Raw genomic sequence first — 72,089 nt, 5'->3', positions numbered from 1 at the left:
TTAAGTTTGGAAGAGATCTCTGAACGTTGTCCTGTCCAACTTCCCTGCTCAACCTAAAGCTGTTTGACCAGGGCCAGGTTATGGGGGCTTTTGAATATCACCAAGGACGGAGACTATTTAGCCTCGCTGGGCAATCTATGTTACTACTCAATCACCTTCCCAGTAAAAATGTTTATTGATGTCCAGATGACACATCCTGTGTTTAAGTTTGCATCCATTGTTCCCACTCACATTACTCCCAAACTCATGCACACACAGTTAGTCACACATTAACAGTCAACAGAATGACTAGTAACTTGATATTAAAAGCAGTTATTCTTTCAGGGAACTCATTCTTCCTTCCTTTATGTCTTGAATTCAGAAATGCAGTTGTTGATAACGATGACAAGAAATGCAAGTTATGATGAATAGGGCATTATTTAATATTCAAAACCACTTAATTTTACCTGTCTAAACAGATATTCACATTAGTCTAGTTTAAAAACTCTAGTTTTGGAGTATCAGACAGAAGTGCTTCCTGTAGAGTAAATAAAACTTTGTTAGAGTCTGTTCCTTTGCATTCTACTAATGTAACTGAAAACAAATCTAGTAAGATTAAGAGGAAAAGAGAGAGATGCAAATAGCGTTACCACCTGTTCATTTTCTGTTCCTTAGACAGTGTTTTACTTGGATGTTAGTAAGTCCAATATTTTCCATTTCTGTGTATAAATGATCAGATTTTTGTTTCTACAGCAGAATTTTTAGATTCATAAGGTTAAAGTTCATTTAGCATTGAAGAGACAAATGAGGTCAGCATTAGTACTGCAAACGTTTTTCATTATAGAAATTTAGTCACAGGCTGGTTCAGAAGTTGAAAATACCATAAGGAGAACACAGGACACTAATCTCTTTCATGACAGTGACAATTCCCAGAGCTGTTTAATATCAGTAAATGCTTTCACGTACTTGAAAAAGGGCAGTATTTCATATGGATAGAATCCAAAATTCTGTGGTTCTTGAAATTTTAAAAGTATTTTGATGGGATTGTTCTTATAACTCAGTTGTTATTCTTACATTTTGCGTCCAAAGTAGATTCCAGGTTACTTTTGGCAGGTATTTATTGTTGAAAATAGGCAGAACTAAGACAGTATGAAGAGGGGATGTGGCAGAGGAAACCACCCTAGAAAATCTCCAAAATGTCATCTCTTTTGAACAGATTTGAAATTTGTTTCCTTTCTTCAGCATGATTCTTCGAAGTCTGGATTTCTTTTCCTGTTCCTAAAATAGTATTATAAGCTGTTGTTTATTCTATATGTTTTTAATGCAACTAACCATGCTTCTTACATAATCTTTTGTGTATGTTTTATTCTGGAAAACTTTTAACAGCTAAGATCTTATTTTACTTCAGAGACTCTCTATCTTCAAAATAAATAAGATTTTTTTTCATTTTCTGTAGTCAGATTTTAGATCTACAGCATTTAATTGTTGATTCAATATTTAAAATTTTTTCAAGGATGAAATTATTATTTTTTCAGCACATTCTTAACTGTAAAAGTGGAATTTCCTTAATCCTAAGGATTCTTCGTGTCTCTGAAAATAAATTTCAGCTAAGGACTTCAGTATAAAAATAATTTTGGTACTGAAGTAAGAATTAATACTCCTGTTTTCATCTGCTCACCTGTTTTAGTATTTTATTGTTAATGAGGCTAACACGATTTCAACAGAAAGAACATTGGCAATAATAATGTGAAGATATTTGGGCTTTTCTACTCACACATATTTCAAAGAAGACATAAATGGAAGACATTTGTGGCTATTCCCACCGCAAAACACTTCCTAACTAGAACCTTTGTTGAATATTCAGCTTTGAGTCTGGAAATGATATTAAACAGCTATGCTGCCTCTAGACTACCTGGAAAGTTCTCCACTGCAGAAGAATCTTAGTTGTCATGATGGATTGTGCAACACAAAGACCTGTTACATTCATTATTGGTGCTTGAAATCTTTCTTTCCACATAAACATTATTGATACATTTTATTTTCAGTCTCAGTAGTTCTGGTGGATTTCAACTAGACTTCTGCTAAAAAAGGTTCTTTGATATCTGCAGTTAACATGTTCCTTCACAAGCCAAAATTTTTCCATAAAGCATATTATATTATTTAAGAAAAAAAGAACAAAATCTTAGGCTGTTATTATGAAATATTTCAGAAAGTTAAAATTACTGCTATCACAGTAGTGACCAATGGTGCATTTCGATGAGACCTTACTCATTTTTGTTTCTTAAAAATAAACAAATTTCAAATATAAACAAATTCAGGAAAAAAACTACACCCTAAAATATCAAGATAAGAAAGATCATGCCTCTTCAGTCTGTTTGAGAAGACTTGACAAGCCCAAAGACTATCCCATGCCACTAGAACTGTGAGACATTGGAAATTTCTCTAATGTCTTCTACATGCTAATATAAACAAGGTGTTTCTATACAAACAAGTAATTTAGCATTGAACTTCAAGGTTTATTCGGTAGAACAAAAGGAATACAAGTACAAGTGTATGTAAAAGGAAGACAAAATTTATAAAATATGACCTTTCATAAATCCTGTGGTGAATATGGTGCAGACAGTAAAGCTGAAGTGACACATCCAGTAGAATACTTTTTACTAATATGCCAAGAAAAAGTAGTCCTATAGTATGCCACATGGCAGCTGAAGATAGATGAACAACACAAGCTACTATTGCTGTGCCCACTCTTGTGTTTTATCATGACTGTTCAGCTAGCTTCTTTAGAAAAATTAGGTCTAGTCACATAAATCTCAAATATCTTGAATCTATTTAGATGGGTGTGCAATGGAACTGAGAATCTGGAAATCACCTCTGCCAAGATAAGAGCAAGAATACATGCCTTTTGCATAACCCCTCACTTCACAGCTGCTTTTCAAAACATGGCCTGGCTCTATCTCTTTTGTGCTAGCTGTGCTAAGAGCCAGGGGTACTGAATCTGTTTGAACAAGTGCCCTGGCCTCCTTTTTAAGGTGTTAAGCCAACCTTCTGTAGCAGCCAATATAGATTTGGCTTGGAGAACTTTTTTAGTGTGCAATACAAATTCTACTACAGGCTCCTTCTGTTTTATTTGCACAAAACAAATGGTCTTTGCAATTTAACAAGTGCAATATTTTATGCATACCTATAGCTAACTCTTCCACTGCCATGAACACAGTGTATTCATCTAGGTAGCCAGAATATTTATTTAATATTATATCATTATTACCTTGTGTATGGATCAGAACCATAGTGTGACAGGTGTCTAAAGGCATAAAATAGTCTCTGAGCAACAGAATACAGTTTAGGACAAGAAAAAAGGCACTAACATGTGACAAAACAGAGGGACACACTGTAACAAAGTTGTTAAGTATGGTAGTCAGCAGGAAAATTTTCTAAAGCAACTTTTAGCTAAAGGAAAAGACATAGAAATGTGTTGAAACTTTTCAGAGGTACAGTTGTAATAGACTTTCATCTATCCTAAAGAAGGCAAAAGCCCATTTCCTAATTTACAATAGGTGTCTGGAAGGTCCATACTAGCTCCTCATTCTTGTTTTGTTCTTTACCTTGTGTTCTGAGAGACATTAAGGTAAAGTAACTCCAGTGAAAGGCTACATTTCAGGAATGTATCCAAATCAGCACAACATCAACTTTTTCTGTCAGTCTCTTAACTGATTCTTACTTGATACACTGTCACCTTTATATCACATATGGCCTTTTGTAAGACAACAGAATTTAACTATGCTTGAGTGTTTATTTGTTTTTCTTCTTGGAGTTAGTGAAATTCAATGCCTTGTTTAAAATGAATTTCATGAAAATCAACTAATGTTTTGTTAGCTTTTGCCTGAGAACTACAGTCAGTGCTGACAAGTTTAATGTAATGCATATTTAAATGTAAATACAAGCAGACCTTTCAAAAAATTAGTAATTTGTCTTATTTTTGATTTTATAGCTTAGGTATGTCAGTATTGACTCCTGAAATGTATATAATTTCAGTAGCTGTCTATACAATTCTTGCAAGACATCCATATCCTGATGAAAGTCTTGAAATAGATTATAAGATATGGTGAAAAGTCCTGTATAATAAACACATCTCCATATTTTGTCCCAGTTTCTCACTGAGAATGTCTGGATGGAGACTCCCATGACATAATGGTTTGACATGACAGTCGTTTCTGGTAAGGTAAAGGTACTGTAAAGGCTTGTGTAAGAAATTGCTCGAAGCTCTCCCCAGCTCTGAGCCAGACCCACGTCTGGGGCTGAGCCAATTAGACGCCTCCATTATCACTTTTTAGGAAGAAGCCAGGAGTTTTCTTCCTGTTTCTTTTTCCTTCTCTCCCTTCTTCTCCGACTGGTGGTGGTGCATGTATCTGGAAAAACAGCACTATGGCCAGAGGAGGCCATGTCCCATATGAGAGACCCCATGTTCCCAGAAGCTGTAACTGTGGGAAAGAACTCACATCAAAGAAGCCCAGAAGAGTCCATGTCTGGAGCGAAAGACTGTTGTGGTGCTTCTGTGCTAGCTGGGCCAAACCACGACACATGGGAAAATTGCTGAACTTATATGATATGAGCCTCTTGCAGAAAAGATGTCTGGACCTCAAGACTTCAGTGCAGTGCACATTTTACAGTCAAAGCATGCCATTTTTCCACCATTTTCCCTGAGAATAGCCAAAGGTAAATGTAAGCCTATCTGAATCCTTGTTGGAAACAGCATCTGGAAAGATGATGTAGCAAATTAGGTCTGTGAATCTGAACTTAAAAGTCATTAATTGAAGCATCATTTGAGCAGATGGATATTGAGTAGAAATGCCATTTAAATGCAAGTATTAGGGCGTTCACTCAGCAGAAAACACAACAATGCACATATGTATGCAAGAGAGAACATGTGCTTTGAAAAGGGATATTTGGCTCATTATATATATGAATGACTGAAAACATAATTAAAATAATTTACTCTTTGTAAAATAAGTATTTTTCATTTACTTTTTCTTTTCTGTTAAAATACTGCAGTCGCAATGGAATGACAATTGGACAGGACTCTATACCTGAATGCAAATCTTTTATTTCAGTAGGACATCTGTAGGTACGTAAGACTGTCCTACATTGTACATTCAAGACCTTGGAAATCCTGTTGAGATTCCTAGCTGGTATTAACCTTCTCATCCTCTTAAAAGAGAGGAAAATGACACTGACCCAGGAGAATTTTCTTTTTTGGTGTCATATGTTCCTAATCTTTCTTATCTTGACCTAGTCAATCCCGGGCTGAGTTGTGAAGCCCACAGTGCTCTTGTGAAATTGCTTTGGCTCACAGCAGTAGGATGGTTGATATGTCTAAGTCTAAAGATATGTGCCTGAAATGTTATTGAAAGCAATCCCAAGTAACAATATTTGATTATTTTAAAGAAATCCCTTAGGAAAAGAAACTGAAAAATGAAGAGACATTTTCTTGTGTATTTCACTGCCTTCAGAGGCTAATTTGTCTTTAGTATATTAGCATGAACAGATCCCTAACAGAATGTTGAAATTATTTCTCATCCTCTACATTTTCTGCATGTAAAAGTTGTATATAACACTAGAATTCTAGTTCTGTCAAAGTCTATGTACATTGCACACATTTTCTTCAAAATTATTTTACTTCTGAAGTGTAATAGGAACAAATAAAAACTTATTTATAAGTTAGGCCTGTTGCTATACAGAGGGTTTTTAAAAACTTTTTACTAATGAAGAAAAGACAGAAACATTTAGAATGTGTTTCTGTGCTATGTATTTAAAAAGCACCAAGCTGCTTTGCATTCAGCTACAGGAGGCTGAGATTTTTTTTGCCTAATGTTCTTGTTTTTTGACATGACAAATCCTTGACAAATGCATAGTAGTTTCCATTGGGAAATAGTAACTTAGGTGCACAATAGAATTTCGGTCTGAACCAAAGAAAGGAATTTACAGCCTTAGACAAATAGTGCCCAGACTCAGAACTCACTGGGAATTAGGCGATATAAATTCATGTTAAATTGGCAACACTTGATCCTCAACCTTTGAGTCTTAGAGTGAATTACAGTCACAAAACAGAAACAGAACGAAGTACATGGCCCATATATATTGTAACAGCATTCCTCTTCTTGTGAGCCAAGAACTTTATTTATCGTTCTATAGTTCAAGTAACATAACACACCAGATCTGCCCAATTGAGGCTGACTAGCCATACCTAAGCAAGGACACCTTCATATATTTTTGTGTTATCACATTTGTATAAGGACAGATTTTCTTCTGCTAACATGTAATTCCAAACAGTAGAGCATATAAATAGAAAACAGATTTTCTTCTGTATTCATAAATCCTAAGACTCAAGCATTGTAAAATAAAATGATTTGTAGTTCTGAGCATTATCAAAAATAAATGTTACATTATAAGGATGATTTGGAAGTATAAAAATGAAAATCTTTCTAATGTTTGGAATTAGATCAATAGATAGGCTTTGTTTATGTGATCTGTGCTCATATGATTAATATTAGCTCACAGTAGGTTATTTTCAAGAGTACTTTTTAAACAGACACAAGGAAAAAAATAATGTTGCTCATTTAACTGTTTTGTATTTTATTTTTCTCTTCTGCCTTCTTTAGCTAAAACAATTATATTATTTTCAATAGATCCAGATAGTGAATGATTTATAAAACCTCTGAAGGAGCTCTGGATTGTGAAACCAATCCTAAAGTAAAACTACAAAATGATGTGCAAACAATGTTTATTTCAAAAACACGAAGCTTTTTGTTGAACTCTTCCTATTTCTTTCTATTGATTTTAAAGATTAGTTCTGCTTTAATAGACATTTTGCAATAAGTTCTGAGGAGATGGGAAGAGGATTAACCAATAAGAATGGCAAGTCTTCAAAAAGTATTCCAACAATTTGCACTCCTCTTTTCCATATATGACATTTACCTTGCAGCTACACTGCTTACATGTAAGTATGATGTTTATAAAAACATTTTCTCAGTCCAAAACTGCATACTAACATGCATTTTTCCTATAAACTCCTTAAAATGTAAATTGAGGAGAGATTTTTTTGAAAAATCACAGCCTAAAAAAACAGTTTTTTAACACAGTTTCAAAGGCAGCAAGATTCTGGGCTCATACATCATACATTGTGACCAAGATTTTATCAAGTATACTATTACTATGACATTGATAATAACTTCAAATTCATAGAAAACTTGCATAGTCCAAGGCATGATTTTCCTTTGTTAACACTTTTTTTTAAACTTTTCTTAAATGAAAGTTCTTTACAATTCCCAGTTTTCTTGCAAAAATTAAGAAATCTCAGTCTGAATTCCATATATTCCTTGAATTTCCTGTAAAGGGGCCTATTATTCCATCAGCTGAAGCACTCATTAATACACAGAAGTGTTTGAAGAGTTATACATTCACAGAATTGTATGTTTGAGTCTCATGGTGATGACTAATTGCAAAAACAAAAAGCAAATGACAGTTGAGAAGAGCAACTTATTTGCAAAAGCATAGCCTGGGCTGAAGAAAATTTTAAGAGAATGTTATTGTTTCTGCATATAAATACTATTTTTAATGCATTTTTAGCATTTCCAGATGGGAAGCTGTTTTTATAGACACAAACTCAATAACCACCCTCCCCAACTTTTTAAATCATGCACTTGCATAATCACAGAACAAAACAAAACCATAAATGAGGAAAATTGATATTTTCGTGTAGGTAAGTAGCTCCTTCATCATCTTGCACTGAAACTTGTCAAACCACATTGCCAAAAGAATAATGTCATTAGGCATGACTGGAAAAAACTGGGGTTTTAAATTTTTCTCTTAATTATTATTCTAATAAACCCAAAAATTTAGTCCTATTTTTTCATTAGTAGTTTTCCAAATACCAAAAATTGCACAGCTTAATTTACTAATTCAAAAATGAATCAATATAATAATTTAATCAATATTTTTTTGGAGTCAATAGTCTTTTGGAATAAGTCACAATATGAAAAGTTGACATATAGGTTATTTGGACTCTCCACTGCACATAATGACAACATCATTTCAGAAACATCCAAATTATTAACTTCTTTTGTTTCTTTTTTCACACACAAATTTCAGAAGAAGGAATATAAAGCATGGGAAAGAATGAGAACTAATCTGAAAAGATAGAAGAGAAGAGAAGAGAAATATGAGAAGATATTAAAAATGTGACAAAGTAGGAAAAAATGAAGAAAGGAACAACATAAAGAAATGCAAGAAAGAAATGTAGAAAGACAAGAGAGGTGGCTATGAGGCTCAGATGGAGGCACATGTTTAGTATTTTTAGTAAGGTATTTCAAGAATAATGCCATGTATCTTCAGGAATTTATCTTGATTATTTTTGTTACGGAACATAATTCCATGGTGGCTGGACTGTCATGTTTGTTCTCCAGCTCTCAGATTTTTGGCACTTTTTGAATCTCCCTTTCTTTAATACTAGTCTCCAAGAAATCGTTACATGTTTTACTGAGCTTTAGGGGTTTTTTCATATTTATCCAGCTTCCATTTAGAGCCCATCAGGCTTAAAATTGTATGGTTATCTTATAATGCAATTTTATTTCATAGGAAAAAAAAAAAAAAAAAAAACAACTCTTGCATAAATTCTGGCTGGGACAAAAGGATGTAGGAACAGTCCCAAAGCATATGGGTTAAATTAGCGCCTGCTGAGTTGCAGTGCCAGCATTTGTCTGGTTTAATGACATGATTTTAAGTAATTAGAGGGAGGTCTTGAGCATCCTCCATGTGATTTTCTGGTGGATTAATTTTAAACAGAGACCCAGAGAACATTTGAGACCACTAGTGTGAACGTGTTTCTGTTGGTTAACAGTGAATAATTGGCCTAGTTTCTTGTCCCATTTTTTCTTCAGGAAGATATAATTAATTCGTGTGTGCTAGCCAGTAATATACATAGCACTGCTGCAAACCATAATAATACGGCTAACCTCCGGAGTAACTAATACAGGTCAGACGACCAGGAACAAGACTGAATCGATAGGAAAGAGATTCAATGTGTTGTTTCTTCTTAGGTCAGGGACATATAAAAATATGAAGAGTTTTTACAACTAAACACTAATAGCAAAGTAAAAGAATATTAAAGATGACATTTTAGATGCTGATCATGCTTCTGGAGCTTAAGAGTGAAAACAAAACGTGAAAGTTTGTTTTTTCTAGTGCCTGAGGAGTCCTTCCCAATAGAGGAGTGAAACATAATCTCAATGTTATTTTCTATGATTCCTTCAAAAGCACTCTTTTCAACATATTCTTTTGCCTTGAACAAGCATTGCATTTGTTCGATGATGTAAGATGTTATCTGTTTTTAAAGAGATGATTTTCAGACTGTTAAGACTAACAAAATATTGCAATTATTTAATTTTCTCTTTTGGTGTATAAGAGGACGAGTATGCAGATGCAGATGTTAATCTGTAGTTTCAGTTATGTAACAGAGGTCAAAATCCCATAAAAAAATTATTTAGTGCAAAAGTTGTAAAGGAATACATTAGACATGGAGAGTAAATTAGGAAGGGAATTATCCAGTCAGAACTAATATATTCTGTTGCATTTGCATCATATTGTCTATGATAACACACAAATTGAACAGAGGATCTGGACTACATTATGCTATATCAATAATACATTGTTTTTAGGATTAGGAGATGTTGGACTGTGAAAAAGAACATGTTTAATGTGAATCCAAAACTGAGCATGGGATGTGACATAAAATGAAATCACATGATAATAGCTTTTCTTGTAAGATAGCTCACTTAAAAGCCCTTATTTCATGTATTGCTTCAAGCTAAATACAGTAACTCCAAACTTCTTTGGTGTTAATCAGCCTATTATTAGTTCAAGCTCTTGAGTAAGCTAAGTTACAGTGACTTCTTGTATCATTTAGTTAAACAAAAAATACCCAGACTTTTTTAAAAAAAACAAATAATACAGAATATTTCTAATATAGATCCATCCTCTTAATAATCTTTGGAGATCAAGGTGTGTCCCATATTGCTGTGCAGCTGCACAGTGACACTGTTTTTTAAATGAAAGTGGAGACTACAAGAATCTCGAAATCGGAGCCAGAGGTGCTGCAGATTGAACATTTACTGAGCAAAATATTTAGCTCATGAGATGAGAAGAACTTTGAATCTTGAGTAGAAAGTGGGAACTTACAATTTCTACTTTGAAAAAAAATACATTTACTGAAAAAGATTAGGCTGAAAATTCTGCATGATTTGTTCAGTAAAGAATCTCAGTTTTTGTTTTTGGGTGTACCCAGTGATTGTGAGAAATGTCTCATAGAATCATAAAATCATAAAATGATAGTGGTTGGAAGGGATCTTTAGAGATCATCTAGTCCAACCCTCCTGCAGACGCAGGTTTACCTAGATCAGGTTGCATAGGAACGTGTCCTGGTGGGTCTTGAAGACCTCCAAGGAAGGAGCCTCCACAACCCCTTTGGGCAGCCTGTGCCGCTGCTCCCTCACCCTCACAGTGAAATAGTTTTTTCTTACGTTTAAGTGGAACTTTTTGTGTTCCAGCTTCATCCCATTACCCCTTGTCCTGTTGCTAGGTACAATAGAAAAAAGGGATGTCCCAACCTCCTGACACCCACCCTTTACATATTTATAAATGTTAATAAGATCTCCCCTCAATCTCCTCTTCTCCAGACTAAACAGCTCCAGTTCCTACAGCCTTTCCTTGTATGAAAGATGTTCCAGTCCCCTGATCTTCTTGGTGGCCCTGTGCTGGACTCTCTCCAGCACTTCCCTGTCCCTCCTGAGCTGAGGAGCCCAGAACTGGACACAGGACTCCAGATGAGGCCTTACCAGGGCAGAGTAGAGGGGGAGAAGAACCTCCCTCGACCTGCTGGCCACACTCTTCTTGATGCATCCCAGAATTCCATTGGCCTTCTTGGCCACGAGGGCACATTGCTGGCTCACGTTTAGTTTATTATCAGTCAGAACTCCCAGGTCTCTCTCTGCAGAGCTGCTCTTCAGCAGTTCGACCCCCAGCCTGTACTGGTGTGTGAGGTTGTTCCTTCCCAGATGCAGGACTCTACACTCTCAGGTTTATTATTTTTAAATTATTTTTCCCTGCAATTTTATCTGACTAGTCAAATGAAATAATAGAAGAAATGAAAACAAAAGCAAATTTCCTATTTTCCAAGTGAAGTCACCTAAATTTCAGATTTTCTTTTTAAAAGAAACTTTCACGAAAATTTAAATTTTTTTGTACAAATGAAACAGTCCTCCTTCAATTAAAAATGTTTTGACAAAACAATTCTGATCAGTTGTACTCAACAATAGTGACCTCAGTATGACCTCTTGCACAAATATGATTTATATGAATGTAGAGAATGTGAATCAGCCTGTTAGGGACAAATGTTGGGGATTTTTTTCACTTGTTTCCACCTTGAAAGAGGTCAACTAAGCCCTTGCATTCTGGGGAAAAAATATAAAAAAAAATTAAGGCTGTCAGCAATAATTCTATTCGCTTTAAAGCTAAAGAAGCCTTCTTCAGTCAGCTGCTCTGAGTTTTTTCTTTATCATGGTCCAAATTAGGAAGATAGGGACCCAATAGCAATTCATAATCTGATCTCAGTCATTTGACCTGATTTTCAGAGAAACACACAGAGTTTACGCTGAAGTTAACAGGACATGCAGCTGTGTGTTTTGCTTGCCAATCAGCCTGTTGGCTTGTAAGAATATAACTAAACTGTCTAAGGACTGAAGAAGACAAGATTTGATTATTAACAGTAAGAAAGGGGTATTACTTTTATAATAGCTTGACTCACTTTAAGAAAGAATATGCAATACAGATACTTTATTTTGGAATTTGGAATCATCATGAAGCTTAAGCTGAAGTTTCATTTTATTTAACAGGGTATATTACATGTTATACAGACTTAAAAGGACTAGATCCACCTAGATTAGGTCGCATAGGAACGTGTCCAGGCGGGTCTTTAAGACCTCCAAGGAAGGAGACTCCATAACCTCCCTGGGCAGCCTGTGCCAGGGCTCCCTCACCCTCACAGTGAAATAATTTTATTTTATGTTTAAATGGAACTTTTTGTGTTCCAGCTTCATCCCATTACCACTTGTCCTGTAGCTAGATACCATTGAAAAAAGGAATGCCCCAACCTCCTGATATCCACCATTTATATAGTTATACATATTAATGAGATTCCCCATCAGTATCCTCTTCTCTAGACTAAACAGCCACAGTTCCTGTAGCCTTTCCTCATAAAGAAGATGCTCCAGTCCCCTGATCATCTTGGTGGCCCTGTGCTGCACTCTCTCTGCAGAGCTGCTCTTCAGCAGTTCGACCCCCAGGCTGTACTGGTGCATGGAGTTGTTCCTTCCCAGATGCAGGACTCTGCACTTGTCCTTGTTGAACCTCATGAGGTTCCTCTCTGCCCAACTCTCAAGCTGGTCGAGATCCCGCTGAATGGCAGCACAGCCTCTGGGAAATCAGCCAGTCCTCCCAGTTTGGTGTCATCAGCCAACTTGCTGAGGGTACACTCTGTCCCTGCATCCAGGTCATTGATGAAGATGTTGAACAAGATTGGCCCCAGAACTGATCCCTGTGTAACTCTACTGGCCACAGGCCTCCAACTAGATTCTGTGCCATTGATTACCACCCTCTGGGCTCTGTCATTCAGCCAATTCACCTGATTGTCCACTCATCCAAGCCACACTGCCTGAGATTTTCAATGAGGATGTTATGGGAGACAATGTCAAAAGCCTTGCTGAAGTCAAGGTAGATGACATCCACTGCTCTCCCCTTATCTAGCCAGTTGGTTTTGCCCTCATAGAAGGCTATCAGGTTGGTCAAACAGGATTTCCCTTTGGTGAATCCATGTTGACTCCCCCCGATAACCACCTTTTCCTTCATATGTTCAATTGACAGCATTCAGGATGAGTTGTTCCATCACTTTTCCAGGGATGGAGGTGAGGCTGACTGGCCTGTAGTTTCCTGTTTTTTCCTTCCTGCCCTTTTTGCAGACTGGAGTGTCACTGGCCTTTCTCCAGTCCTCAGGCAGCTTGTCTGTCCTCCATGATTGTTCAAAAATTATGGAGAGAGGCTTAGCAATCACATCAGCCAGCTCTCTCAGCACTTTTGGATGCATCCCATCAGATCCCATTGTTTATGAGTGTTAAGCTTGGCCAACAAGCCTTTAACCTCTCCCTCATCCACCAAAGTTAAGTCCTCTGCTGTCCAGGCCATCCTACTATCCTTGCTGGACTGTGCTTCCTGAGGGCCGGCCTTGGCTATAAAGACTGTACCATCTTTCACCAGGGCAACCTCTGTGTTCTTCCTTTTGCTGCTGATGTACCTGAAAAAATCCTTCTTGTTTTCTTTTAATTTCCTCGCTAAATTTAATTCTAAAAGGGCTTTAGCCTTCCTGGTTGCATCCCTGCATTCTCTGGCAAGGCAAAGTTCCTATACTCTTCCCAAGAAATCAGGGTCTTTTTAACAGTCTGAGAATGTTAGAACCAATCAAGTAATAATAATAAAAAAATTCCAAAAGTTGGGATTTAGAACATCTTATTTGAGAATCAATATCTGCACATTGTAAATTTTCCCATTTCAATCATTCCTTGAGTCTTGTATTCCGTGGTTGGTTTTGTTTTTTTTCTTTTTCCCTTGTATTCAGAATACTGTTTTACAGTACAGTGTCATTGCACATATGACACCTGAAGTTATCTTGAATGGTGCCTAAATGCCCATCATAAATTCCTGAAGCTGCTAGACTCAGAATAAACATAATAGAGAAGTGTTTTCTTAGTCAGTAAGCCTCATTCTATTTACTTTAATATATGTTGGCTAATACTCTGTCCTACAACTCTCACCACTTTTAACTTCCAGACAGTGGAGTCAAAAAACCAAAAGCAATTCCTGAAGTCAGTATTGTTAGTCTTTGATCTTTAATATTTAAAAGAATGTATATAAAAATATTGAATTATTAAGAAATCAGTTAAGATTATTATGCTCTTCATGCACTTTTTCTTCACGTGCTCTGTTCCCCTACTATCTCTGCTATCAGTTAGGAAAGTTTTTAGAAGCGTTGGGCCGTGGAAGAGTGAAGCCATGCTAATCCTAATCTTCCCCTGATGTCATCTTTCTTCCAAAGTCTAAGGGTCAGTTTGTGTGGATCTTTTTCCTTCTTAATTAATCCAGGTACCGAATCTCAGATGTGCTTGGAGATTTTTTTTTCTCATTCTGGAAACACATCTAGAGGAATTCAATACTGACAAACACATTTTGAGAACAAAAAGACCTTTTGAATGCAATCTAAACTAAAACCCAGAGCACAAATGAAATGACTATTCAAATAATAAATAATAGAGGCTGGATTCTTTTCAGCCAATTTTTAGGTTAGATCAGATAATAACAAAATTTTAAAAGTGTAGTGATTGATTGCAGGTAAAGTCACTTCATGAATTTTTCAGGTTTTATTTCCAGACTACACACAGACTACATGGCAATGAAATATTCCTGTGTCCGTGATTTATCTTGTATCTAGGTAGTGCACTGTAAAACAAAATCTCTGCAGATTTGAGACCAGGGTAAAGAAATCAATTGGAAAATGTTTTGCTGGACTGTTTAATGATTGCCTGGATCACTGGAGGCTGTTAAAATATTAATAAATGGGAAAAATCACTTTGTTACTTGGAAAAAACCCACATTTTTACTGCTAAATTTCACTCTTAAACAGAGGAAGGAGTAAATAAATACTGACAAGTTCTGAAACAGTATGAACAGTTCATGTAGGCTATGTATGCTTTTCCGCACATGAATGAACATATGATGCTACAATGTTCAAATTATCAAAACGGGCCTTTTCCCATTTCAATCATTCCTTGAGTCTTGTATTCTGTGGTTGGTTTTGTTTTTTTTTCTTTTTCCCTTGTATTCAGAATACTTTTATTAACTGCTCTTCTGTTTGTCTACTCATTTATTTATTTATTCCTAGTATCTTTCATTGAGGTACCACTAGATTACAGTCTCCTTAAACAGTGATGGCCTTGCTGCTCCTCATCAAAGCGTTTCAGAAGTCTGAGTCAGTGACAGCCATAAAATGTTTTTTACTGCTGCAAAAGTACCTGTTATTTCAAAGGATGTAGGCAATAATCTTGTTGTTTCTGTTCAGTAATTTCATATTTTATGTCACCCCACAATCAGTTGGATGTCAGGAAAACATCAGCATTACATTTTGAATTAAGTATTCTTGTGAAAATTAGAAAAATAGCAAGAAAAACACACGGTCTATCTGCATAAGACACAGAGATTATATTTACTTCCAATTCACTAAGAGTCAATCACAACAGATGGAGTCTCTAATTCACTAGATCTGGGATTTCCATGCAACTAGAGTGACAATCTCAAGCCAAATTCTTGTATTTCTTTAATTGCTTAGTTAGCTTCACTAACAAAGCAAACTGCAATGGAGGATTTTCCTTCTGAGCCCTGCTGTTTTCATCAGGTCAGCAGCACTGCTCAGTAAGGAGAGAGTCATCTTGCCGTGGAAAGAAAACCATACATTGTTATTTGTCTGGTTCTTATTGGATCCTTGTCCTTAATCCTCATACTTGTGATGTGCTTTGGGTGTAAAGCAATTGTGGAAAGAGCTCCAATTCAAGAGATCCTTGGACATGTCTCCTTCTTCTCTTATATTTTCATTTCTTTACAGTTTGAGGGTTTTTGGGCTTTTTTCTTTTTCATTATGTTGCTCTCAATCTTACAATTAAGTACCTATCCTTACTTTTTGCAGAGGATCATGATCTATTATGTTTCCTTATTTTTCTGATACTAACAATGCTTCTGTGACTGGAGTTCTCCTTTCTTCAACTACTGAGTTTATTTAGATATTTATTTTGAGTGCAGGCAGATCATGTTTATCTTTCTTAGATGAACTGGCAACACTGTAATGGTTTTAATTACTATTTTCCAGGTAAAGAGTGTGCCAAAAGTTGACATGTGTGTTTTTAGGGTAGGCCAGTCTCTTTGGTAGCTTTCTGAATGTCTTTTTTGAGAATATGGTTTTGACCTTCCGAAAAGAGTTCTTTTTGAAGAAGTCCTAGTTACCTTGCTAAGCTGGGGTAGAGGTAGAACAGGCTACAGCAATCCCCTCACTAAAGAATTAGTTCTTTGTGAGGTTTATGATCAAAAAAACATACTCTGACTACTAATGAAATTAAACTAAGTGTTTCAGTCATATTTTCTGATTTATGATGACACTTGCTCATAAATAAATGAAGTCTATACTGCTTATCTTTCAATCGTGAGAATAACTTGTGACTCCACTTGGGATGCTGTTCAAGGTGATGAGAGAAGTGCTGGAAATACTCCATGTACTGGAAAGGTTTGTCTGAATAGAGAATGGGCATGCTGAGCTCCTTTAACCTCTTCAGCAGTCTCATTATTTCTCTTCAGAATGAGCAAGCAGTTTTGTTTTAAAGAATTCCTTGGCAACAACAGTGCATACATTCATCTTTCCTCTGGCCTCCAAAGATCACAACAGTCAATTAGACAGCATATCTGTGAACTGTCCTTCTTTAAATAATTCTGTCATAATCTCACTCTTTGATTTTCTTGAGGCTCTGCCTAACTAATTATGCATTTTGGATAAGTACTGATATCAAGAGCTGTGCTATTTTATTGTGTGTTTTGAAAATCCTATCAAAATTGGATTTTATTTTTTTAAACTAGAATTAAGCTCAAACCAAACTGGTACTTTAAAATGATCCAAGACCACTACATACCAGCTAATATCATTAGCACATGCTGTATCAGAGACATCTTTGACCAGCTTATCTCTGCAAAACATGTTAAGAGTAGGTCTATAATGGTAAATAAAACATGTTCATCTATACAAAAAAAAAAAAAAAGAGACAATTAAAATGAGATTCTTCTCTTGCCCTAAGGCCAAGTGTCTTTTCTTAATATACAAGTGAGTTCTGACTAAACTCTTTCTTCTAAAACTACAGAACTGCTCAACTACACTCAAACTGCCCTTAACTTGTAGTATTCTCCAAAGTGTCCCTGAATACTGGGAAGCTCTAGCTCGGCTGGGCAAAACCCATGCCAAGGTTGTGCATTAAATAATACATATCTGTGGGCCAGTGGTCTAGCCTGTTCCCTGGATCTGTTTTATTTGTCTATATACTAATGGAGCCCAATTATCTTCAAGGTGCTAAACTGAAGCATAGAGCTATTTTGTACCAGTGAAAGGAACTTAAAAAAATAGGTACTGTAATTTAACCCCTTTGTCACAGATGAGAAACACAGGAAAATAATCTGATTCCAATTAGATTCATAAGAAACAAAAATTCACTTCCAGGCAGGAAACTCAAAGCTCATTTCCAGATTTAAGTAAAGTATCATGGCTAACTTATAATTGCTTAAAAATGGCTTTATGTAATGGAAGTGATGACAGACCTTTCATTATGTCCATGAGTGTGACTATATAGCAGAATAATTTTGAGTTCTTATTTGATTCTTGAGGTCTGAAGCAATTTTAATTCACTGTGAAGTTACATCTACCAAAGTATTAGTGTGAGGTACTTTATTTTAATATTAAACATATGGAGTTACAAACTGATAATTTCCTAAACGTCCATAACTTCTGTACTGGTTCCAAATTAATCCCACTAAATTAAATGTATTAACATTAATACCAAATGTATTCCTGTAGCAGTGGAAGAGGGAGAATAATATTTCATTAATCTTACTGATTTTTGTATAGCCTATTCTACATACTAATCGTCATGGCAACAGCAAAAGGTACATAGCCCTTTGTCATCCTATTATGATTATACAAGACTTAAACAGTTTGTTGCAAACTTACCAATGTCAAGCATCTAAGTCTAAAGGATTTTCTTTGCTTTCTGTGTAGTTTTTTTTTTTATATATAACTTAAGTGTTACAAACAACTCAGAATGAGTGGAACTTTATAAAGCTATGATGAATTATCAACTTCTGTATATGGTTAAGTCTCAGCCCAGCAAAGAACTTTATGTTTATCTAATGTTATGCACTATGAATAGTCCAGTTGATCCAATGATACATGTTCATGCCATGTAAAATATGGCATATCTGTATTTGTCTTTGTAGAAGAAAGAACCTTATAGTATGTATTAGCAATATAATAATTTCAGTTTAATAGAACTGCAAATGAAAGAAGTATGATCTTTCTTGTAAGATCTGGCTGATAAAACGTAGATGCAAGAAGGAGAATACTAACAAAACATGAATATAATTAAATAGCTATTAAAGAGAAACATTATATTGTGATTGTGATACTTTTGCAAGGATGTAATTTTAACACACACTCATTATCTATATATATGATGGAACATTCCTATCACAAAAAAAAGGATCATTTGTAAACTTTGGAAATAATTAGAGGATATAAATTATACTACCTTGCAACTGAAAGATATATATGCTTAAAGTGCTTGTCAAAATAGTTGTGCAAAGCTTTCCTATTGTGGCAAATAACAACACCAAAAAAAAGAGAAGCGAATAAAATCACTATCCTCCCAAAAAAACCCTTCTTTGATTGTTCATACCAGATCCCCTTGATTAACTTGACCGCACAGTCTCTTGAAGTCTGGTAATAAAATAGAAAATCCATTTTCCCTTACATAGATTCATTTCTATCTGCCATCTGGTCAGAGATGAGCTTTGCTTGTAGACAGCAATACAAGGGGTTTAGTTATAAATATCTTTAAGTCCACCTACTTTAAAGAAGAAAACTCAATTTGCATCTTATCTGAAACTGCAAACACTGCTGCAGTCAAGTGGGGTGATTCCCATGATGTTAGTGGACATAAGACTAGATGTTCTTTTGAGGTCCCTTCCAACCCTTAAGATTCTGTGATAAGTTCACTTATTATGCTTAATGTAATATTAATTGACTTACAGCTCCAGAAACCTCAAAGGCTTTTGTGTTAGTGGGAAAGCAAGATGAAAGGATAGCATAATATTCTTGTATATCATATATAAGAACACTGAATTCCCTTCTTTGACTTAATAGTCTTTGTGTCAGGTCAACAATTCATCTTCTTTTAGGCCCTTACAAGGCTTTTGTCCAGGAATAATTCACTGTGCTCTCATCTAGTTCACAAAAATATTGTAGGTATAAGGGCATTTTTTACATACACACACACTCCCAAGCTATAAAAGAAGGCAATTCTTGACAACTGCAGCAAGCACTGGAAAGTGTAATAGAAAATCAAACATCAGGTATCAATAAAATTATTTATGTATTTTTACAATACCCCAGCACTAATTACCTGCTAGTGAACAAGCAAATTGCTGATATAATTTTACAGATTATTAATGCTGGGTATATACTTGTATTTATATTTAGGAGAAAATGATCCATTAGTTTAATGCAGCATATTTCTACGTGGTGATTATTTTGATTTAAACTAGCTAAATGGATTTGGATGCAGTGCAATTGTTGGAGAATTTAGGGCACTTTGGGGTCTTTTTTGATGAAGAGTGTAGGCTGAGAGGTTACAATGTTAAGCTCGAGCTGCCAAAACTCTGGCAACATTAATCTCATTTGAGTAGTGTGTCACAGCAAACACTGTGTTCAGCCTTCGGCTGAGGCTGAGCAGGCTCCATAGCTGTCACACAGAATCTCTCCTTGGGGAGACCCACAGGCTTGTGGTGCACAGAGAGGTGCTGTTTGCCACTGTCAGTGCACGAGATGTGATGTGTTTGGAGAAATACATGAAAGTACACCTGGGAACAAAAAAGGCAGGAGATAAACGACTGTTCTCCTTCCAGGGCTGCTGAGAAGCCGCAAAGTCTTATTTATTTACTTATTCACCTATCTACCTATTTTTGCCTTTTTTTTTTTGTGTTTTGTGTTGTCCCATCTCCCGATATGCATAATGATAATATGATAATAGTGATAAATTGAGTTGTTTTTCCACAGGTACTGCTACAGTTATTTTGAAAGAGATTTGTGTTAATGAACAGACTACCAGTGCTTATACAAACATGACTTTGACCATAGCTACACGGAGTCATGTTTGAGTGAGTCATATTTTGATATTAGGACTGTCCAGTTTCAGTAAGCTGAAATACACTACTTCTGGAGGCAATTTATGAAACTGTGTCACATTTTATAAAGAGACAGATACAGACTCTATCCACTCTTATAAAACTGTACAGATTAATTTTATAGGCTGAACTGAATAAAGAAAAATTGATTTTTTTAATCCTCCTATTGTGTTTCTAACAATAAATGATGCTGTAAAAATCTGTGAAACTATGATTATTCAAAGTTACACAGTGAAGTTATGTGAAAAGTTAGTTAAATTAGACCTTCTCTTATGCTATTCTGTAAATTACAAATCTATCTCAGAAAAAAATTTACAGTTGTTTACTGCTTCAGACACATAAAAATTTTAATTGCCTCAAACACTGAAACAGAATCTCAGCATCATGTTACAATTAGTAGATCTGTGTATTGCTATTAAACTGGATTGCATCAGATACAAGGCTGCCCTTGCTGTCATCAAAATCAACATTTTGATGTCAACTAATAATTGGAAAAGAGTACTATGACTACAGAAGTGAAATTAGTATGATACAAGATTGCAATTAGACCTGGTGAGTATGCATATGATCTTTTCAAGCTCTGTATTTCCTTGTTTTTATAAGGAACAGAAAAAAATTAATAGTGATTTAGACATTGGAAAAATTTTTTAGACACTGGAGCAGGCTACTCAGGGAGATGTTTAGAGCTGACGAGCTACTGAGTGACATGGTTTGGTGACAGGCTTCTCAGTGTGAGGTTACTGGTTGGACTTGATGATCTTAAAGGTCTTTTCCAACCAAACAATTCTATGATTCCATGATTGTATGATAACAGAGTAACATAATAAGGAGAGTCACCGAATTTGTTTCTCAAGTGTAAAGATATATTTCATACCATTGGACATTTACATTTATAATTACAAAGTTCTGCAAACCATTATTATTTTGAAGTGAAAGACTTACATGTGTGAAAATCCCAGCTGAAGTAACATGGTATTATACAGTAGATTGAAAAAAATACTGTGCAGAATATGTAACTATATCTTCCTTTCCAACTCCAGAGCATACCAAGGAGATAATTTCATATCTGTGCGTACAGACTTATGTAGATTCTTGTTATAGACTAAGAAGGAAGTAGCAAATGTATACATATTAAATTTCAAACTAAAATAGAAGTAACTATTCTGAAGATTTTACTTGTATTCCACAAAAATTCAAGAACATTCTAACATACACAAAAAAGAGAGCCCAGGGAATATATAGCAAAATGCAATTATATATTTTGTGTGTTCTCCTGGCCAAGAAGGCCAATGGCATCCTGGAATATATCAAGAAGAATGTAGCTAGCAGGTCAAGGGAAGTTCTTCTCCTGCTCCACTCTGTCCTGGTGAGGCCTCATCTGGAGTCCCATGTCCACTTCTGGGCTCCTCAGCTCAAGAGAGATAGAGAACTTCTGGAGAAAGTCCAGCACAAAGCCATTAAGATGATCAGGGGACTGGAACATCTTTCAAACAAGGAAAGGCTGCAGGAACTAGGGCTGCTCAGTCTGGAGAAGAGGAGACTGAGGGGAGATCTTATTAATATTTAGAAATATCTAAAGGGTGGGTGTCAGGAGATTGGGGCAGCCCTTTTTTTCTATTGTAGCTAACAACAAGACAGGGGTAATGGGATGAAGCTGGAACTCAAAAAACTCCATTTAAATATAAGAAAAAACTATTTCACTGTGAGGCGAAGGAGCCCTGGCACAGGCTGCCCAGAGGGGTTGTGGAGTCTCCTTCCTTGGAGGTCTTCAAGACCCGCCTGGATATGCTCCTATATGACCTGATCAAGGTTGACCTGCTTCTGCAAGGAGTTGAACTAGATGATCTCTAAAGGTCCCTTCCAACCCCTACCATTTTATGATTCTATGATCTCACAGAATCATATATTTTTTCTTTCGTGCTTCAGTGTATCCACTCTTATGCCCAAGTACTGCATAAAAGACATTGTAAATACATTTTGCACAGTATGTCATGAGTAACTCACTTTCATCACTGTAAATCATAATTGATTAAAACTCTATGAATGACCTAGATTCAGAGCTGGCACAAACTGAAGTACCTTCACTGAACTCAGTGGAGTTAAGCAGATTAACTGATGTCAGCATCTGCCCCTCTGACTGAAAGATGTGAAAAACAGTCTGTTGTAATATAAAACTGTTATTTATGAGAAAATCTCAGTGAAGAATAGCAGGATGCCAGCTTAGCTGAACAGGGAAACCCAAAAGAAATACAAAAAGAACATATATAGGGTGAAAGCAGTGTCAGTCCAGAAGGAATGTAGAGGGATCATACAGGTACAATAGGATGGAATTAAGGAAAACAAAATCACAGATTGGCTTGATTTGGAACTGATGAATGATGTTAAAGGTAAAAGAACGACTTATCAACAGCTGCAAAGAAAAGATCATGAGGACTCATAGCTAGACTTGCTTTCAAAGGTCGTGGTCACAGACAAAAGAAAATGTAATGCTAAAGTTCAAGAAGGAGACTCCAGAGAACCATTAGCTGCTCAGTGTCAACTTAGTACCTGGGAAAACTGTGGTACAAGTCCATATATGAGACAGTTGCAGGCACTTGTAAGACATGAAGGTGACTTGGACAGCAGGACTTTACCTGCTTCTTGTAGCTGATCATGAGATTTTTTTTATGAAGTGAATTGCTAAGCAGTATGTGCCAGTTACATTGACTCTAACAAGGCTTTCAGAGTCGTACCCCACAGAATCCTTGTAGCCAAACTGTGGAAATGTGAACTGAATGGATGGACTACAAGATGTATAAAAACCTAGGTGAACTGCTGGACACAAAGAGTGGTGGTCAATTGTTTGGTGGCCCTTCCAGTGGTCAATACTGAGGACAGTGCTATTTTAAACCATCACCAATGTTCTGGATGAGGAGATGGAAAACTTACTCATCAAGTTTTCAGATTGCATCAAATTGGAAGCAATTATAAAGACAGAACTGCTGCTTAAAGAGTCATCAGTGAGCTGGAGGAATGAATAAAAAGAGCGTCATGAGTTTCAGTAAAGACATGAAGTCTTGCATCTAAGATGGATCAGTGGAGACTGTGAATTGAATGGTTATATATCAACTTTGTTCAAAGCAATGCAGGTGATTTCAAGACAAATTTGTGGTTTTCTTGTGTCAATAAAGGTTAATTGCATGCTAGACTGCATCAGGAAAAACATAGTCAGAAGAAGGTATTCCTTTCTGCTCAGAACTCATGAGGTTCATCCAAAATATTGTCAAGTAAGAGAAAGATAGATAAGCTGGAGAGTCCAGTGGAAAGCTACTAAGATATTAAGGATACTGCCACAGAGTAAGAGGCTGAGATCTGTGTTTGTTCAGACTGAGGAAGAGGACTAACAGACCTATTTGCCATTTTCACAACTAAAGAATTTTTATAGAGAAGTAGTAGTCAAAATCTTCTCAGAGGTGCACAGCAAGAAAAAAAAAGAGCAGGCTATAACAATAAAAATCATGGCTGGTTATTGAGAATAAAGAATATTCTATACATCTATTTAAGAAAGGAAACAAGCTGCTCAGAGAGGTTGGGGAATCTCCATCTTTGGAGATCTTAAAAGTCAACTTGTTTAATTTAAATAATTGTAATGAAAGCTTATAAATGAAAACATCATCCTATAGGATTGAATACAAATGTCAATTTATTTGATGAGCAAGAAGTTTAGCTGTATTTTATACTTCAATAATCAAGACTCTTCTTACTTTTGATTATTGATTATGATTTTTAGTTTAATTTCTAGTTATGATTGTGGGTTTAATTCCATAAAAGAAAACCTGTATACCATATATTGAGTTTTGAAGTGATAGTTTCTGCTGCTGCTGCTGCTCATTCTTGTTTAACAGTTCCATGTAATTGAGAATACTTTCATATAGAATATCCAAGCACATTCTGTATCTACTATTTTCTTATGTTTTTAAGCAAGCATTTTCATTCAATGTTTCTGCTTTGAGGTCATTTGTTTCAGGTCTCCTCTCCTCTCCTCTCCTCTCCTCTCCTCTCCTCTCCTCTCCTCTCCTCTCCTCTCCTCTCCTCTCCTCTCCTCTCCTCTCCTCTCCTCATTTTCTAACTAGATCTAATTCACATTTAAATCATAGTGCTGTAGAAATGATGGTATAATCAACTCCAGCACAGAACAGATTTGTCTGGAAAATAAAATAAAAACCCATAATCTCCCAAAAAGCTGCAGAGGAGTGGAACGTGTGACGGATAATGTGACTGTAAAACAATGTTGATGTGTATTTATAGAAATCATTAAGAATGACATAAACCTCTGCCAGTGGACTTCTTAATGGGACTAGTTAGGTCCACTATTCCAAGATGTTTATATATTTCTTGCTTGTGTCTCTTGTTAGAAGTCTCTGATCTTCCCATTTCAAGTAAAAGTTTACTCTTTAAAAATAACAAAGACAGCAGAATGAAGACTCAAATTTATTTCATACTCTGCTTGCTGAGCTATGATTCATCACTGTAAATGTTTGCTTTAGTATCAGGATTCCAGATGTTTACTTCCCTCTAGTGAGCACAGCAAAACACAGATTTGTGGAAGGAAGATTTTATGATCAGTGAGTAAGGCTGGCCACCTTTTTTTTTTTTTTAAAATTCTTATGGTTATTTGGTCACTGTTTATAACAAAGTTCAGTTTATAAAGGACTACTAAACCAAAACCTGAATTCCATCAACTCCTAGATATCAGTAAAACAATCCATCACACTTTCTACTTCTGGGCTTCTGGTCATCTGCAAGATGTGATAGCATGTTTACAGTCTCCACATTTGCTAATCAGCTCTTTATCCTTATTCAATAGCTTTTCAGTAAAACTTTAATACCAAATTTAAACTTTAAGATCTCAGTTAATACACTGGACTTTTGTTATTAGATATCTTTACTGAGGTATTTAGAATATTTTACATATATATATTTTGTACGATGCCTTCAGAATCTTATATCATCTTTTAGTCAATAACTACCCTTCCAATAAGATTTGTCTCTTTGGTTTCCAATAGTTTTATTTTACTTCTTAGTAGCCACACATCCAGATTCTATTAGCTTTCTCATGTTTTGTAGACGTGTATCTTTTTATTAAAGCCAAAGAGATTTCATTTTGCAATTTCTGATTTTATTTAATGGACATGACTTAGAAATATCGACTAGACAGTTCTTTACACTAAGGTCAATTTGTAAACTCACTACAGTTTATAAGACTCTTTATCAGGCCCAAATCCCATAAAGTGCTGAAGGTGTACATGCGAATAAAACTCATTGGCTGAAAGTTAACCAAGTGCAGGCACTAGGAATAAATATGTCAGTTTTGTTCCATTTAGTCTCATTTTCAGTGAAGTGTATCTCAGATATAAGAGAACTATTTTATGGTTTCTATGTCTAGATTTTATTACATTTGAATAAATATCATTGTTTAACTGCATTGTATTCATGACCAATTGTTGCAGTGGAAAAAGAAAAAACTAACCAAAATGATGTCTCTGTAGGATTCTCATGTAGTTTATCAAGTTTGATGACATCTTATGATTTTACACTAGGAAAAGCCTTCTAACAAATGTATTTTGTATCTATGATTTCTTTAATCAACTTGCCACCCAGAAAACTCAAATACTATCATGATGACGAAAGCATCTTCTAATGCAGACTAAGTAGGACTCAGATATGGAAACAAAATTACTGTAAAAGAGAATTACACAATATGCCCACCTACTACTGAGAGATCTTTTAACCTCAAAGTGTTTAAAGTCTCATCTCAATCACACAAACAGAAGCTGAAGCCAAGTCATGTGTAAAATATAAACATGACATTGAAGTAGTCTGCCAGGAGTCGTTAGAGACAAGTGAAATATTCTTATCTTCCAGGAAGGCAAGTACACGTATATCCTAAAACAGGGAAAGCCAAACTAAAACTTTCCATGTAGCAAATGCTCTTTAGAAGGAGAAGCCTGAGCAAAACTAGAGGTGAGCATGTGGAGGTTTGCACATCCCACAAGAGACTATCCCACAGTGTTTTGGAAGGACTAGGCTTTTCACATAAGTAAAGAGAAACATAAGTAAGGGTCCAGCCAGCACAACATGCTGACACCAATTTAATCTGGAGTAGAGGATTGTTTATGCTTCAGATGACTAATTGTCATTGATAAAAAAGTACTTAAGTGGTACAGAGGTAGCCAAGCTTTAAAGATATGACAGTGAAGCAAGAAAGTGAGCTGCAAGTGTTTCTAAGTAATACATCTAAAAACAGAAGTATCAAGGAGAATTTTGATGAGAAATATCAAAATGCAAAGCCAGTTATAGCTAGCTCTTCTGTAAGTACCTGGAAGTGACACAGATGGGCTCATAATCATTATTTCAGGAGAAAGCTTTTTTTTTTTCAGGTTTTTTTTTTTTTTAGTTTGCCTTTAAAACTTTTCAGAAAATAAGAATGCAGAAGAAACAAAAGTAAAGAATTTGTGAGGTGAATTTCAGGAAAATACAACTAAAAAGAAAAGACCTACAGACCTATGTCACACAGACACTTCTCAGAGCTACTATGTAACATACATTGGTAATTTTTGTGTATATGTGTAAATAAAACTGCTTCAGGATGACACAACAGCCTCTCAGAGGTAGAATTTTCTGCCTCTCAAATTTCTAAAATATCATATAAAACTTTTCACACCCAGTGAAACAAAAGCACCATCCATGCTTTCATTGCGTGTACAATAAAAATGTTGATCTAATGTGACCTATCCTTTTGATCCCTATTAAATATCTTTTGATTTATTCACAGGCCATCTAATAATGTAACTAGACAGATGAAACAAAGATTTCCAGACATTTAGCTATGTGTGGGACGGGACAATTACATTTGTACAAATAAAAGCTATCAACCTATCAGCATTTTTCTGCTTGTTAATTGCTAGTGTCTGATAGATAAGTGATCCCCAAAATAGAGGAGGAAACATTCTCTGTGCTCTTCATTCTCCACTGGAAGATGTAAAAAGAGGCCTAAGTAGATCGGAGATCTCGACTTTAGATATAGGAGCAATGTTTATTGGACAAACACCTGATCTAGATAAAAGGCTAATTAAAAATATAAGAAAATCCTGAAAATAGGATCTTAGAATGGGATGAATCACCCTATTAATATACCTTCATACCTAAAGAAAAATCAGGTAAAGAGACCTTATGGATTTATGAATTTTAAAGAAAGCAAATAAGAACTCTTGAAATTCCTCAAGATTAGGTTTAAATAATGCTGCTGTTTGTTGTCTTCTCCTATTCTGAAAACAGAAGTATGCTGTCTAGTTAGTTCAACTCTGCACTTCTTGGTCCTGGTAAGATTTGCTGGTGCTCACTCTTCTCTCATTAAAGCACATTGTCATTACTCATAGAGTTATTGAATAAACAGGTGAGAACAATGATCTACAGGACAACTATGTACTACAGATTTTAATATGGATTTAAACAAAGCTACAGTTGCAAATACTAGTTTTAGTTGTTTATTCTAAGGAAATTGAAAACAACCTTTCAGAAAAGTTAGGGGTATGCAGATATTAAGCTTCCTTTCTATTTTGTGTAAATAGATAACAGTTTCTATTACAACAATCTTAGAACCTGCATTTTTTTGAGAAAATACTTACCTGGCTTACTGTGTGAATCATAAGTACTTGGAAATGGATTTCGAAGTTCTTTCACACCCTAATCCCTGTATGTAAAACAGAGAAATGCATTGACCTCAGAATATGCTCTTCATTGTTATTACATGTAAATTCTGAAAGCCATTACACCATAAAGACTTATTATACTATTTTCAAAACCAGCCTTAAAAGTAGAAATGACCCTAAACAAAAGTTGCATAAGTAAAAAGAAAAAAAAAAAAAAAAAGAGAGGAGAAGAAAAAAAGATTTCTTTAGTAAAATGAAGTTTTAACTCAGTTTTATCTGTGAAGAAATAAACCGTGTCTAAATACTTCTAATATAGTTTAGGTTAATGATGTGATAGCATGAAGAATGGCGGTGAGCACAAATTGAGAAGTCCAGTTCTGTATAGCATTTTCAGATCTGTATTTTGCAATTAATAGAAGGAAACCAACTTCTTTTATGTATATGTCTCAGGCTTTTTGTGGCAAATTGCCTTTAACATTTGGCATAGAAAAAGCATAACAGACCAAGTGGATCTGAGGCTAAAGAGATTTTGATTTTCTATGCTGTGCTGGTAACTGCAAAATTCAGTGCAGATTTTGCCACCTTCTTAATAGATTTTGTTACGACCATTCACCGTGTCATGGGTCGCCCACTATACTTTACTTTATCATATCATTGATTTAAACTGTATCAATCTTTATGTAAGTATGGACTAACTATATTATATTTTCTTTCAAAAAATAAAGAGCCACCAGCAGGGAAGAGTAGGCAGCTTTATTTACCTTAGTGAAGTATTTAATGGAGTATTTAATAAGATAAGCTTTTAAAATTACTTTCCTGTTCACACCATTACAAGGAAAGACTAGTTGATTGGTCACGACTTGATTAATTTATTCTAATTGTGAACAGATCATAAAGATATATAGATTCCTAGACAAATTGACTGGCAGGTCTTTTCTTCAGGCATTGTTGCAATCTATGTAACGTTAGCTCTCCTTAAAGGCTTAAAACTGTGGCTGGCAGTGCACCTTTTGGAGCTTATCGTTGGCAGTTGCCTTTGGAAATTAATCCAGAGTGACATCCAGCAGTAGAAAAGTAGTAATTCCCATTTTCATCAAAGGCTTATTTTATTTAAATGCCATTTTAGTCCTATGCAATTAGAGACAATTAAAAGTGTAATTCACCTTCTCCTGTCAGACTTTGGCAAATACTCAGTAAGGTATATTCAAGAAATTAAGCTATATATATAGAGTACATATGAGGTGTGTTTAGCAAAATTATTGTGTTGTTCTACCTGGTTATAGGAAACTCATTGAGCCATAGTAAAACGCAGCTCTCTGCCATGTATAATTTGGCTTTCAGCTCTGGAATATTGTATACAGACCCAGACAAAAGGAAAAGTATCATAGAAAGGAAGAGTAGATCACTGACTGAGGGGTAGGTTCAGACTGTTACCGTTGAAATGGAACATTTTTGGAAACTGCAGCGGAAAAAAGAGAATGCAATATTTTCTTTTTAATGTAAAATAAATTTTAATGTTTCTGCAAAGCATTTTGGAGGAAATCTGTCCACTGTGTTCTAGCTATTGTGCAACAATGTTTGAAAATACTAATAATCTCATAAATCATCAGGAAATTTTTTTTTACTAATGTCTTTGAAGATATCATTATTCACCATGCATGAAAAGGAAAAACACTGTTAAGTCTCAGTCCAGCATTATTCCCAGTGATTGGCAGGTTTCACTGAAAACTTTTTTCAACCATCTAAGGAGTAGGAGACAAACTAAAATTGACTGATGTCCTGCATTATCTGTTGAAATTACTGCCTCAGAGGAAAATTTGTGCCTAGATGTATTCACAAACTGGTGTCAGAAAAGTGTTCACATGAATTTATTTGTCTTAACCATTATTTGAAAATTCACCACTAGACAGAATATGTAATTTTTAATTTTTTTTAATTTGAACTGAAATATTGGGAGTGACTTTATATTTACTGTGCAAGGTATGGATAAGCCTATGTTGATATTTTTCAGTTATAATACTATGAATGCTAATATGCATAACTATGTACCACTATAATATATTATTGACATTGCTAGTAACAGTCTATGGGCTTTGTATTGAGTCTGCAAGACTTGAAGATGGAGCTTTGTCAGACTTGCTTGTCTGAACTTGTCTTGCCCTACTTATAGCTTTGTTTTTACTTGGTTTACCTGTAACAGACTTTTTTTTCATCTGATCAGGTGGCTATCACTAGTTTAGTTTATCTTTGCTTATCACTGCCTACTGAGGTTAAACTATGACAATAGTGCAAACATAGTTTTATAGAGGTTGTACTGATAAGTAATTATTTTGTACAGAATGAGATATTTTGGGCTCTAACGTGATGATGTCATGTAGAGGCATTCAGTCCTGGCACAACAGAAGAAACCTTGAGAGGCAGAGAGGCAGGATGCAGCACAGGGGAGTGCAGGGCTGGGGTGGGGAGAGATGGGGCATAAACTGACACCAGAGACTTAACACCTGTAGACAACTCACTAGCAATCAATTAAATGTAAACTTGGATCTAGCCAAAGCTAGTTTTAGGTGTAACAAAGAGAGAAAGGAAGCATGCAATATATGCAAAATTCACCACATTCTGTAAATACAGATGGAACTTGGAGTTACAGAGCAGTGCAGAACAAGAAAAGGTGTAAAGATGTATTAGCAAACTTATAATGACCTGGCTAAGTGGATCACAGAGTGATAAAGAATAAATAATTGGAACAAACACCATCTTCTTCCAAATGAGGACTCTGGACAACTCATCATAACACCCCCATCAGCATCAGACTGAGACACTGACTTGGGATCCAGAGGAGAAGGGGAATGGTGAGTCTGATATCAAGAAAAGAGATAGAAACTAATAAGTGTCTGTATACCAATTTAAATTGCATTATCTCCATTATAATTGCTGATATTTTTTCTTTATAGAAGCATTCATTTATAACTGTCTTTTGTTTTGCTTTTTCTGGTCTTGTAGTGATTCTTGAATAGACTCTTAAGATTTCAATTATGTTAACAGTAAATTCTCTGCTTTATATACGAGGTGTGTTTCCTCTTTTACCATAAACAAGATTCTGAACATAACAGTAAAAATAAAATATGTTGAACTAATAAACTATATTTTATAAACTACAGATGTTTGCCTTTAGCAGATTATAACACATGAGGAAAATACAAACAGTAATACATCAGAGGACATATCCAGCAAAGTGTTATTATGTGAAAGACTTTCAAATATCTCCCAATTTATTAATATTTATTCATGGACATTATTCAACAGGCTCTCTGATCTCTGAAGTCCAGCTTCAGACAGATGCTTGTATTCATATTGACCTCTTTATTGTGAAGTCATTTTGATTTGAAATCAATAGTTGCACGTGTAAATTTATCAGTGCTTATTAAAGATTATCTAGCCTAATCCATTGGTAGCTGTTGTCTTTTGTGGATATAATTCCAAATATACATAGTAACGAAAGGTAATTATTCATTTGCAATGCCAAATGACAGTGGACTGATAATTATTTGACATATGTGTTCATGGATGTCTGTGAGTTACATAATTATGTGTTTCTGTAAGGAATTAGCTGAATGTTGGAGGGGTGAAGGAAGGAAATCCAGTTGAGCTTTATGAGCAATACTATGTATTTTTTAGTTTATAGGATGAATTACAAACCTCCTGTTTGTATAAAATAATATATATTACATAAGTTAGATCTATTTTCTTAGTTTGGAATGTCTGGATAAAGTTTTATTTAATCATTTCACTTACTGTGTTATGAAAAATGATAGTGACACACATTCATTATTGATAAGATACATCTCTATTACTCTGGAAAATTTCTAAGAGAAAACTAAAACAGAAATATTAGGATACTATGTGTGTAGTAAATCCTGTAAGCTTAGAAACTAAGTGAACAGTATGATAAAACTAAGAAACTTGGCATTTAATCTTCTTTTTTTTTTTGCCCTTAATCTACAACCTCATTATTTCCAGACAACACAAATAATTGGTTCACTCTCCTTCTCTGGCAACAGCTTAGGCTTTCCAGCAGAATGCATTTTGAACAAATCATGTTATTACACTAACAGTCACTGATTGAAGTGACTGTTGAATTAGGTGGAAACAAAATTACCCAACAAGAAAAACTGTATTAACACATTTGAGTCCAAAAACCTATTCTTAGACTATTCTTAGCATTGACATGCCTGTACCTACATCAGGTGCTACATTTAGTGCCTGATTTTCTTTTGAAGCTGCATCAGAATTTTTCAATGCCAGTCAGTGAATATATGAAAATTGATCCAAAATAAGGCGTGATTAGCATGTTCCTTGGAAGTGCATAGTCCATTCTATTCAAGATTTGTAAAGACATCAGAAAGTGAAATATTTTTATTGGAATATATTCTAATGAGCACACTTCTGATATAAGATCATGGTCTCACAATAGTTTGGCTATGATTTTGTAAAATAAAAACAGAGATCTTTTGAAACATGAGGTCTACTTCACTGAATTACAGACTCCAGAATCACACTTAGGGGAAAAATAAACCAAAACACAAAACTTCAAAGAAATACAGTATTATGTTCCTATCATCTGAATATTTCCTATATTGATGCTTATTCTACAATACATAGTGTATAGAAAATCTGTGGCAACTGTATTCGTAATTTGTGGTCTAAAATTAAAAAGAATCCAGAGCAAGCTCTCTGGATTGCTATAACAGTACCAGAAGAAAATTTAACAATTCACTTTCTGTAGTCTGGAACTAAATTGTTAAGAGAAAGGACATGTCATCTGGGAGACTTCTTTGTCTTGGATAAAGTAGAAACCAGGAACAGTTTTACTTTAAAGATAATATACCAGTCCTTGCCAAATTTCTGCATTTATGTCTATACCTTTATGTGTTTCTATCCAAGCTCTGCATGGTATCATGCTCACTTTCTTGCCATGACTTACACTGTTATGTCATAGAATACTAATATCGTATTGTAAGTAGATTTTAAATTGCTTTTGAATCCTCTCTTCAGCTGCCTTTCTACTTAAGAATCAGAAGATAATGGTAGATTTTTTCCTCAGGAAATAAAGCATTTTAATGAAACACTCTAAACAGATTGCTTATCCCATGAGTGTATGTCTGTTGTGTATAGGTACATAAATACACCTAGTCAGATATAGATTTTACCTGACTCTTGTAATTTGGTCCCTCCTGACTTTTCATTGCTTTTGTAGCTTTCTTTTTATTTTAATTTTATAGAAGGCTTATCTGCATTAGGAGATGAGATTTTGAGGGAGTGCTGATGTCTTAGAAAATTATAAGAAAATCCAGGAAATTCAAACCTCTGACTCTGGGTCCTCGTCTCTCAGGGAACTTTGAGGATCTTTTCCAACAACAGCTTGTTCCTAAGCACTTCAGCCCAAGGTAGTCCTGAACAAGAAGATCTAGAAAGTTTGGAGACCAACTGGTGAAAAGTTTGGTAACCATCAGAGTTCACTGCTTAATAGCCATGTGTATGTTAATCACAGGCTTATGTCCATTTCCTTCAAGTCCACCTAGTGGAAGTAAAGTACTTTCCAAAAGAAAGTCTGAAATTCATCCTATGAGTGAAGTGGAATGGAATTGGATTGGACCCAATCCCCTATAAAATAACCAAGTTTATGCTTTTTATACAATACCTATTTCTGGTTGTTTTCTTGCAATATGCTATTCCCAAGGTGACTTTCACTTTCTCATGACCTGTCCAAATTTCTAAAAATAATACAGCCCTGAGTGAGATAGCCAGCTATGTAATTAAGACACTAAGCCAGGAAATCAAATTAAAAAGCCACAGCCATAAGGAACTCAGGAGTGTCAGTTGCAGATCAGACACAACAGATGGTAACTGTCTAAATCCTTTAATTTTATTGTTCAGTGACACAATATTGAAATAAATCTTTCCCTTTCTCTCTCACACATACCTTTGCAGTTACAGACATCTCCAGTAAATGTTTAAAGACATTACTAATTCAGTCTTTCATCCACCTCTATCCCATAATTTCAGTACTGGTTTCTGATGAAATGTTGTTAAAACCCTCTCTGAACTAGTCCATGATTAGACTACATGAACTATAGTCTTCCTCTAATACCTCCTGACCTGCATGTCAGAGCTGCCTTCTCAGCGCAAGAGCATGGAAATGGAATCCTACTTCCATAGCACTGACATTGCAGAATGTACCAGATTTGTGACAACTGGATAATAACCTTAGGAAACAATTCTAGGAGAAAAAAAAAAAACTAGTCAGAAACCTTCTTGAGTGATTGGCAGCATTGGTCCTGAGGGAATCGGACACTGAAGGTGACATACATATGAAAGAGAAGGAAAAGGGAAGAAAAAAAAAAGAAGAAAAAAACATATAAAACCAGTGAATAGTAACCAACATTTCATATTCTGGAACACTAATATGGTAGATCACATCATTAGAGGAATCAGAATACTATTACAAAGTCAAATCTGACAGACACCTTCTCCAGCGTGTATATATGAATAAGTCCTCATTAACAGACTCTAAGAAGGCGGTTAGGAGGAGTTTGCTACTGAGTAGATGCAGAGAACAAATTAGGCTTATTCCTCAGACACTTCTGTGCAATGATAATAAAAAGTTGCTGAATTCTTGTAAAAAATGATAATGAATTAAATAAAAGTAGGTGTTACTTTTATAATATAAAAGATACTGCATCCAGCATGAGGAAACTGCTTCAGGCCTCATTATATGAGATAAAGTTCTTAAGAGCTTCGGAAAAATATGGTTGGCTTGGCACATGTGATCATGCTCTTGTTATATTCAGTGTAAGCAACAGATAATGAGTAGGTCATTTTTCTGCAGTAAAGACAAAGATAGAGGGAACTGTAAGAAAATTTTATGATATAGAAGGAAAGAAAGCTTTCTCACATGGCTGAGAAGTCATTGTTCCAAAATCAAAAAGAGAAAAAAAAAATGAATTTGACTCCTTGGAAAAGTAAGTAGAGTGGTTAGGAGTCATGAGACACTTTTTAAAACACTGGGGAAGGAAACAAAATTAGTCTGAAACATACAAACTGGAAAGTAGGGAGATAAAAGAAAAAAGAAAAGTGGGAGAGAAAGAAGGAAGGAAGGAAGGAAGGAAGGAAGGAAGGAAGGAAGGAAGGAAGGAAGGAAGGAAGGAAGGAAGGAAGGAAGGAAGGAAAAGAGAGAAAAAGGCTAAGAGAAAAGCAGACAAGAAAGAGAGAAAGAAAGAAAAGAAAGAAAGAAACAAAGTAAGAAATAAAGAAAGTAAGAAAGAAAGAAAGAAAAAGAAAGAAAGAAAAAGAAAAAAGAAAATATAAAATTTAGCACACATCAAACTAAAATAATGATTTTTAAAGAAAGTTTAGAAACAGAAATGGCCTGCTACTGAATGGAGACAACAGTGTTCATCAATGCTCTGGTTATGTCTTATAAATATTTTCCTTCTGTGTTTAGAAGGTAGGATGACATGCTTATTAGACAAATACAATGTTTTTTTAGATAAACCACATTTACAGGGAGTTGACATTTTACAAACAAGGGATCAAACGCTCATTAACATCACTAGGGATGCAGAAGATCTATTAGTGGCCAGGGTTAATTTGCACATATATTTTGCAACATCCAGAGGCATTTAAGGGGGGACTTTACATTAGAAAGAAAGCAAAAGTTAAGCCACATGTGGAAAAATGCAGGCAATCAAACTATGCTGACATGCAGGGTCACTCTTAAGCAAACATTTCTGCCTGTATATTTGCATGCTGTAATGAAGAAGCTTTGGTTAGAGAGATGGATAGTTCATTTTTGTGGTTTTTTAGTACGGAAAAAAAAATCCCCCTAGCATGTGTCTTGTGGCAGATTTTGTGTGCATTCAACGTGACTAGTCATGATAGATGCCCCAGCTGATGGTGGAAAAGAAACGGCAATACTTCCAAAGCAAGTTAAAATTTAATTTTCTTTAAGTCTGTGACAAACAGGGAAAAATGATGAAAGCTTAGAAACATTATTGCTAAAATCTGACTAGACTGAATAGAAGATTTGTCCTTTTTTGGAGAGAGTCATAGCTGCAATTTTTTACTCTAAATCTGATGTTTGTCAATATAGGCAGCTGAGAGGACATCAGTGGCCTTAGGGTGCAGAGGCTTATGGATCGATATTTTATGGACCCTTTTCCAGGACTGGATAGCTGTCTATTGGTTCTAGGAACTAAGATTTTACAAAGCAAGAACCCTTGCAATTCTTTGATGAATGGATTTATGGCATTATTATCAAAATATCTGATAACAATCACAGAAGAGGATGTGAAATGGTATTAGAGTTGTAATTCCAGAGAAAAGTTGACAGTGTGCTGCCACCTACAGAAAAGTAGCTTTCTAATACAGTTTCAGATGGAAAGATGGTCAAGTACTTAACTCTCTAACCAATTTCCTGAAATGGTATGTAATTAAGAAAAGTTCATAGATGACACAAAGTGATAAAATGGTGGAAAACAGGTGGAATAGCTGTATCCAGAGATGTAGCTTTCCTGGCAATAACCATCCAATAAAATGCCTTGTTAGCTGGTAAATACAAAGCTATGCACCTGGAAAGAATGAAAGTTCCTGACATTATCAGTGTCTATATCCTGGTCTCTTTAAAGTACTACCACTGAGGAAAGCATGAAATTACGGCAACATACATGACTGTCACATAAAAGTTGATCTATTCTTGGTTTTGTTATGGAGATATCTGTACACATTGCAAGAGAGTAGCTTCTGAGTTTTCATGTACAACTTCTTAAAAATCTAATAATACATGAAAAATAATTTAAAATTAGAGAAAAATATTCCAGTGGCTGAAAAAATTCCTTGAGAGATTACAGTTACCATTACAGTAAGTTGACTTAATTAGACTTCTTGCAAATCTACAAGGAAAGAAATACTGAACATATTCTGCTCTGGTTATAACCTAGAAAGATATGAAAATCCCATAGAGTTAGAAATTGAAGATTGTATTCCTTGATTTCGATTTACCGTCTAAATAGTTTTAACTTTTAGTGATTCACTATAGGTGAAAAATATTGAGAAAGCAAAAAATTCTCAATTTCTCTGTCAAACTGGATGGTTTTCTAGTTGATGTATTTTGACTAAATACAACCTGATTCGGTAAACAGGTATTTGAATCAAACATCCAAAAAAATTATTGTTTGAAATTAATATCAGAAGCTTTTTTTGTGGGGGTTTTGGTGGGTTTTTTTGTGTTTTACAAGATTAAATGCTTGTGTATGAATGAGGGCAGGCAATGATGTAGGATTTTGAGTCAAATGTAATACATATAATGAAAAGTCTTTACAAATTAAATAGAATAAACCCAACAAAACTTTATTTTTCAGAGATATTACAGTTTTTGACACTGACAGCATTTGACCACAGCTCTACTTCTATATTTGTCATACAAATTTGACACAGTACATTATTTTTATGTCCTATTTGTTTGTTTACTTCTTTTTGGTAGTGATTGTTGACTTTTTCTCTGCTCTGGAATATAAAAGTACTTTTCAGAATAGCATTAAGCACTAGTGAGGTAGTGTCCAAAACCTGTAGTCCCCTTGTGTTTGCTCTCTGCAAGATAATGTATTACATATTTATTCAAATGTGTCCTTTTCTCAAGCACAGCAAAATAAGCTTCAGAATCAAAAACGTATTCTGCTCTGTTTTATGAAATATTTTTTGAATCCATCTAATGAATAATATTTTGATACTAGCAAATACAACATCTAAATTTGAAACGGTAGACTAAAATGTCCATTCTTGCATTTTAAACCTTGTAAGCACTACTTTCTAAACTATTCTCAATTATTCTCTTTTTAGTTTTAGTTTTAACACTCCCACATTGGAAGACTGGTTAAGTCCTGCAAGAGTCTTTATTGATATGCTACACTACCATCTTCTGGAAAGAGATGAAAACAGAGCTTTAACTATTTAAGATATAAACAGGGCTTTTTTTTTTTTTTCTGTGTTTTCTTCATTATTTGCAGACTAAATGCTGATAAATTCAAAGGACCATTGGATATTTTCAGGACAGGAAAAAATAAAATATTAAGATTTAACCTTGCATGTTTAAGGAATCTCTCCTTCAGGAGGGAGTGTCTCTTCCCTCTCTTTAAACCATTCTTCAAATCATAATTCTTGACATTTTAAGACTCATTAACAATTAACTTGCAAAGCATGAAATCTTTCCAGATTAAGAGAATTTTGCTGCAATGGACTATCATTTCCTCAGTTGAAATTCAGAATTTAGCACTTTTTGTCATTAACATCAGCCTAGAAAGCAAGGTTTGTGGCACATCAAATTTGTAAAAAATTCCAGTAAATGTATCCAAGCTTGTGGGTTGGCCTATTACGGAGATAAGACTGATTATGGAGGTCAGTCCTGGAAGGTGAAGGGATAGATTTTAGTGTAGTAAGCCAAAAAGACAAACATATTTTGAGCAAATAAACCAATATAGAGGCCACCTCTGAAACAAAAATATAATTATTTGGAAATTAAAAGTTCTGCTCTATATTAGAAAAGAACAGAAACATGAACCAATACAGACCTACTATTAATGCTTCTCATATTACACATTCTATGTATTGAATATTTCATGGGACATTGTTTTTGGAAATTTTCTGTAATTTTGATAATTTGAAACAGCGTTCAAAAAAGGGCCTTTGATGCTGAGGTTGACCATTCTCTTAACTGTCAATTTGATTAGCAAATGGAACAAACCATGGCACTTCTAGATCCAGTCACTCTTATAAACATAGTTCATTTAATTGTTTTTTGAGATATTTGCTGTAGGAATATGTCTCCTGGAAGAGAATGACAAGAAGAGTATCGAAAAAACTTCATGGTGAACTTGGAAAAAAATTCTTCATCTTGAAACTACTGTGGGAATCCTATTAGAATGTTCTAAGATATCTGGTGAAATTAGACTATGAAAGTTACCAAAAGAGAAAGTAAGACTTTAGAAAGACAGATGTATGTGTAAACTTCCTGGAAACAATGAAATAAATATTTAAAATTATGACTAGTGTCCTGTGACCATCTGTGCTATTTCTGTTTTCAATATTTCTTCATTTCCTGTTTGAGCTTGCAAAGGAAGGCAGTTACTGATGAAAAAAAAGTTGGATTTTTTTTAATAAACTATACTTTTAAATTTGTAGATTTAGTACTTTCAAAGTCCAAAAGTAATATTACAAAAAAAAAGTAGTAATGCTGTGGAATAATTACTTTATTGTTTTCTGACTTTGATATATGAGGAAAAATGAAAATGTGGACCAATATTCTCCTTTGCAGGACAGAATTTATTCTGACATACTTAAGACACATATTTTAGAAAAAAAAATTAATAAATTTTGGTCATCATACAGAATGACAGAATCTTAAGGGTTGGAAGGTACCTCAAAAGATCATCTAGTCTAACCTCCCTACCAGAGCAGGACCACCTAGGAACACACAGGAACTCATCCAGGTGGGTTTTGAATATCTCCAGAGAAGGAGATTCCACAACCCATCTGGGCAGCCTGTTCCAGTGCTCCATCACCCTCACAGTGAAGAAATTCTTCCTTGCATTTCTTTGGAACCTCTTATATTCCAGTTTATACCCATCATCCCTTGTCCTTTCATTGGTCATCACTGAGGACAGCCTGGTTTCATCCTCCTGACACTCACCCTTTACATATTTGTAAACATTAATGAGGTCATCCCTCAGTCTCCTCTAAGCTGAAGAGCCTCAGCTCTCTCAGCCCTTCATATTAAGCGAGATGCTCTACTCTCTTAATCATCTGTACTGAACTCTCTCCATCAGCTCCCTGTCCTTCTTGAACTGAGGGCCCAGAACTGGACACAATATTCCAGATGTGGTCTCACAAGGGCAGAGTAGAGGGGGAGGAGAATCTCTCTCAACCTGCTAACCACAGCCCTTCTAATACACACCAAGATGCCATTGACCTTTGCCACGAGAGCACATTGCTAGGTCATGATCATCTTGCTGTCCACCAAGATCCCCAAGTCCCTTTCCCTACATTGCTCTCAGAGTTCATTCCTCAACCTGTACTGGTACATGGGGTTCTTTACCTTTAAGCTGATTTCTAAAATGCTAAAACTAGTTGAAGTGAAGGCCTGCTTCTTGGTGTTTGGATTCATTGAACATGCCGTGATCACAAACATAATGAAATTAAATTTTTTTCTTGGAATCACTTGAGCATCAACAGAAAAGTTATTCTCATTATAGCCCCAGATGTAGAGGCATTTGTCCAGGACACTTGGCTTACCAAACCTGGTCTTGTAAAAATATCAAGGGACACTTCATGATCACATCATGAGAATTGTTGCATGACCTAAGGTAAGATGATCGTTTCTAGAACATGCTTATACAAATGTTCCTTCATTTTTACAATTGATATGTCAGTTATGAAAAGAAAACCCCCAATGATATATTTTGCATTGCTGGTTTTGGGTTTTTTTGCATGATCAGGTAAATAAAACTGTACTCATTTCAATCTAATTTCACTGATCCATTCATGACTGGGTTCTTGTATTATTAAATGTAACAGTAGTCCTGGTTTTGATATACCTATATGTCCTGACATGTCTCTGGTTTTGGATTTATAAAAACTGAGATCCTAATTCTGGAGGTTTTAAAAAAATCCCATTCATCAGTGCATCCACAGATAGGAACACTGATGTCACTAAAATGATTCCACAGTTAAGATTTGTATCAATGTTAAGATAAAGAATATTTTTAATGATAAATATACTATGGACATGGTTATATTTTCCAGCTATTAACATAATAGAAACACATGTATCTTTCTGAGCTGTTCTTTGAAAACTACAAGTTCAAATTTTGCTTTTATTTGTTCATTCTAAAAAGAAATGGCAATAAGCGCTTTGTGAGCTGACATTTAAAAATAAAGAAAATAAATAAAAATAAAGATCTGACTAGATTATTATCTGGTATATGCAGTGGTTTGTCTTTGATTGTCACCTATTATTCAGAAATACTTTGAATGTGAGGAAAATCATGTCTCAGTTTCTGATTTAACAGCCCAAAATATCATATTCTGTCCCACAGAAAAATGCATGCAAGTGAAAGTCAGTTAAAGTTATAAACCTAGCTAGCAATCCTAAAGTAGTTGTACAAAGAGATCTTATTATAAGACAAGAAAAAATGACCTTATTTAAAAAAAAAACAACTTAAATATAAGATTTCAATTGTTCTGTTACAAATATTTAGTATTCATCACGCTGTCAAAAAGTGTAAAATACATAGCCATTTGTAAATTAGTATTTAGAGAAAATTGCGAGCTATAGTATGTATTCCTTGTAGATAAAAGAAAAGCAGTAGATCACAGATGAAAGAATTTAAAAGAGCACAAAACTGAATGAACAAAAGGGTTCCATAAATATAATTATTTAAAATTTGTCATAATAGTTTAGCATCTTCTAACCTTTAAAAAGCAGTAACACTGGAAGATAATAGGTCTCCAAAAATGTTATGCTAGAACAATATGTAGGTAGAAATGCTTATTAAATTCACGACTGTTATTAACAATATGTATTTATCTAAGTATGCTAATAACAATGAAGTGATTATTTTTTACTCCATTATTTCAAGTATAAAAGAAGTTATTATTAAATACTCCATTTAATGAAAAATACTATTTTTTTGTATTTTCTTGATTGGGACAAACCTGAACTTCTAGAGCTTCAGAGTTATGTCTAATAATAATATATGTGATGCAAGTATTGCATACCTCCTTTTTTTATTGAAGTTTAGTAACAATAAAGGCTGAAGATTTCTCAAATCATTTTCAAGATGTATTTTCAATATTTTCTGGGCAGATATTTTTTAACAGACTAAAGGAAGATTATTTAATAGACTAAAGGAAAAAGATTTGTAGGCACATATTGATGGTAACGGTGTTCCCTGAAGGATGGAATATAAATCTTACATGGTTATAAAAGCCTGGCTTGTTATTGTCTACCACATGCAATTCATGTGGGGAAAATAGAGGGAGTGTCCACTATGGGAGTTACTTTTCTCTGAGGGAAAAAAAAAAGAAATCATAAATATCTGTCATGTAATCTAGTTTGATTTATTTTTCTTACAGCTTTCAGTAATTGATGAATATTAATACATGAACTTTTTATGAAGCTGATTTTTATTTTACTTTTTATTTTACAGCTTCATCAGATAGTCAGTGAAATTGAGAAAGTCAAGATGTGGTCTGTTTGTATTAAACATATATTTACGTAAATGACTGAACATTGCCAACAGTAAAAACTTTTTCTGTGAAAATGGTCCACACATAGAGTTTATGTGCATAGCTGGCCTCCCTAGCCACTGGCTTGCTTTATCTTTCTTTGAGTTTTTAATTCTTATGACTAGGAACGAACCATTATTTTTTCTTGGCTCTCCCAAGAATAGAGCGAAGGAGGAACTTGACTTTTGCTTTTCAGTGTCTTCATCTTCTCCAGTAAGAGCAGATGTTGCAGACGTGCTAGCTCTTGTCTTCATCTCTGGACTTACTCATCCCCAGGAGTCAACAGAGAGGGAATAGCTACAAGAAAGAACAATGAGCAATATGGATGTTAGGAATTAAATCGAAATCATATTTAAAATCACTTTTGCATCTCATGGACATCAAATCTCTATTGTTCTCGTCACAATTGCAGACCAATGGTTTTAGTTTTCATACATCAGCCCATTTACACCATCTTCCATAACATACTCATAGAAAAGCTCAAGTAGTGTGGCTGGGATGAGTGAACAGTGAGATGGATTGAGAACTGGCTGAATGCCAGAGCTCAGAGTCAAGTTGGAAGCCGATGGCCAGTGGGGTTCCATAGGGGTCGGTTCTGGGGCCAGTCTTATTCAACATCTTCAACAACAGCTTAGAGGAGGGGACAGAACATACACATGATGATACCAAATTAGGAGGACTGGCTGATTCACCAGAAGGCTGTGCTGTAATTCAGTGACATCTGGACAGGCCGGAGAATTGGGCAGATAGAAACTTCATGAGATTCAACAAGGACAAATGCAGGATCTTGCACCTGGAGAGGAACAACCCCATGCACCAGTACATGCTGGGGATGTCCTGATGGAGGGCAGCTCTGTGGAGCTAGACCTGGGAGTTCTAATGGACAGCAAATTAAACATGAGTCAGCAATGTGCCAAGAAGGCCAATGGCACCTTGAGTTACATCAAGAACAGTGTGTCCAGCAGGTCGAGGGAAGTTATTCTCCTCTCTACTCTGCCCTGGAGAGGCCTCATCTCTAGTACTGTTTCCAATTCTGGGCCCCCCAGTTCAAAAGAGATAAGGACCCTTGGAAGAAAATTCAATGGAGGGCCACCAAGATGATCAGGGGACTCAAGCATTTATCTTACCAGGAGAGGCTGCAAGACCTGGGGCTGTTTAACCTAGAGAGAAGACTGAGGGGACCTTATCAATACTGAAAAATATCTAAAAGATGAGTGTCGAGAGGATGTCTTTTTCTATGGTATCCAGTGATAGGACAAGGGATAACAAGTATAAGCTGGAAAACAGGATATTTCAGTCAAACATGAAGAGAGATCTCTTTCCTGTGAGGATGAGGGAGTCCTGGCACAGGCTGCCAAGAGAAGTTGTGGAGTCTCCTTTTCTGGAGGTTCCCAAACCTGTCTGGACTCATTCCTGTGCAACTTGACTGGGGTGAACCTGAATAATCTCTAGAGATCCCTTCAAACCCCTACTGTTCTGTGATTCTATGAAGTGCAGCTCAGAGAATAACACAAGTAGAAGGGTTAGTCAGTTGGCTCATATGCCTCAAAGCAGTCTTCTTTTACTTATGGGAGCTCAGAAATTTCAGTCAGCTGCCCTCAGGGATCACTGTTTTCCTCTACAAACTCCAGTTAGGATCTCTGCTTCATTGGAGGGAACCAAAGAAGAGGATAATCAGCAGGAAGAATAAAAGTAAACAGTAAAATGAGCAGGGTAAAGTAAGCAGTGAACTGGAAAACATGATGAGGCCGCGTACAAGGGTTCTTGTCAGGCAGCTCTTAGCAGGGTGCAGAAAAGCCTGATGAAAAATAGAGTTTGTTTTCCGTGTGGCCACCAGGTGACACTAGCGAATTAGGAATGATTTTTTTTTTTCTCACGTAGGTGCAGGAGCAGGCTGGCTGCTCCGGGCACATTTAATAGGTTTTTTGCATTGTCTGTAGGTTCTATGAAGGGAGCAATGAGATTCCATTCGAAACACTTTGAAAGTTAAAAGTATATGTGTAAAAATATCAGTACCACTGCTAAGTGCACTAATTATGGGCACACGTGCCTCCTCTTTGCCTGTAATTATATCAAGCTTTTTCTAAATATCATCATTTTAACCCTTCAGTTATCTTATTTCTGTTGGTAATAATTGTCTAAGCAATACTATATGAGCAATAAACACATATTCATTAAAAATTATTTTCATTTTAACCCAGTATTTGATTCAATTGTCTCTTCCCAATTATATTTTTGCTATTTGCAAAGAGGGGTCAAAGAGTTTTTCTTTGATTTTAATTTTTATATGTGCATAATATCATGATTAAATCTCAGTTAAGCTTAGTTTTGATGACTTTACTGGTATGCAAATCTTTTATTAGTATTTTTTTATGAGACATTTTAGACCATTGTGAACTTTAGTTTAGTAAGTTGAGTTATTATTTGCAGCAAGAATTGCCGCAAATGTTAACAGGAATGTTACTGGAAATGTTAATGAGATTTACATCTGAAATTACAGCTTTTGTTCACTTCAGCCCTAAATAGCATAAACAAAATGCAATAGAATCATAGAATGGTAGGGTTGGAAGGGACCTTTAGAGATCATCTAGTCCAATCCCCCTGCAGAAGCAGGTTCACCTAGATCAGGTCACATAGGAACATGTCCAGGCAGGTCTTGAAGACCTCCAAGGAAGGAGACTCCACAATCTCTCTGGGCAGCCTGTTCCACTGCTCTGCCGCCCTCACAGTAATAATAATTAGTCATTATTGTTACGATTTCATTCCCAAAGCTATGAATATTTCAGCCGTTTATTAGTGTTTCTCCTTCATTTTAATAGCAGGTATACAGCATACCTTTAAGAGTAAAACTATTATAATGCAGATATTGGACTCACATAATGATCATCAAAGAATATTCAATACTTAATAAATCCAGCACCAAAAATATCCCTCTCCTCACCTGCCTTCAGCTTGAAAATAAACCATATCATTGAAAATCACAGATAAACTCTCTTTATTACAGATAACATTTGAATGATTTTTAACAGGCTTTGAATGTTACTTCCAGCATAAAAGTACCGATTTTCTTCTACAAAATGCTTTGCAAAATGTCTAAAGTACATCAACAGCCATGTTAACTTCAAGGTCTGCATAACTGTGTCTCAGTCTCCTTAATTAAGCAAACAGATGCTTGATACATTGTTTTGTGTTCACATTTGACACACTCCCTTCACTGACAATTGGAACATGATTTCCACTTTTTTTCCCTTCACTTAAACTGAACAATTGCAGATTGTGACTCTCTAAAAGTGAGGGAGGTTTAAAGGGAAACAATTGGCCTTGGGATAAAACTGCACAAGGTTCTTGCTGGTTGTTTTCCACTGAAGCTGTTTTCCAACAGGATATTGAGTTTTCTTCAGAGGGACATTTTTTGGAATGTGTCTGCTTTTTGCAGACAATTTAATCTTTTATTTTTGTTGGAAAGACGGAGTACCTGACAGCTGAAAAGCCTTTGGTTGAAAATAAAGCAAACTAAAAATATTTGGAAATGCCCTCCAGTGCCTTCCATCATATGCACAAGCCAGACCACTCTCCATGTTGCACTGCGGCTATCCCTTGGTGCACCCCAACAATCAGCATGACAGAGCTGCAGAGGCACTGGCCTGCAACAGCAGGAAAAAGGACAAATTCCAATATTTATAAATCCCAAAGAGATGTTTTCAAGTAAAAGTTTTCAGGTTTCAACTGAGGTTTGTGACAAAACCTTCCACGTTTTCTTATAATAGAAAAATCATGCATTTTGTAACTTATTCCGTTATTTAGTTTATAGTGCCTTATTGCACAGAATAATTCAATTGAGAGAGTCCAAGCTGGGATGTTGTACTGCAGATGGAGCAAGATGAGGCCCAGTGAAGGAACCAGGGCCAGAAAGAGCTCAGGATGGCTGTGGAGATAAGGATGTGATGAGGCCCAGCTGGGATGGCAGGTTAGTGAGCCAGGATCCAGATGAGCAGAGTGAGTGTCCAGACATGGATGTGGCTGCAAAATACATGCAAGACAACAGAGGCTGGGTGCAAGAACAAACTCTGAGCCTGATGAAGGAATTAATGACTTTGAATCACCGACAAGGCTAAAGGAACAAACAGCTGTTCTAGAAATAAATTCAAACTCATCTGCTAGAGCAATACAAGACTTAAGATTTAATATATGCAGCAACAGGCACAAAATGCACATGCAATGGGAACTTTCAGATCACACAGCTGGAAGCAAGTGTGCCCTGATTTGCATATATCTACAAGTGCAAGAGATCTGTTCAAAGCATTGCTTTCTGCACTGCAGGTCCTTGGGCAAGGGCTGGTGGAGCCCAGAGTGCAGGGTGTAAGCTTTAGATGAGAGGTGCAGAGATGCTGCTTAATATAGGGCATTATAACTGGGAGATTTGGATTCTGGTAAAATAGGGGGCTTACAGGAGAGAAGGGCAGGACTTTGAGCCCCTTGAACATGCAGGAACATATCTTCTGTGTCAGGAAAGTGAAGCATCCCATACCTGTGAGAAGCACTAAGCTTGCCTGTACAGCTCAAATGTATTTTTATCCTTGCCAAGAAGTTTTCTTTTGGACTAGCTGTGCTTATCTCTTCCACAAGACTCTTTTCTCTTTTGTGTTTCTGATGTTTCGGATTTACTTTTAGCTCTAATTCTGAAGGTTCTTTTTCTCCCTACATCACAGTTTTGTTCACATAAAATGATGCACGTGAGAATTATTACTAAGTAAGTCCTTTCCCTTTAGACTTCCATTAGAGCTACTTAGTCTGATTTATTCATGTGCAGCTAACAATTGCCATCTAGTGGCTATTTGCTGCTTAATATAGCATCTAGTAAAATACAGTATGACTTATAAAAATCATAAACAATACAGAAAAGAAGACTACGTTGTTAGGCCATATTTGTTCTTGTTATCTCCACTGCTTTTGTGGGCTGAGGTAAGTGCACATTGATCTGGTTGCAATGATTTGTGTGGTCTTCTCACCACCCATGCCATTTAATCACCAGTAAAAATCAAATTAGTGAAACCACACTCCATTTTCTGAGTAAAAGGTGTATGTCCACACTGAAAGTTTTCTACATATTTCAGATTATTATTTAAACTCCTTCAAATGAATACTATGATTAACAGAAGGTGTTTCCATTTAATTAAACTGACACTAAGTCATAAATTCAGTTAATGTAAATTTATGAAGTGAAGTTTTCCAAAGGGGAGGCTTACATAAGCCATGAACAGCTTTTATAAGCATTAGAATCTATACATGCAATAGCTATGAAGACAGTGGACTGCAGTGATTACAGTGGTTTATAAAATCATGATCAATACTGGGAAGAAGTTACAAGGAGAAGCTATTATTTCTCAGCACACACAAATGATAATGTAGAAGGTTTTTAAAAAGTACACTCTAATGATGCACTTAATTAAAGTGTAGGATGCATTGCTGTAGGGTTCTGACCACAGGTGTATATAAGTTTAAAAAGGAGCTTAGACAAATTCACCTGGTGTAGATCCATCCTATGATATATATGTATATATATGTGTACCATGCCTAAATGTACTGTCTAGTTTAGGATTTTCCACAGTGCTGAAAGCAGGCAGGAATTGGACAATGAGAAATTACCCTGTATTTGTCTTTATGTATTTTTCTCTGATAGACAACTTACTGTTGATCATCTGGATAAAAGGGTCTGGGACTTTGCTTCAGACCCAGATGTCAATTCAGTTGGTCTTAAAAATAATTTAAAGTTTGGATGATTTAATAGGTTTCCTAAATTAAATGCATATAATCCTTTACAGAACGTGAAAAATATCTGGCTTATATGCAATATATACACTGTATATCTACTCATTCATTAAAATTCTTCCCTCTTTCCCACTTCCTCTTTTGACTTTTATTTGTTTTTCCTTTTTTATGTCTTCATCCATCTCCTTTCCAGCTTGACTAAGGAGACTAAAGTGCTGTTCATATTGAGATAAACATCTCACTTGCACAGCTATGGTGTATGAGTAAGGTAGTAAAATAAAATAAGTTCACCTATTGCTACTTGATCTATAACAAACAAGAGAACAAAGATAATAAGTAAAATTACTCTGAGTTTTGCCCTTTGCAGACAGTTTAATGAATCATTATTTACATACCATGACGAGCATCTGCCAGGTGAAAAGAGGTGAATGAACTGGTTCATTGCAGTTCATGGTATGTTAATTCTAAAAGAAACAGAATTTGAGGGGCCTATTAGTCTCAATTTATCCTAAAATACCTTACATTCCTATGTAATGAGGTTAATTTAAAAACAAAACCAAATCGCTGCATGGGGAAATAATAGTGGAACCATGTCACCTGTAATTTCAATGAGGATGCAGAGTCACTCAACAGCATCGTAACAGGTCATGCATTGCCAATGACTTGGAAAAACCCTTCAAATCCTTAACAGGTAGCAGCTGTCAGGGTACTGTGTCACCAAAAGCTTGCTTGCAAGTACAGCAATTGCTCTGGTTCTGTGGGGAAGATGTTTGTAGCTTTGATTGGGAAGTTAGAAACATCTGAGTTTAGTTTCTAGTGAGTCATCACTAATACAAGTAGCTAACTCAGAGAGGATCAATGATGGCAGCAGTGATCTAGCAGCTTTGCTTTTGGGGAATCTTCAGGTAGCTGAACTTTTGATTTTCCAAACATTGTGATTTCTGTTTGTTTATATACACTGAAACAACATATTATAGTTGTAAAATTTTATGGAAAAATCAGGAAGTGTTTTGTTATTACATACTACAAAAATGTTGTATGTCTGAAAGCCATAAGTGAAAACTTTCCATCTTAGATGTGCAAGGCTCATATCTGATCTCTTTATACCAGAGAGAGAGATCTCTATTTAGTCATCATCTTTTGCCTACATGCTCTGGCTCTTCTCAAAGAACGTGGCTGAAGGAAGCAGTAGATCTGGGCTGCCAAATTGTGCTAAACCCCAGAATCCAGCAACCTATACTGTATACCCTGCGTTTTCTTGGGTAAGTTTAATGCATTATGTTCTTGTTTGACAGATGGTTTTGCTGAATGCTGGAGCTGGTGTTGGGAAACAGATTGGTGTTTGAGGTGTCAGCAGCATTCACTGTTCCTTAGCAAGTTAAAGACCATAACCAGAAGATGTTTCAAGCTTTGTAGCTTGTGAGGTTTGAAATGTTAATCTCCTATCTGCTTGCAAATTTTGTGATCATGATGGGACATTCATACACTATTCCTTCTCTTAAAGCTGGGCCTCTGGAAAGATACTTTGACAGAAAAGAGGTAACACATTAGTAGAAAAGAGGTACCTACTTTTCTGTCAGCTTGATGAGGAACTTGAAAAGTTACTTTAGGTCCCTTATCTTTCTTTCCCTCAAGGCGGTGCTTTTTGAATACCTTGGCCCTTCCACATCCATGTCGTGTATCTACTGCTAGCCACGTCATGACTGGGCCATCTAGCTCAGTGTTGCCTTGTCTGTAGCTAGAATTGCCTTCTAGTCTCCACCATTCTTTCCCAGTACAATTAAGCCAGGCTGAACTGGGGAGCAATGAACTGAGCTGCGCTGTCCTGTGTCCTTGGGACAATAAAGGAAAAGTTGAGGAATATATTGAGGCACTCACGTACTAGCCCTGAGGAAACTTAAAATTAGTAAAAATCTTTTTTTGTTTAGGTTTTTTTTTTACATACTACTTTCTCTGACTATTTTCATGAGATTTCTCAGGAATGCATAGTATCTGTACTGAGTGTGGCCTAGAAAAGAGTGATTGGTGCAGTTCTACATTAAATATACTAAACAGTTCATAAGGTTAAAAGGATAACATAATAAACACATTTCACAAACTCACACTTGCTCAACTGTTTATATTCAGACCTGTAGAAGAAAAAAAATCTGATTAATGGAGCTACTCTGGTAGTTTTCATATTAACTGATCAAATCCCCTTTTCTAGATGTGAATGTCATAACAACTTAAATGTATATTTTACAAAGATGCCATGATTTTTATAGCAGAATCAAGGTCACTAATGAGCTACAATTCTGTTCAACCTACATAAGTCTAGAAACATCCTTTCATAGTACATGCTCTGTACTTACACTTATCTTCAGTGTGATTAAATTGGTAGAGTGAAAATAAAAGCCTCAATGAAATAAAAAACTTAGCAGAGGCAAAAATATATCAGGTAACTAGGTTATGTTTATGGTAACTGATTTTGCATATATTCAGAATAAGAAACATGCTTTAAATCAAGTGAGGGATTTCAGGAACGTTGAAAAATTAATCAGCTTTCAGAATTTGGTTCTCAAATTGAAATGGAGAACTAAATTTTAGCACCTTTTGCTGGTTTTACTGGAGTGTATATACTGTCATATTGAACTGTAACTAATTAAATAAGATATGATGAGTCAATGCATCTGTTGGAAAGAATGAAAATAATGTGATACTCAGCATTAAATGTAAGACACCTTTTGGATGTGAAGTTTATAAAAGCTGCAGATCACTGTAAAAAAATGAACAGTGTTTTGAAATATTTCTGTGATTTGAGTATGAAAAATAGAATAGTATGGGAGGGATATTTCCTATTAAATTAAATTTTACCTGACATTTCTCAGAGTAGGGATCAACAGTGGAGAATAATGTAAGTAGGAGGAGAGGAACAGTATTTTAAAAGCCTTGTAATGTGATAATTTCTATTCTAGTATAATTTCAACATAAAAATATAATTTTAAAAAAACTCTGAATGAAGAAGCAACACATTTTAAAATAACATATTTTGTATTCAGACTTCTGCTTAGGAAAATATACATGTCTGTAACACTCTGATGGGTCCAGACTCTGATATGGAATAGAGAAGTATAATAAAAAGATTACCTGCTTTCTGCTACTAGATGGAGTCAGCACAAAAAGGTACAGGCACCAAGTCAAAAGGAAACAGGCTGTTTTTTACTTATGCCTAAAGCACTAAGATAACAAGTGAAATAATGCAGCAAATTTAGCAAAGCAGCAGAGAAAATAAGGCAATGTACCTAACTTTTACTGCATAAAGTTAGTGGTAATAATTAAGGAAAATACATTGCAGTCAACAACAGCAAAATAATTAAAACCTATGGTGGAACAGGTGACTAAAGAGTCAGTATCTCAAAGCCCATACCTGTGAAATAGGTAATTAAAGCCCACAAACTCATATAATAGGTGCTTTAGAATCTTTGAAGAATAAAGGAGAGACAGAAGGCACAATGATATTTAAAACAGTTTAATGGAGTTATATTAAAATCAAGTTGTGAAATTGTTGATGCCAAGACAATACATTTGCTCAATATGAACAGGATGATGTAAAACTTACCCTTCTCTAAAACTCTTTAAACTGAGCTTGCAAGAAGCTTTGACTTCAATAACAGTTGTAGGAGCTCTATATCTGCGATCTAAAAGGAATGAGCTTGATCATCACACTGAAAGAGGAGTTAACAGTTTGAAAGTTCATCCATATGCTGCCTTTTCAGGACACAAGGTGGTTGAATGTAATTTGTGAAAACTGTAATTAGTATGGATTTTTTCTGTTCACAATGAAAATCTCATGCACAGCACAGTGTGGTTCGGTATACAGATCCAGTTCCTTATGCTCTCTGGCTAGGTACAGAGTACATGATGTTGTCATGGTGCTGCCACACTGAAAGTTTGTAAAGTCTGAAAATTCAGGATCCTTTCTGACTGCTATGCTGTAGTTCTGTGTAAGCTATAAATTACTGAAGTGGAATAGTCTGCAAACATCTGTTATAACTGTCAGATGAGGGTCAGGACTGCTTTCTTCATATCTTCAGCACTCAGGTGAAATGCTTTAACCACCTAACAATTAGGCATTTTTTTTCATTAACCATATAATACTAGATTTGGGAATTTTTTTGGTATCTCAAAGAGGTGTTGGCTGCAATCTCTTCCAATGGGCCAGTGTTACAGAGCAGCTATGTCTATGCTTGTGAATAAAATTTTAACTAACAGATTGATAAAACACGACTTTGATCTGCAAAATCCATCTTGATCAAAATTTGCATGGTGGGTATTAAGCAAGATTTGAAACCATATAATGTACAACTACCTAGTTACTGAATAAAGACTGTGATCATGAATCATCATGATTCATTACCTGTAAGTAATGAGAAGGAAGCATTTTCCTAAAGAGGATATTTTAGTATAAAAGAAGCTGCAACTCATAGGATTGGAGAAACCTGCAGTGTTAGAGATTCTGTCCTTGGGCTTAAACCTACATTCTTGTTCACTGATGTAATTTAGACAGCATAGAAAAATCGTGTTCAAGACAAAAATATTTTGCCTCTCTCAGGACTCCTTGAAATTTCAGCTGACACCTTTCACCTCCTTTCTGAACTCTGTTAGAGTAGTTAAAGAGTGCTTAGATGTCAAAAGCATACAAATAAAGAAATTTGAATGAAATAAATAATAACCTAGATATTAGACTTCATATTTTGTCAATGTATATGACAATACATATAATTTTGCAAAGAAGTGGAGTGTTATTATTAATCAATTTTTCTGGGATCATAAAAGCTCTGATCAGAGAAATGATTTGTCTGACTGTCCAGCAGCAGAAACATGATCCAGGAGTCTTAAATATTCATGCCAACAACACCAAATCTCATATGTCTTTTATACCAGTTGTAAAAGTCTTCTGGCAGAAGATGAAAGGTGCTATATAAATACTAAACTGTACAATTAAAAATAGCTTTTTTCTAGATCATGTGCAATACTCAAGGATAGAGGTCCCTACTTTACACATGCTTCATGCATAAACGAGCTGTCTTGAATACTAGCTTGACTATTTTCCAAAAGAAATAGATTAGCACATTTCTTTATCCCACCTGCCATTCTATGATTCTGTAGCAATAATTTGTAATATTTTTAAGAAAGCATTCATATTTGTTGCATGCTGATATTGCATCACATTAAGAGCTTTTTCTAGATTGCCATGCCCTTAAACTCTTGCAATTCAAAATTACATGTACTGCACAATCTCCAGTAAAATCATGAGACTTGAGCTCTATAAAAGCTCATTACTATCATATCACAAATAAGCTGTGGCTTATTTCTTCAAACATGTTATAAACACACACAAAAAGTCAGATTATTTTTAAAGGAATACATTTTTACAAGATATGCATTATTTTAGATTTGGATTAGATATAGATTCAGCTTTGGAGGTATTCATTCTCAGATGAGAAGTTCTTATTCATTTCAATGTGCATACAAATATCTGTGTCTCTCACAGGGCTTTTTGAAGGGAGATATGCTCCGAGAGAATATCCCAGCTGAGTGCTCCTGGCTTAGCACTAAAGCTCCATTCTTGCTCACATCTCCCCTGCTAGATAAAATTTCAATTCTCATTTTTTACTAATCTTATCAAAGCTATTTCTCCCCCATTGACCTTTTGATAGCTATATTTCTCCAAGGTCTATTAGGTTGTAACAGCACATACATTTTCTCTGGAGAAATGACCATTTAAAGAGGCTTTTGTCCCTGTCTGCTCATCTCTGTTTGCGATTTATTGCACCACTCAGTTTTGCCAACACACTGAAAAGTATAGTGACCCAAGCTAAAAAAAAAATCCAAAATACCATAAACAAAGGTATTTCCTTATTTTATTTTACAGCATGGCAACTGAAATGGGGCAGTAAACTGCAGCCCAATATGCCAGCAAGCTGTTGAGGAAAAGCTGCAATCTGGAAAACATCCATAACATGGAGATAAATTGTATGTAAAATTGTATTTTTGCAGGGAAAAAACAGGTTGAAGTAGTTGTCGGAGAAAAATTTGATGGAAGACAGGAATCCACAGGAAATGTGATAATTCACTACTTCAGCATTTTGGGCCACAGAATAATTTTTTTACGACATGAGTTGTTGAGTCTTCTTCTCTGGCAATATTCAAAACCCACTTGGATGAGCTCCTGTGTGACCTACCCTAGGTGATTCTCTGGCAGGGGAGCTGGACTAGATGATGTTTCGAGGTCCCTTCCAGCTCTTGAGATTCTTTGATTCTGCATAATTGAAACAGCAATATACCATAGGAATAACTTTCATTTTGTTTCTCATTAGATTGATCTGAAGGATTTTCTTGGAGAAAGAAAAGAAAATAGTAGAAAACTCACCCAAGACTTAATTTATGGGGAACAGTTCAACAAAATGGACACTTAAAATAATTTCTAAAATGAACAGGTCTGAAGTTATACTCATATATAGCCCAGCTGCTAGCATTACCAGAGGTCAAACTTAGCTTGTTTTCAGCATGTTTCTTTGCACAGATATTAGTCTTTGTCTACAATTTTGGCCATGTCTCTATTTTCTTAGCTCAGGCTAATCTAACACATCATCTATCTTATTGTTTCTTTTAAAAAGCCTCAACAACTGACATTTACAATTCACAGTATTTGAAATACTTTTCTTTGGGTCAGTTTCTTAAATTGCTTCAGATTAAATAAACAAAATCACAGTCTGCTATGTTTTGAATAGTGTAAATTTATTTATATAAAATTATATGTTATTCTGTGGCAGAAACAGCAAGCTATATCCTTAAACCCTATAAAACATTGATCGACAGAAGGTACACTGGTTTCTGCTATCTGGCCTGAAATCTGATTACATGATCCAGACATGTTTTAGATATTTCTTTTATTAAAGGTAGCTATTTTCAGATTAGTGGCATAGGAGATAGGGTGTTTATATGAATGAAGGACCATTCGTCCTTGATTTGATTGAATCTGGCTTCTGATGATTATGTTCAGGTAATGTTGGGACTAGCCCTTATGATGCTTAAAATCAGACTTAAGACTAGATTCAAAAAGTAATGTGGATTTGAGGCACAGCATACAGGGCTCATCTGATGGTATGGATGCCTCCAGTGTAGAGGTTTGCATCTCACTCGTCCAATCTGAACTTCCATGAAAATAAATATACCAGACCAGAAACTCATAAGTGTGGAGCATTCAACTTGAAGCAGGGATTTAACATATGCCTGATGATACATACTCTCACAGAGCTTACGTATCTCCCAGTGACTGTACTTGGAGCCTGGAGTAACTAGATCAGCTATGGATCTCTGATTTATACTGCAAGCCTGGTAAGATGGGACCTGTCTGGATGGCATCAAAACTAAATATCTGTTATTGTGCCTGGGAGCAGACTTTACTGTGAGACCTCATTCATCTGTTGTTTTTTGTTTTTCCCAACAGTGTTCAGAGCACTGCATAGAAAATCGGAGCCTAAAGATACTCTCCCTTTTTGTGTCTTATTACCGTATAGGTACCTATTACCTTATAGATTACCTTATTATAGCTAGAGAAGGGTAGATGAATATGAATACTGGCTATTCTGCTTGTCAAAGTTGACTCATCATATATGTAGGAATGAAAAATTCACTGTCTCAGAGAAAGAGTTTGGTGTAGCCTGGTAGATTTTTTGAATTCTGTCTCCTTAATATGCTTGCAAATTAAGCAGAAATAGGCAAGAAGGTAATGTTTCAATAAACAAAACAGCACCTCAGTGTCCATCCATCTCCACTCATACCTCCCAGTTGAAGGTCTTTTGGCAATGCATTATTTTATGATTCCAGTCTGTCAACCCCCACTAGTTAAGTATCTTAACATTGAGCTGGTTCAGCTTGCCAATAGGACACAAGGAAAAAACTTCAAGATCTTACAAGAAGCTTTGAAGGAGATTCAACATCTGGAAGTGCTTTCTCTAAATCATTTATGTAAACAAATTACAGTAATATCATGGCAAGAGTCAAGGTGATTTCTTTCAAGATAGGAGACTAAAATGCTGGAAAAGCCATGTTTAGGTCTTGACTAGTTATGATACTGTGATAAGCAAATAAATTTAATGAGCTCACCAACTTCCTTTTGATGGATCTCATTGTGCCATCTTCACATTTAAATCTCATCTTCTCTCACATTTTTTTCCTGTAACTCTCTTCTAGTTGTACTCAATTTTCTTGGCCCCTGCATGCACCTTCACTCTTATGTACTGGCTTCTTTGCATTGTCTCCAGGCTTTGATTGTGATAACCAGTGAGTACCAGTTCACAAAGGCCTGAAAAGAGTTGGCTACTTAAAATCAAACAAGATAAACTCTAAAGCAAATAGGATTTTGTTAATCTCATTTTGATTTCTTCTCTCCAATGTGGGTAAAAATAATGTACCTTTTCCCCTTCTATTGCAGTGTAAGGTATTGCTGGAGCTTCTTCTTATCGGTGCTTTTATAATTTTAGGCCGTTAAGGAACTGCCTCATTTGCTTTTAAACTCTGTTGTTGCTGGAGGCTGCTCCATTCCAGTGTTGTGTCTGTAGCTTTTCAAGTTTATCTTCAAGATTTTCTGGAATTGCTGCTGCTGAGGTTAAGGCTCTTTTCCCTTGCCAACAGTCCCAGCACTGTAGTGGCAAGTGCAAGGATTCTGATGTGGCTAGAATTTAAAATAGTAATTGAATGTGCTATAAAATGGCCATGTAAGGTCATCTTCTCTTATCTCTGCTTTGGTAATTTAAGTTTTACAACTGTAATTTATTAAGAAGGGGGGAAAAATATCTTTCTTCATCTAATTCCATAAGAAAGTTTCCCTTGAAAGCTGGATACTGATGTTAGTGCATGCAGTTAAGAATTTGTGTTTAGATTTTTGTACAGAAAACTTCTTCATATGCTGTAGAATTTATACAGGTATGATCAAGCTCTGCTCTGTATGGAATTCCTATCATTTTCGGTGGTGATCTTCAGACTTATATTTAAAATTTGATTTGATCCTCTAGAAATGTGGGATACGTTGATATATGTGTTTCTCAATCCCTCTTTTATTAAAAAAAAAACTATTAAAAAGTTATAATATATAATTATATATCTATAATTCTCCAAATTTTTATAACCAAGATAGAATGGTGCAGATTAGCAGCATATTTTCCCTAGATGTTGAATTTACCAAATCCTGAGATAAAAGAAAATATTTAGTAGCATTTTTATATAAGTTTTCTGAATTTTATTACAAATCACACAAAACCCCAGTAGAAATTTGACTAAATATTTAAACTATGCACTCTACAAAATCATACATAACTTTAATTACGTCTTAATAACATTTTCCTTTTAGGACTGGATACAAAGTCCCCATAAATGACACATGTATGATTTTGACAAACCCTTTTCATTAAACTATAGCAGTCAGTCACAAAAGTTTTTATTCATGTTTAAAATTAAATTAATATTTTATTTAGTTTTAAAATATAAAACATTGAAATTATTTCTAAATAGAGGAACCAAATAAAACGATTTTATTTTACAGATTGTTTTATATTAAAAATTATTTTCAAATACTTCTGCAGACTTTGATAACAAATTTTGTTCCCATTTGAGGAGAAGATAGGATTGTGTAAGTATCTGTGCTTGAAAGGTTTGTTAATAATTTAAATACTGCATATGTAACTACTCAATACTTCAGGATGTTTCCCTTTCCTAAGTTGAGTTTTTCTTAAAGTTTTGCTGACAGTAAACATGTGACAACTGCCCTGTACGATGCCACACATTTTTAAGATGCTTGTCTACATGAAGGTTCTGTGAGTGCTTTCTCATTCTCCCTGCTGAGCTCTGGATCTGTCTCATCTTTGGGCACCACAGTCCTGCTGGTAGCTGAACCTGACTGACTCTTCCAGTGTCCACACAGTGTCTTCCACATTTGCAATTGATTCCCATTCAGCTTATTCCTAGAAGTGCAAACATCTGACACTAAGTCACATAATTTCTGTACATTTACAAAAGGATTGCAGGTCACATTTTCTTGCAGTTGAAGTGAGTATAAATATCTGAGAGGACACCAAAAGAGTGTCTCTTGGTGTTTTTCAAATACTAACATTTTTTGATCTGTGCCTCTATGTTAATACTCTCTACTATCAAGCCATCAGCTAATATATAACTTGTCCGGGCAATGTCTGAAGGGATCCCGCTGCTACTGAAGATTACCATACTTTTAAACACATAAAAAATGCTTTAATTAAGACCTCTTTGCTAATGTCTTCACAAGAGTACAGAAGTCCAGAGTGTTCAGGAAGTGTAATTCTAGTACTGGAGTTTAACTGTTTGTTGTTTGATCACTAAAAAGCAAACCATCAGATTAATTTGAATTTAAACCAATTATTTGGTATATCTCTGTGTAGAAGAAAAGTCTCTGATAAATGCAAGGACTTGGAGCAGATCATGAAGAAGCAGCATTGTAGGAAAGGAGTAAGAAATCTGATGAAAAGGAGACAACTCTTACTCTTTTTGCATAGTGTCAAGCCTGAGGCACCGAATCCAGGTGTGATAGGCTTTGAGTGCTACAGACACATTTGTCAGCTTAAGAAAACAAGACAACCTGAGCAGACCTAAAAGGACTGGGAGGAGAAAGATAAACAGATAAAAAAACCTGGAAGTACTCTATGAGTTCCAGTTGAAAAGGGAAAAGATTAAAAAATTAGGTGAGATATAGGACTCAAGAAAAGTCCTCAGGACAATGTTACTCAAATTTTATCTTGAAATCATAATCTCTTTTACTCTTTTCTACTAGATGATTGCCAGTTGCAATCATAAGAGAAAATTAATAATCCTAATTATATCTAATTTGTACCATCCTGCTAAATCAAGAGCACAACATGCTCAGACTTGAAACCCAGGACTGTGTGCATCTTTTAACCCTAAGGTCACTTGAGGCGCTTTTAAGTGCAGAGATTTTGACTTGCAGCAGCTTGGGTTTTCAATATTAAATAAGCTATAATCTGATAGTAATTGTAATACAGAAAGAAATGAAAGCAGTATCCATTGTTTCTGTCAAAAATAGTGTGCTAAGAAATTTAATTAGTTTATTCTCTTGGTTCCATGATCAAGGTTCTGTTTGTGCTCTATTTCTTCCCTTGTATTTGGATTCAAAGTGCTGGAAGATTATACAGGACTATAAGACAAATCTTAATTCACTATTTATTCTTAAGTAAACGCTCAGTAAAAGCCATTTTCTGCTTTGCATTGAAAGTTACACTACTTTCAAGGAAAGTTGCTGCTGAAATCAAGTTTCAAAACAGGGTTTAGCTCAACAGAGAGTGGACTCAATTATCAGAGGTAGGTCTAATAATAATCCTTCCTGTTTGTAAGAATTATATTTCAAACACATCCAATTTTTTCTCTTTTAAAAAACCTACCGAATTAATACAAAGAAATATGGTTTACCAAAACCTTAATTCAGTGACTCATGTTCTATGTAATCCACCAGTTATTTACATGAATTGTGAGTCTTGAAAATCTAGATATACTGCAGGTGAGCTATCGATTTTCAGACAAAAGAAGCAGCTGTATTTGCAGAAATGTGTTTTTACTACCCTTCAGCGGAACAGTACACAACTTTTCAATAATGGACACAATTTGGGAATTATAAACTTTTGGTTTATAGAGTGGGGCTTTATTTTCTTTTTCCCAGATACACAAACAATTCCAGATCAATGTGAACTGGAAGGATAAAAGTAGGTCTACAAATGTCTCCTGTGAGTAGCTAATAAAATAGGCACTTTTCAAAGTTGTCCAAGACATTGCAGTTGATGAGAAAATCAACTGAGATTGTTTTGAATCTTATATTAGGCCAGTAGCAATAAACCAATAGAATTTTATAATGATTCTTCCTGAGACTGAAAACCCTGATATAATTCCTAAGTGGATAGATAAAATGAGGTTTTTGTATCATTCAATCTCTTGTAAATTACTCAGGCAGATAGAAAGATCCTAATCCCTTTCCTTACCATTGTGTTTGTCTCATGCTGGGTACAACTTATGCTGAGATCAGAAGTTGAATAGTCGAATCATAGAATTATAGGGGTTGCAATAGCAATTTATAAAGAAAAAAAAAATAAAAGACTCAAAGGCCATACAAGTAGAATTTTGCTTGCAAATAGCCACAGAAGCCAGACTATCCTCCTAGCGCCATCATCTAAGAAACATACTGTTTCTGGTCATGGGTTACTTGGAATGTTTTCCAATTGCAGCAAATCTCTTGTTATCATTCAGCAACAGCACTAACATAAAGAACGTCAAAAGACAAGTAAACCAAGAAACACTATGAAGATCTATCCTCAACAAATAGTTTCACCTACTTCCCAAACAGGAGCTCTCCTTTATATTACAGAAATAGAGGGAGAAAAAAACCCAGCAGATATGATGCTATGCTTTTCTTTGCTTTTAAAGCAGACCTGTCTCACAAGAAGAGGATTTCACTTGCCCTTCTGCTCTAAACTTTTGCTTTGTGTTGTTGCATATGATATACCTGCCATACAGTGGTCAAAACAGCTAAGCCACTAAGTTTACAACAGGCACATTAGAATACTTACCTCCCAAGAGTGGAAATTCACCCTTTTCCACAGGAGAGCAACAGAGGTCTGTGACTGAACCTCTGCTTACACAGTTTGATTCACCCTTCTTGATGACTTCAGATAACTAGATTAGAATGGATGCCCTCCTGTGTTTCACAAACAGGGGTATAGGAGCCTGAGAAGTTTTTAATAGAAGGTTTTACAAGAAAATGTAAGCTTGTAGAAATTTATGAAGTTAACTTAGAAAGCAGATTTTTTTAAAAAAATAATTTCCAAAAATATCTCTCAGATGTAAAGGAAAAGGTTGTAGGCATGGGGACGTGGCATTTGGAGAATATACTGAAAAAAAATGGATCCAGTGGAGCTGACTGTGGCCTTTGGCGTATAGCGGGATTTGAACTTGTGTCCTGCACAGCCCACAATGTCCTGGGAATCCCTCTGTTGTTCTTCCTCTAGATCAGTGGATAAGTAATTATTCTCCTATATGATCATTTCCAGTAGACAACTTTGATGTATACTGTTAACTTCATCTGGGGCAGCTTTAATATTTGTTCTGTCTGTTCAAGTGCACTTCTTGAACAATCAGTCTTATAAAGAGAGTATTTGCTCTTTGTCACCTTCTCTAGTTCATTTTCATCAGCTAAGGTGATAGATAAATGATGTATCAACATTTCCTTTGCAGGGAGTTGACTGCAAGTTTTCTCCATTCTGAGCTAGTGCCTTAGACAACAGACACTTCTGATCCTACATAGGAGAGGAGGAGGGAGAAATGAGAGAGAAGGCAAGAAAAAGGTCAGTTTTACTTTGAAGTAAAAGAAGGAAAAGATTTAAAAGTCTGAAAATTCCTGAAGAGGAAAAAAAAAATCTAGTATTAGTTCAGAAAATTAGCTGTGCAATGAATCACACATACGATATTTGAATGAAACCTTATAACTATATTAATATTGTTTATAATACATTAATACTTGAATGCAGTATTCCAGTAATGGTCTTTTTAATGATATATATTGCAAAGTTAACATAATGTTATTGTACTTAGCACTTTCTTGTTTAACATATCAGAAACTACCATTTGTTGTCTAATTTCACATCCCATGATGAGTACATCCTATATTTTACCACAGCCATGAGCTGCTTTCTGGCACTACTTTTCCATATAGCATATCATCCTGTAGGTTCTTGGTTTCTCAGTGCAGTCTGTAGAAAACAAGCCAAGCTGTCCTGAGTGTCGTCCTTTTCTGAGCAATTTAGCTCTCCAATTTACATTGTGTCTCTTCTTTTATCATATTCAGAAAATTCAAAGGGAATGCTTAGGGTGAGGACTTGGTATGTTTTGCTATGGGTATGTATAATGTTTAATATTTATATAGTTCATAAATTTTATTCAAATAAGAACAGTTTCCTGAACTCAGAACCTTTGGTGAAGATCCACTGCAAGTGTTTTATTTTACCCATCTCTTACGTAATTCCAGCCACTGTTGTAATGTCGCGTCTAAGACAGGATAACACAAGTAAAGAATCTTTCCTAAAAATGTCACTTAATAATTTTGCATTTTGACATGTACAACGGTATTCCCCCTGGTACTTTCCACAACTGGAGTGTTAAGATTTGCGTCTAAGCTGATGTTTTTACTAGTAATTATATCCTACAGGTAAATAAGGACAGTTTTCTTTCCTGTCAATGTTACACTAGAAACTAGTGCTGGCTTGTACTCTAGTCTTGATGCACATCTGTCACAGTTTAAGTCCTGTTGTCAATGAAGCACAACACTGCCACTCAGACACACACCCCCTGACACACTCAGCTCCCATAGAATAGGTCCAGTGAGATGAGAGGAGTAAAAATTACCAAGGCTCTGGTGGATTGAGGCAAGGGCAGGGAGAGCTCACTGCCAATTATGGTTCTGTGCAAAACAGACTTGACTACTCAACTTAGGGAAGAACAAGATTAATTTAATCCACTACCAACTGGAAACAGAACAGAGAGAAAAATATTAGAGTGGGATGATGAGAAAAATACAATTAGCACTTTAAGATCTCCTTCCCTTACCTCTCCCTTCTTCCCAGGGTCAGCTACCTCCTCCCCCCTCAGCAACGCAGGAGGTCAGGGAATGGGAGTTTCAGTCTATCACTGGTGGTCTCTGCTACACCTTCCTTTTCAGAAGAGGACTTCTCATTTTTCTTTTTTTTTTTTGCTGCTACCTGGGGTCCATCCCACAGGATACAGTCAGCACAGTTTCAAACAACTTCTTACAGGGACCACCACTGCAGCCCCTCCTCTTTACAAGAAAAGGCTCCACACAAACCCAACACAATGTCTTTCAGAGTTGGATGGACCTCTGTGCCTCTTCAACGTCAGAAGCAACGGAGTGCACTCATCTAGTCCTAACTCCTCCATAATGGGTCATAGAATGTCATAGGAACTTGTTTGTCCTAAGAGTTTCAGGAAATTTATCCAGTTCTCATCCCTCAGAATTGCCAAGGAGATATGTACATGTTAATTCTTTCCTATTTTAGTATTGACTATATTTTCCTAAGAAAACTGCTGGAAGTCCTCAATAAAACAAAGAAATCAAAGTTGTGGCACATTCCAAATAAACTATTTAACCTGAAAAAAAAAAAATCTGGTTAGTTTGCTCCATCAAGCTAAAGATGGAAAAAGGATCTAATGGCCCACAGGAGTAGACCTTCTTAATAAGCAGCTTCTCATCACAAAAAGACTCTCTTTAAAATTATTGTTACTATTTTTATTTTATTATGCGCAAGGAATTACATGGGAAGGTTAAGAATAAATTAGAGAAAAAAGCCTGAGTCAATATGAATGTTTTGTCCAGAAAGATTGTTTAACAACCTGGTTTCCTAGGCTTTTCTTACAATATACAAAAAGTATTCTTACATCTGTTTTTTCATGTTTATTTCTTTTTGCATACCTATAAAGTTGGACTGTTTACATATCACATTATTTCCTTGGTGATTTGAAACTTGGTGGCTGGAACTGAAAGAATAACATTTCATTAACTATGATTCTGTAAGGCATATTAATCATTAATCATGTGCAAAGAAAGTAAGTGCCATGTTCATAAGTGTATTTTATTAAGTGCAGGCTGCCTGGTCTGGGCAATGTGGCCTTGTAATTAAGGTGCAGCAGTACGAGATGAGCAGTAGCATTTGCCTTTCATAAATTTGTGAAGTCAACTTGGGTAAATTAGCATTATCTCTCTTTCCTTATGCACCACTGCTGTCTCATTTATTAATGAATACAGTCTCTAACCTCAGCCATTTCCCTTTGTGTTTTTGAACGCATATCTATAACAGTATGTACTCTTAGACTCTAACCTGGAGCTTGGAAGTTACACAAAGAACATTGATATTTATTTTACAAGAGATGACTCAAATAGTGTCTAATGCAGGCATGACGTACAGGAAGCAACCCTCAATCCTAATATATAAATGTATGTATATTATATGAGGACTGCTACTCATGATCCTGGAGAATGGTGTTTTTCAGATATTCCACCTGTAAAATATCCTGTTGATCTAATGTTTGCCTAGTGATCTTCAAAATAACCAACGTATAGTTCAGACTGGTAAAAAAATACTGAAAACATGACAGTAGTCAAAACTAGACTTTTCATATAAGTTTTGTTTTAAAAAGTTGTTGGAAGAAAAGTAAATCTGGAGGAAAAGTAGAACTTATCCTGGACAGATATTAATAAAAATTACTGATGTAGCTAAAAACTTGTCCAAGCTCAATCTAAAACAGGTTAGTGCATTTTGTAGTGGATCTCTTTTATATTTTAAACAGACAGGTAGAAAAAGTAAAAAAAAAAAAAGTCACACTATAGAGTACTAAACAGGAAATTAAAAAAAAAATCAAAGAAAGTGGTGGGAAGTCTTCAGTTTGCACACCTTTTAGAAGAAACTTCACTCACTGAACAGAACTTTTCTACGAAGTACAAGACCAAATCCTATTTTCATGCCTAGGATCTGTCTTCCTATCTGTTCAAATGCTGATACAGTAATCATGCAGTTATTGTTTGGAGCTTCACTTACACTGTGTAGCAGTCAGTGTCTGTGCCCTTTAGAAAAGGGCCAAACTAGCAATAGACCTGGCTTCTCTGTCATATTTCTGAAGAAAAAATCTTTAACTTGAGACATGAAGTATCATATTGAGATGCCACCTTTACAGAATTGGAAGCTTTTTATTGTTTATTATTTTTTTCCCAGGTGCTAAAGCTTCTAAGGATGCTAAAGAGCAGTTAAACCCACCAAACAACAAGCAAAAAGCCTTCTGTGTGTCAGTGACAGTAGTAAGGTCTTCCACCCACCAAGAGCTAGATAATGGTATGTTAGAGCAAAGCACTGTTCTATTCTAATATTCTGATTTTAGTGACAAAAAACAGATGCTTCAGAGAAGAGGCAAAGAACTCAGAATAGGTATAATTCCTTCCAGAAATACTTCCTTTTAATATTTCACACATAAAAGGCCAATTTAAACCTGAAACAGTGACTTTTCCAAGCCTTTCCAATATCCTTTTTTAACATTAATTATAACAACTAGCTCTTTTTGTGATAAGTATAAATTGCAAACTCTTTGAACTTTGGTAGGGAGATAATCTAAGACATATCCCATTACACGCTGCTGTTGAACCAATGATTTGCTGCTTATAAGGAAATAGAATGAAAGATGTTGTACAGTAAAGAAAAATATTAATTGAATTTATCAAAGTCTATTTAGCCTAATTTATAAGGACTGGTCCATTAAACATCAAGAATGGAGATTGCACATAACAATATAAATCATAATTACATATAATGATTTGCATCAATGAGACATTCAGCTGCAACTAATGGGATAAAGTAGAGTTTTTAAGTTGAAGAAGATTAATTTAAAATTGCTAAGCTTGTAGCTAAATAGTTTTTAAATATTGGGCTTACATCTTTAGTACAGTAATGATCATTAATATCTAAAAAAAAGAAATAAAATCAAACCTATTTAAAGTGCTTTCAGAATCATGCTGTACACTTATTATCAAGCATTATGATTGATATAACTCAAAGAGTAAGAAAATAAACAAACCCAGAAACATATAAGTGAATAGAAAATAGCTTCTCAATTTTTCTTGTATGAACCTTCTTAGTTAACTGTTTCTATACTATACTGTATTTTTGCTTCCCAAAAAATTTTAGTCAAATTATAAAACTACAGTTGATATATGGGTGAAAAAAAATTTGGAAAAGTGACTATTAAATTAAGGAAAGGAAAAAAAGCTTTAAGACTATTTGATTTTTGGTTCATTTTTTTAAAAAAAGGTGGGTTTTTTTTCCCAGAGATAAAAACTGCAAAACTGTGTTCAGCTCTGCCCTAAAAGGAATATTTCGTTAAGTGGGAAGAGCTGATTTTTTTCCTCTTCCCTCTCTCACCTCCTAACCTCATCAGAGAGTTGACTACAGCACAAAATACTGTAGTGTGTATCTACAGTGAAAGAAGGTGGGAAGAAGTGATTAAGTATTTTAAGTGACTCTGAAGTGTGCAAGTACTCACACATAGTCTATGGCATTGCCTTCCCTTTAGGTTGGGGAAAAAAAAAGCCACTCTTTTTAATTTTGACCATGTGTTTAAATCCCACTGAAGTCATCAAGACCACAGAATAAATTAGAGTCTTAAGGAAGCTAAATGGTGAAAGACAGTTCTGGGATCAGCTGGGTATTTGCTGCAGTATGAAAAAACAGCCAACTTTCCCCTCGTTGTTTGTCTGCTGTCATTCTTCTAACATCCACAAGACCTGAAGGCTGAAAGTTGAGCATCTCTTGCAAAGGGCAACCTCAGCTGCCTCCTCTTGACAGGATTTTGATGCAGAACAGCAACAGCATGTCAGACTGGGGAGATTCTCTACATCTGCTTTGTGCAATTAATCCCCTAGGGGTAACTTCACTCACATGCAACTAATTTTGCAGCATTTTAGCTAGAATGTGATTGAGTGAGCAGACTGGAAATTGAAGAAACTTGGTATTTATTTTGTGAAAACAAATGAAGAGGCCATTAACCTTCCAATAGAAATAATTAGTGTATATGTTTTAAAATATGAGTCCTTTCTTTTCCCAGGCTTGGGAACTGTGCAACAGCTTTGGTGACAATCAAGATCATACGACTTGTCAACATTAAGACAAGACAGATTATTGTGATGAGGGAATCACAATTCTCCATTCATAAACATTTAAACCTAACCCCATAAACTCCTGCAGTCTCTCTTGGTATCAGTTGTCTCTGGTTTAGGTTCTCTTTCTCAGAGAGTGTGTAATCAAGGTCTGTTTCAGAGTACATTAAGATAATTTCCTACACCTTACTCAAAAAAATTAAGCTCTTTCTTAGGAGTGAGGGTCTACTGGGACTTGAATAAATAATGTCACAATCTTTGTGTGCCTAGAATATATGGGATCACCAAGAAAAAAAATATCAATTCTATTGCTATATTTTTGGGTTTACTTAAGTTCATCAGATTGTATAGGCATCCATTTTGTAATTCCACTGCCAGGGTACAGACATGAATGACAGTTTTGCTGTAGATATATTTGCCTTTGTGCATAGATACTGATACATAACACAAAATATCTCTGAAATGACAGCAGAATACGTGTCAAAACCTCTTTACTCTGGATTGGCATGAAACCAGTATCATAAGTTAATATCTTTAATCAAGTTGAAGTTCAGATGAGGTTTCTTTGTTATCTCCATTAACTAACTCTTTTGTGGCTTATCAAAATTGGAGTGTCCCACTGAACAAACACTGTTTTAAAATAATGCTTTAGGAGCTTACTTATCCTTTCTGAAAAAACTTGGGTACAGGAAAGTTAGAATACCTGAGAAAGTGTTTGTTTTAAAAGTATATCTTATAGCAATTTTATTCTTTATCTATATCCAGCTCCCCATTGCTTCCAGCCAATTTTGCAACTTATTCTCTTACCTGACAATGAGATATAAAAATATTAAAACATTTGCAGCTAGATAAAGGAGAAAGATCCAGATAACCAACCCTTATTGATAAATAACAATCGGCCCAGATAATTCAAGTATATTATTGTTAGGTCCTGCAGAAACCACACAGGAGAGATGTCCATGAAATTCACAGGAATTCATAAATTCTACTTCTCCTGCAATTTCTGGTCTTGCTTCCTGGCTATGTACAAAGACATTCCCAGGGTAGACATCATTTAGCCACAAATTGATATGAAAGAATTCCATTGGTATGGGATCAGTCTCCTGCAACTTGAGGACTAACTATTTTGGAAACATTAGTTTCTTCTGTGTTAGGAAGTCAAACATAAATTCAAACTTCTTGTGTTCCCACATAACAAAATTTTGAGATCAACTTTACTCACTTATTGGAAAAAAACTTTATAGTACTGTCTGCAGACAAACCTATAGTGAACAGGTTTTCTAACATGTCTAGCCAATGTTCTTCACCTTCAGGCTCCCTCCTCTTTTACTTTCATATTGAAAGTAATTTTTACGTTTTAATGAAGTGCTTAGACAAGTGTAGAATTCATCAACCAGGCCTATATTTAATCCAAAGGTGAATTACGCCTACTGGTTTCCAAAGGTCAGGGTACAATAAAGAAAATATTTAGATAAGTTACAGTTTAAAATGAAAATTATATTTTAAGAAATAGGTATGTATCCTCTAATCATCCACTAATTATGAAGAAATTATGACTGGGATGTAGTTATATAGATGAGCTCATTTGAAAGGTCAAAGCACGTACATCATTATTGCTGCTTTTAAAATCTTTTTCATGCAATAGAAAGATTGAGATTAGCCTAATCTTTTCTAGCTGAAACTCAGGGATTTACAAGTCATTGAATTTTTGAACTAACAATCTTTTGTTCTGTGCATGTATATGTCATGAGTCCTCTTTCCCTATGGAGTTTTTACACCCAAATCTGATGATTAATTGCTTCCACACTTCAAATGGCATCAGAGAATCTCTTTTCTTCTCAGATCTCAAATCCAGGAAGATTTTATTGCTTCTTCACCTCCGTAAGCTTTCTATTTGATAGTCCAGCGCAGGCCTACCAAGATGATCAGGGGACTGGAACATCTTTCATACAAGGAAAGGCTGTGGGAACTGGGGCTGTTTAGTCTGGAGAAGAGGAGATTGAGGGGAGATCTTATTAACATTTATAAATATGTAAAGGGTGGGTGTCAGGAGGTTGGGACATTCCTTTTTTCTATAGTAGCTGGCAACAGGACAAGGGGTAATGGGATGAAGTTGGAACACAAAAAGTTCCACTTAAACATAAGAAAAAACTATTTCACCGTGAGGGTGAGGGAGTCCTGGCACTGGCTGCCCAGAGGGGTTGTGGAGTCTCCTTCCTTGGAGGTCTTCAAGACCCACCTGGACATGTTCCTATGTGACCTGATCTCGGTGAACCTGCTTTTGCAGGGGTGTTGGATTATATAATCTCTAAAGGTCCCTTCCAACCCCCACCATTCTATGAAATGACGTTATTACCTCAAATCAGGGATAAATTTGTACAACAGAATCAAGTGATCTATTTTCCAAAGAGCTTTTGCAGTTACTTAAGAGACAGCTATTGTTTTGATGATAGTTCAAATTCTTCATGTGTTTAGAAAGGTAGCAAGCTTTTGGAATATGCTTTGCTTGGCAGTGGGTTAACTTCTGTGTCTGATGGTAAGTAAAAGGATTGTTTCAAGTATTGCCATAAAATGATTGTCCCTTCCCTCTGTACCTGAAAGACCAGGAAGAAGGTCTATCTGGGTGCATATGCTCTCTGATAGGTCTTGGACTACTACAATCATTTCCCAGAGTTGAATTTCTTAGCTTGAAACAAGGACAACAAGGATGATTTCTATGGTATGTTAGGTCATGATAAGTTGTTTTGAAAGCTGTTACTTTCACTTTGAGACTATAATTGTTGGAAAAGCACTCCATAAGGAACACTCATAGAATCAGAGAATGATAGGGATTAGAAGGGACCTCTAAAAATAATCTAGTCCAACTCCACTGCTCAAACACAGCACTGCATCCAGGCAGGTTTTTAAAACCTCCAGAGAAGATGACTCCACACCCTCCCTGGGCAGCTTGTTTCAGTGCTCCATCACCCTCAAAGTAAAATAGTTTCTCCTTAAATTTAACTGGAATTTTTTGTGTTCCAGCTTTTGTCCATTACCCTTAGTCCTCTCACTGGACACTACAGAAAAAAGGGTTGCCCCATCCTCTTGACATGCACCTCTTCTCCAGACTGAACAGTCCCAGATCCTGCAGCCTTGAAAACCCAGAATTAATATATACATAATCCATGGCAAACATTCACAAGTAGATTACTATGTTATTTAAAAAATATGTTTTCATGTTTTACAGTTTTCTTCACTTGGAAGACATCATCTCACTGTATGCTAGATTGTACCAATGATTTTTATGCATTGAAGTCAGTAAGTCTTTTTGTATCAGTGGGCTATAAGTTCTCATAAAAATTAAAGCATGTGGAGCTGTTAAAAACTAAAATAGATTGGGAAAAAAAAAAAGCATTGGATAAAGTCCAGCTTGGAGATTTATTCCATTTTTTTATATGAAAAAGGTGAATGTGCTTTATGGACCCCCTGGGTAAAACAGATTTTAAAGGTTGTGAATTTTAATATGAGTGTATGAAACCATATGGATTTGAATACAATTTATGAACAATGTACACTTTAAATTGTCTACTCATAGCACAAAAAACATCTCATCACTAGTTTCTTATCATTCTGAACTTTCCCTTAAATCTTATAAAGCTGATAAAAGAAGCTTTGGAGATGTCACAAGTTTAAACAGTTTTTCTATCATCAAGTCAGTAAGATTTCATGTATTTTCAGACAATTTTATGATTTATAGTTCTCACATTCCAGTCTGGTTCTGACTATAACAAGGTACCAGCAACTGTCACATCCATGACTCACATTATTAATCCACTGCCAGACTCTGTTTGAACTGCTACACTTATAAAGGAGACAGCATGAAACTTTAGTTTTTTTCAGACTGTCTGCTAGATTCTTAGTGAGTTTAAACTAAAGAAGTTCCATGGACTTCAATACAATTCCAGCCAAGTACTGCTACTGATAGTCTTTTGGTGCTTGTCTCAACTCTATCGACTTATTAGGTGTCCGAATAACAGTAGCATCTAAGAGTCACAGAACATATATTTTAGACCCACAAAATAAATATTTGAAGATGACAGTGATAACAGAAGGCTTCTAATGCACAGGTTCACCAAGAAAAATCTTAAGGCACTTACTACATTCAATAATGAATTTTAAGAACCCTTTTTTTCTAGTGTGTCTTAGTACCTTCTATACCATCAAGCCATCAGTATTAATAACAATTTTACTCAGGATGGCATGGATCTCAAGGCATACAATCTGACTACATTCCTCTCATGCTGCAATCTTTACTGATAGCTCATAGACACAAAAAATTTCCTAATAAATGGATAATGGAGAAAAATCAAAGTTTGAAAAATTTGTGGTGAAATGTGGTAATAAGTTTGGAGATTAAATTCGTGTTTCAGTATTGAATCAGAGATGATAGAGGGATCTTTAAAATCAAAGCAAGCTGACTGGATACTATCTATGCAAGGAAGGTTACAATGAAAGCAGAACAAATGGCACAGATACATTTGGTATCTAAAATTTTTTAATAATAGAAGGGCAAGATCATAAAAACCTGGAAAAGAGCTTTAGCTGAAGATGGGTAAGAAGGAATGTATCCTAGCCTATTTGGTCTTTGGCCCTTCTTATCTTCTATCTGCATAATCTCATGAAATCTTTGTAGTTGAACTGAGTTGCCTGTCCCTTCTTATAAAGGTCATACATTCTCTTCTTTCCTTTAAATCCAGTCAAAAGTAGTCTTCTTTCTTTTCTTCATCTTTTGATACATAGAGACAGCCTGCTCCTATACCTTTAAGTTTTCCTTCTTCAAGAAGACCAGCCCTCCTGTGCTCATTTACCCTTTGGGATTACCTCCTGTAGCAAATTAATATTTACAAATATCTAAATGGTGGGTGTCAGGAGATTGGGGCATCCCTTTTTTTCTATGGTATCTAGCAACAGGACAAGGGGTAACTGGATGAAGCTGGAACACAGTTCCATTTAAATATAAGAAAAAACTATTCTGCTGCAAGGGTGATGGAGCACTGGAACAGGCTGCCCATGTGATTGAGGCTCCTTCTTTGGAGGTCTTCAAGACTCACCTGGACATGTTCTAGGTTAACCTGCTTTGGCAGAAGATTTGGACTAGATGATCTCTGAAGGTCCTTTCCAACCCTACCATTCTATGAAAAGGATCTGGAAGACCATTTACATAGAATAAAAAGTGAAAAGGAGAAAGATGCGCTGATGTATACAGGAGTATACATGGAAATAACATGGAAAAACAGACGGGAAAAGTTAGATTCTCAAACCCCTGAAAAGGACAAGTTTTCAAGAAAAACAGAGGTAAAAGGATTGAAAGCACTGGGAGAACATCCAGGAAGAGGACATCTTAA

Source organism: Colius striatus, chromosome 1 (genome assembly GCF_028858725.1).
Source record: "Colius striatus isolate bColStr4 chromosome 1, bColStr4.1.hap1, whole genome shotgun sequence".
Classification (NCBI taxonomy): Eukaryota; Metazoa; Chordata; class Aves; order Coliiformes; family Coliidae; genus Colius; species Colius striatus.
This window is presented reverse-complemented; position numbering follows the sequence as displayed.